Raw genomic sequence first — 72,089 nt, 5'->3', positions numbered from 1 at the left:
TGTTCAGGTTGATACTGGGGCTAAACCCCTGTTCCTTATTAGACACCAGAGAAGCAAGCTAAGTCAGAGCTATTATTAGTGTTCTAACCATGGGAAAAGCTGCATCCCAAACCATTGAATCCAGGATAATCCAAACACCAGACACAAAATGGCAGGAAAGAAGTTTCATAAATTCAGCTACTCATAGATCAACTTTTTTTTTCTTTCCTCTTTTCTTTTCCTCTTAATCCATCACCATAAAGTCCTGCCAGGAAGCCTGCTCAAGCCAGCCCTGACAAGCACGGTGCCTGCACTCACTGCGTGCTGGAGGAGGCAAGGCAGACAGTCCAAGAGTGCAAGTTAACCAAGAAACCTGCTTTCAAAAACATGGTAGGCAACTGGGACAGAAGGACACAAACTGTTTGTTTGCTTTGGATTGAAAGGGGAGGTTTATTTTAAACTTCATCAGGATTTTTGAGGGATGGAAGGAATCAGGCTCTACTAAATGCAGGGAATAAGTGAATTTTCAAAACCTGGAGGGGATCAGAGCCTAAACAAACAAACAAAGTCACTGAAATTTAACCATGCAAATGTACTTGACTGATTCCCAGTGCAGAAAGTAATGCCCAAGAACAAATAGTTCTTTGGCTGTTGAAATGTTACAGGATATTGGCAGCCCAAAGAAATGAAAACAACCCCCTGAATAAAGACATTCTGTGCAGCCCGAGCTGCTGTGCTGCTGCCCTGTGGTCAGGATGTGGGAGCACAATCAGGATGGTGATGGTTGAGTGATTTATGAAACCCCCTTTTCAAAGGATGCCTTGATAGGTAAAGCTGATCCTAGCCAGTCATGGCATCAGTCACTGAAAACTCTTCATTATATAAAAGCAGAGTGTGGGCCATAGCTTCATTTACTGCTTTCCCTGTTAGTTTGGAGAGGGATGGAACATGAACAAGATGGGTGCATGATTCAATCTGGCATTCAAAAAATTAAAAGCAGGTGAAGCAAGGGAATAGGGATAAAATGGAAGACCGTATTAGTGTTTCCATCTCTGCCTAGAGCCATCTCTCTGGACCTGCAGCAACCTCAAAAGTCTTCCCTGTTTAGGAAGGTATGATGTTGTTGAGAAAAAAGGCTTGTTAGTTAGGAACAGTTGCCTAATGGAATAGCATACACAATAAATATCCTAACTGCAGTCAGGTTTAGGAAGTGGGAAAAGGACTGGGGAGGAGCAAGAAGTCTCTTGAACTGCACTCTGACAATCAAAATTGCCCAGGCATTTCAGCTACAAAGCTACCTCCAAACACACGAGCAGGATGAAGCATGAACATAGACCAAGATCTGAATTAGGTAGGTCAATCTTTCTTCAGCGATTCTATCACACTAAATTCAATCTTTAGTTCAGAGAGGAGGCACAGAGCTGAAAATTGGAACTCAGCTATAGAAATTGAATCTCAGGAAGGCAAGAAAGCGGTCAGGCACAGAGGGAAAAGAAAATAATTTCTTAAATATTTTCCCCTTTGCTTTCCCTAGCTAAAGTCAGTGTTTGCCAAGAAATAATCCATCCATGGCTTTCCCTCCTGCGCTTCGGGAAGTAATCCACTGGGGGCTGGAATCTGAAAGCCCAGCACCCAGCAGCCAATTTTGAGCTATGTTACTGAGCACTGTTTTTCATAACTAGTCCTGCTGGCTTTTCAGAGAGGAGAGGGAACCCTTCCCTCCCTGGGGGAAAGGAAAGTCAGTCTGGGACGTGGTTTGCACATAAAAATGACCTCGAGGCAATAGTGCACAGTCATCTGGTGCCACTGAGAAGTCCATCTACCAGAATTAGATGCTCCATCATCAGTAGGACTGAAGAAGGAACAGATAAGTGTCCTTACTCAGATAAGTGTCTCTCCCACTCCCACAGAAAGCCTGGTGAAGTTGTAGAGATCTACAGAGGGCCCTGTAATTTTTGTGGTTGCCACCTACCTTGGAGCTGCTGTGGTTCTCCAGGAGCCAAGGCCATAGCTCTGTATGGTCCTTTGGGGACAGTTCAGGTCTTGGCATGAGGAGTTCTGCTTTGTGCTATCCAGACATGAAAGTTCAGTCAGAATTTTCTGCACCCAAAAATATTCAAATGAGAGAAAATGAATTCCTCCTCTTGCAGGAGCATTCAGATTACCTCACCTCCCAGCTTGGCAAAGTTCTTGCAGGCACAGCAGATTATCAGTTGGAGTTACAATAGTAACTGTGTATTGTGATTTAACACATTTTGCTTGAAGCACTCTGCAAAGAACCAATATGGCAATAATAAATAACAATTTAGAAATGATCATTAAAGTGGAAAACCAACATAGATAAAAACTAAAAAGCCAAAGGGCATCATTAGAAGGCGGGGAAGTCTTCAGAATGCAGCCAGAATGCATAAAATGTCTATTCATAGCCAACTTTCACCTGCTTCCTATTCCCTTCAAGAAAAATGTGCATTAGAACTTAACTTTACAATTTATATGCACTAGATTTCAAAGAGCAAACACAGCCATGAGCTTCTAGTTGCTCTGAGATCTCATTCACCCTAGCTCTCTCTTCACAGATATTATACAAACTTAACAGGTAGTAAAGGAATACAGATATCTCGACTGCAGTGGGGCTCAAAAATATTTTCTGCTCTCAACTCAGTGAAAGATCAGGATTTTCATGGACTTGGGCCAATAGTTAAATTACCACAAGCCACAATTGTACTGGTTATGACTGCATAGTCCAATAACAGCGACACATGGGAGAAGCAGTATAGCTTTAAAGTATTACAGACGTGATTTACCATGCTTCTTAGATTACTGTGACTGTACAGATTCTTATAGAAATCAAGGGTTTTCTTCTCTCTCTTTTTTTTTTTTTTTTTTTTTCTTTTTAAGAGAACACTCGTTTTCACGGGAGGGAAAGGTGCTGAAGAAATGTCTATTGTTTCCTTCAAAGTCTGGGAATGCTTCTAAAAAATAATTGAAGTCCTGAAAGAGAATATTTTAATTTTCCCCTGAAAAATACTGATCACTACCTGCCTAAATTGCAGCTTAATAGAGAATAGGGAAAAACTATGAAAACAGGAAAAACCAACACCTCACTATCAAAAAATAATTTTGACAACAATTTTTTTTTTTTCTTCCCCTCATTGGTAAAGTATTTTCTTTCTCTAGGTTGTTTTTACAAGTTCACTGGTACCAGCTATGTTCCTTTTCTCCTCTTCTAGGTAAGCACTTAATACAATCTCCTCCCTGCCCACTCCAAAACATGTAAATATAACACTCAGTTTTAGGAGCTGCCATCTTATTTGCATCTACTGAATAGTTTCTCATATTTTTCTGGAGTTTATTCTGGTTATTTAGCAAATGCTGTAGAATACCTCAAAGTCTTCGGCAAACCCTCTTCTGGAGGTAACCAGGATTGGTTTTTCAAGAGCAATAAAAGGCAGGGTTATGAAGGTCTCTCCTCCCCTCATCCCAACAGGTAAGCACTTTTCTGCCTTTAATAGCTTGGTGCGGGAGGCAGACAGGCTGGAAGGCAGAGCCAGCCCCAACAAGTGGTGCTGGAAAAGGCTGACCAACAAGGCACAGGTCCCTGACACCACACTGTCAAAAGCAATGTTCCCATTTAGCCACTTGCACTCAGTGTCTTTCAAGCCTCATTGAACTCCAACAGGGGTAAAGAAGTCTTTGCAATGAATGTTCTCTTCATCCCCAGGACTGAGACGTTTAGAGGATGTCAGTGCCATCACTCCAGCCTGGGATAACGCTGAAACAACTGCTGTCAGCGCCGTGATGACAACAGGATGGAGGAACGCTGTTAACAACAGGCGGCCGTCAACACTTCCAAAACTCTCCTCTGAAATAAGGCCACTGGGTTGTCTCTAAATCTTGCTCCGGGTGCGTGTCTCGCTGTGAGCCACGGTGTTTGGGGTCTGTCCGAAGCAGTGAGTGGTGCAGCAGCTGCCAGGACCCCAGCCGAGGGTGGCAGCTGTAGAGGCATCATTACGTCCTGCCTCCCGCTGCTCCGTGTGAGCTGCTGCTCCTAGCTACGATGGGCTTTTTTATTTCCATTCGGTTTATGTGTGACATAATTTCCCCATAAAGGAGGGCTGATTGTAAATCCAGATGGAAATGGAACAGTTTGCATGAAATGCACTTTAATTAATTAGCTAAATGCTTGCAAAGTGCTTTGAAGATGTAAAGCACCATACAAGTGTTAAACGGTAATAATAATAAAATAACAATAATTAATTTCCCCAGGAAGCATGTGTACAGAACATGCCCAAAATATTCCTGTTTAAGAGCAAAGAAACCAGTAACAATAAAAATAATTTAAAAAATCCACTTTACTTCTGACATTCTACTGAGGGCCAAGAACCTCAATCAGATAAATTAATTCATTTATGCATCCATGGAGACAAGAGTTTGCATCTAGTCTAAAATGAAAATAATGTCCACAGTGCCCATTAGTCAGTGTGACAGAGCAGAAGTATAATTTTGAGCAGTTAAACAAGATAGAGCTGTTCAACAATAAAACGCTTGATAAGGGGACCTGACCACAGCCTAATCACAGATTTCTTTTCCCATAAAACCAGTATAGCCCAGCAATACAGTGGCCTGCAGTGGCTCAAAGTCTGGTTGTTGGTCCATCTCCTCTGTCTTACAGAAGAGGAAGGTGAGAATCCAAGCTGAGATTTACTCTTTTACACAGTGTTCCTGGCAGCAGTCTGGAAAACTGCTCCCCTCCCTTTAGGAAGTGTTCACTTTGGTGCCTCCATTCAAAAAAATTCTGCATGCAAGAAGTTATTGAGAAGGAAAAACTATTGCAAGGGCTAATGGAAATATGCATTTGCCAGAGGATTTGCTCTGGAAGCATCTGAAGGTTGTCCTGAAGTCTCTGTAGGTCTTCAGGGTAAATCGTCCGCTCAAGTGCCAACCTCGTGCTGTATCACCAGGACTGCACTTGCTAAAGGAAACTGGGCTAGATCATCCTCACTTTGGAGGAGGAGATGACAGCACAGTATTTCCTCAGCTTTGTGACAAACTTTCACTTGAAATTGTCCCAGAATTGTTAACCTAACTGTGACATCCCACAAAGTACATCTGCTGGTGCAGGTCACCACAGAGACTAAAAGGTAGGGCAGAGATACTCTGTAGATGATCTGATTTTGCCTTGCATTTTTCATGCTTTATACAAGTGCATGGATGAACGGTGAAAGTTTATGTCATTAATCAGTGGCTTATACCCAGAGCATTAGGGATTTAAAAGCTGAGAAGATAATGTGACAAATGAAAAAACGATGTGAATTAATGAAAAACTGACTTTTCCTCTTGATATTAATTCACTTCTATGGCAAGGGTGCAATCAAATTCATGAAGAGGTTTTGATGGATATGGAGAGAGAGGAAAGCACCATTTATCACTCGGAAAGGCTTCACACAGCACAAGAACGGCCCCTTTACAGTAGCATAACTGCAGGAGGTGTCATCCACCATGAAGCCTCTCTGATGGCTATCCCCCCCGGAACTGGGGGGATGTAAGGGCTGCAAATGAGGTATTAAGCTTCTCCCAAGAGCCTGGATCTAGGAGTTTACTTTTAATCTATTTTAGAATTATAAAACTGAGGTGAAAAGCTGTGCTGCTATCTTGCAGAAGGACTCTGGCATGCAGTTCAACCACAAAAAGTACATATGAGAGTCACAAGTCTAGCAGAATTTTGAGATTTTTTTCCCTCAAGTACTGTTCTGTATGGTACAACATCATATAACAAGAGGCACTAAAAAGAGAGACTTTAACTTTACCAAACGTGGACTTTATCTCTGTGTCTGTTAAAAAAAAAAAAAAAAAAAAAAAAAAAAGTGGTTCTAGATGCATCTATAACCTTGCCACCAAAGCAGAGAGAGATGCAATCTCTACCAGAAGAGGTAACATGAAGCATTTAGAAGTATTTTCATGTTTCTAAGTCCAGCCCTTTTCCCTAAAGCAAAACCTCAGCTTTGCTCCAAAACAGGAATGGTATCTGACAGTCAAAGAGAATTTTCTTGAAAAGGAAGCCTGGAGTATGAAGAAAAAGCTGAAGATTTTGAGCATGGGAAAACAGGGTAACCTTACCCTGATTCTGAATTCATCCCATTTTCACTGAGAAGCAACAGGGAATTTGTAATCTCCACACAACTCCAACAGTTCTAAATGAATAAAAAGATTGAGATTGACCTGCTGAATTTGACCATTATTTTAATGAAAAATTCCCATCTAAGGACTAAAAGACTTGGCCCTCGGAAATCCAACTTGTACTTGCAGAGCTGTTTACTGACCTTTTCTGTAAGCCGATGTAGTCACGAGCAGTAAGATCAAAGGCCTGATGAATGTCTGATGTGAAGTGAAAAGAAAAGGCTTCAGGCTCTTTCCCTTAGAGACTGATGAACACTCATTTCCAGTTAATTTAATAGGATATATGATGAAAAAAGGACTCCTGTATGCATTACATTGAATGCAATCTCTTGTATTTTCTCGGCCTAAGTGGCCAGTCTGTTGCAGTGAATCTGTGTGTTAACAGATACACAACATTGTCAGATGAACCTGCCTCTTCAGGGCTCAGCTTGCAAAGCTCTGGATGCACCATGCTGTAGAAATCATACACCCGTGGCATCATGTAGGTTTGGGGTGGATATAGAAACTCAAAGATACGGTTGGTTTGTGACAAACAGCTGAGATGATCTAAAGCCTCCAGTGGGACCAGCAAAGCTTCACTATTTGGAAGGGAGCAGCAGTGATAACAACCATGATGGTCTGAGTGCTGTTTTAGGGCTGTGAAATGATTAAAGCAAGGGCATGAAGGAGGAGTGTACTCTAAGGCAGTGATTATCAGCATCAGACTTTAAGCTGACATGTGAAATTGAATAGCGCATTTCTTGACTTGTGAACATTTTACTTCCAAGCCATCTCTGAGTTTTTTTTTTTCTTGTTGTTGTTGTTGTTTTTTTGCACAGGAACAAAGCCACACACCTTGAAGGAGCAATGGCAAGCCCAGCATGAAGCAGCCCACTGCCTATGGTACGGCTCAGTGGGAGCAGCTTTCCCCATACACCTCTCAGCACCAACTCCTGCAAGTTTCATGGAAGGGAGGAACACAAAAATATTCCTATGTGCATGCCCACTGATAGTTCCTAGCCCGACTCCCTCTGTACAAAAGTAAAACTCAAAGCCTTTGAAAAAAGAGTATATATTCTTTCATTTCCACTTGGAAGATAATAATTCATTCCTATACATAATGATTTTGGAAGGGGCATAATGAAAGGGAAGATGGAAAATGTCAATACCATTCAATGAAATACATTTAGTGAAGCTGAGCATTTGGCCTTTGTCAATCCTGCTGGGATAGTCAGGGCTGTAAAATGGTTCGGTGCTTGTCTGCACTTTTAAAACCTTTTATTTTTCTCCTACAGGAGATAGTGTAATGCTGGAAAGACTGTGATTTACCTTTGCAGAGGATCTAAAAGGAGACATGCTCCCAAAAGTGCATTTTACCTGGGGAAGCTACAGCTGCTGCACCTGTACACTATTCTTTCAAATTTAGCCTAGCACCCACCCTCTCTTCTCCCTGAGACTCAGCATTCCCATTCCATATCAAATGCATATGAGATGCTACCATGCTGGTCTCTGAATGCTGAAACTGCTCCAAAGAAACTATAAACTATTTCAGTTGTAGCAGGTCCTACTTGCACAAAAAAAGGATTGCCACGATTACTCTCTGCAAATCAGGACTGCAGAGATAGCTCTGCAAATATCTGCTTACCATGTTTTCTGCAGCCTCCTTATTGTTTTCTTATCCTCCATTCTGTTTTCTGTAGAGTTAGTCTTTTGTCCTAAGCACGTTGGTGCAAGCACTTTCTTTATTTTTTCTTGGGAATTTCTTGGCACTTACCACAGTGGCAAATAGGACTTTACCCAGGCTTCAGAGATCAGATGATGGTCACAATACTAATTAATAATAGCTCCAAACACTTCTAGGCCTCATCAAAGTTTTAATCTCTTTATGCTGAGTAGTTCAGTTTGCTTTTGTATACAATTGTGTCCAGAATTACCCCAACTGATAAACTGCCAGTCAGCAAGAAGAGCTCTGATTTCATTACCTCCCAAATAGACGTACACCGGAAATAGTCAGAAGAGCAACAGGGTTAAGTCTCTTCTATAACTAACATTAACATAGGCATGAATTTTGTCTGAGGTTCCAGTTCTTAAGCAGTCATCCTACAGCCTATCTGCTGTGCCTTACAGACACTGTCCACTTTAACTAATTAATACAAACTTTGGGTTTTAAACTAGAAAAATGGAGATGTCAGCAAGAAAATGAACCAATTCAGGAGCTTCAGCCCTTCCTGTGCCTAAATCCAACTGCTAGTCTCAATGGCAATAAATTAGTGTTTAAAACACTTTAGCTTTTCATCATCCATTAGAGTAAACATCCGCTGCTCATTTATTTTCCTGCTGCAGGATCATTGTCTTCACAAGTCTGAATGAATTGATTTCTTCAAATTGGGCTGGGTATCACGAGAGGGCTAAATATTCCCAACAGACCACAGCATGAACTGAGTGGTGTATGTGTGTGAAATAAATTCTCATCCAAAGAAGGAGGAAGTGACAGATCAATACAAAGCTACCATTACAAGTCTGGGAGTGCCAGGAAAACCACACAGCGCACATACGAGTAAAATGGGGCCTCCTAGATAAGAAGAAAAGTATCACTTTTCCCATTTTATAGTTAAAATGGAATTTTAGGATGGAAGTCAAATAATTTGAGAGAGATCAAAAAACAAACCTTAAAATGATGAAGAAAACCCAGGAATTCTGGATGTTACCCCCACATTCTCTGTTCCCAGCTACGCTGACATCTAAATTTGTAAGAAAATAAAATATACAATAAAATAACCATGGATCATAAGTCACTGCAATTTACGCTGGCAGGAGGTACCTTAGTTTTGCATTTCTGAGATGAATCAGAAAGCAAAAAGACAAGGAAAGTTTTTTTTCCTGTCCAATAAAATTCCATTACTCTGACTGGTTTTGCATACACAGACACACACGTGCGTGCACTTGCATTCAATGTTGCTGCATGATATTGGGTTTTCTGGATCAGTCTCAAAGCTGGCATTACTTAGAAAACCAAGAGCTTCTCCTCTGCTTGTTTATGGACCATGAATGAGATTGCACTTACCTTGATGATCCTTCTGTTAGACCACATTTCATGACAGTAACATAGCCTGCGCCAAAGAGAGGACACATCCACACGAGGATCTGTCAAAAGGTGTCAATGCATCACTCTGAACACGCCCAGGAAACACCTATTTGTCTCTCATCCTTTAATTTAATCTAGTTTTTCTCTTTTCTGGTTTCTTTCCCTTTTTACCTGCTCACCAAATGGAATCACGCTGATAGGAAGGCAGAGATACCAGCTGCTCTGTAACTCTCTCCATTTATCTCTCTTAGGTACTTATGTGCCTGCTTAACAATATGCACCTGCTTGAATCCATCTTTATTCAGTGAAACATTCAGAACTCATTGTGAGCCCCACTGATACCAAGCAGAGTTAAACACAGTTAATGTCATGCTTAAAATTCTGCCCAGATGAGTAGTGCTTTGTCAAATCTTTTTATGGCACTGAATACCTTAGCAATGCAGGTGTAAATGACCTTCAAAAAGCAGCTTATTACAGTTGTTCACAGGAGTTAAGGACCAATACTTTAGGGGACAGTTAAGGAAATGTACCTGACTTTAGATCTTTGCCACTCACAAGCAAAAGTTCAAGGAAGCTGGGATAAGAAGGCTCCATCGACTCAAAAAATCACAAAAGCCCTGAGAAATAAATGCACAAAGATGCTATTTTTAAAGTTCTTGGGATAAAAATTGCTCTTAGCTGCCATAAAACTCAAAAGGCTTCTGTATGTTTCATTTTATCTGCCTAAAAGCTTATTTTACATGTTGCAAAATACGAAGGTAAAGTGGGGTGTTGTTTCGTAGCTGCTTACCTACAATTTTCAAAACCTGAAAATCATGATCAAATAATGAGACCACCCCAGTGAAAACCTTTCAATATCTCAGATGCTATCCTGACTCATCATGACTAAAGCAATAATTTATCTCTGTTACAATCAATACACTTATTTTCCATCAATGACAGAAATAACCTAGAAAATGTATGGAGTGGACTCATAAAAGACTCTGCCAGAGTAGGTGGAGTGAGGACTCCAAAACTGTACCTGTGGTCTATTTATCCTCAAGAATATAAAATAAATAAAACTGTTTCTAGCCTAAAGAAAAATTGTCTGTGGTGTTTGTAAGAGCCATCTGTTCTCCAGGAGATCACTGACCACTGCACAAATGGAGTGGCAGTGCCTAATGGAAGGTGGCTAGCAGGCAGGCACAGAGAGCAAGCTGAACAGCTCGGCCTCTAACTGCTAAAAACTGGTGCTGGTTGAGCTGCCTGGCTGAACTGCCAACGGCTCGGCCATTAGAGGGCTAAGGACATTTATCTGCAGACAGGTTTAGGGCTCTTCATCAATTTTCATCTCCCTGTTCTTTTCTAACCCTCTATAAACTCCATCTGGTCTTTGGATCCGCCTGAAGCTTTGTGCACGATAAAACTAATGCACCCAGGGTGGAAGGTGTGTGAAAGCCATAGAAAAAGAGTAGATTTTGCAAGGGCAAACATTTACATTTTTATTTTCTATTCTCTCTGATGCAGCCACAAGAACCACATCACTGAAAGCCTTACCAAGACCTTTCCAAGTGCTGGAAGCCTTTCAGGTTGGGTGTGCTGTGGAGGCACCAAGGTCCCAGCGCTCACCAGTGCCTCAGTGCTGCACTTCTTCTGGTGCTCAGATAAGTCTTTTGCCTTGAGAAAGCTCTTACAGAGCACAGTTCATCCTCCTAGCAATACGTTCACCACGGGCTTGCCAGAGATGACTGCTTTGCACCACTTCCCCTGTTCAATCTGCTGAGATATTTGTGTCTGGCTCTCCCTACCCCTGAAATCTCTCCCCAGTAAAGCCATTTTGCTATGAGGCACCAGTGAAGCTCTCAGCTAGTAAAGGAAATGGTGAGGCAGAAGGCATGGCCCCTGTAGGAGGTAAATCATGACAACACAGCTTGCAAATAACATCAGACATCACCACGCTCATCCAAAGCCAGCCAAAGAGCTCTCCCATTTGAGTTCCCCCCATCACCTTTGCATGCACACAGCACAACTGCTCACACGCAAAGCCAGTGGACGACTGCATGGAAATAAAAACACACAAGGTAAAACTAAATCAAATCCTGCTCCTCCTGACAGCTGGAAAAGGAAGGTTGGGGTGTTTATCATTTTCCTATTTTTCACCCTCACAGTAAACGATGAGAGCCTGTGACACTGGATACGTAATAAGAATCTGTATAGAAAGGATGCAGCATTATAAGAAGGACAAAATAACTGAAGCAAGCTCAGCCCCTTTGCCCAGAAGGCAAATTCATTGCTATTTCACTTCAATGCCTGCTGAAGCTGTGGACTCCTCCCTTGGTCTCAGCAGTGATTTTATTTCCTTAATTAATCAATTACACATGTAACTGTGGTCCATTAGCAAGGCAGATGATTGTCTTCAGTCTCTGATTACTGGTTTTGGAAGGACCCAAAAATATTTCAGTTAAGATGAATAGATTTCCTCTATGAGGTTTTAATGAGACCATTTAGCATTAAAAAAGAAAAAACAACAAACAAACAAACAGACAAAAAAAAAAATTAAAATGGGCATAATAAGCCAACTCCACCTGCATCATGCACTTGGGAGAAACAACAGGCCCCAGTTTTAGACCTTGTCTGTGCTTAATTGTACTTGGAAGAGCACATAATGGAAGGCTAATGGTACCTATGTGTTTAGTTCACTTAGCAGCACAAAGGGGATGATTTCCTACATGCAGTATAGCACTTTGCTTGGCTGCTTTATAAGATAATGATCAGGAGACATACATTAGTAATAGACTGCCAGGATCAGCGTGTCCTGGGTTATAAACCCCAGCTGGTCATGATCATAGTTATTAATAATAACAGTAATTTGCATTTGTAAATCACACATGACCACAAAAGCTACCAGTGTCTGTTTATACAATACACATATTACAGTAAGTCTAATTTCACCTGTGTATAAATATATGGGCATTTTCCAGCGCAGGGGCATGTTTTCAAAGACGCAAAACCTGGGTTCTTGTTGCCACTCAGTGCACTGAGCTGCTCACGAATATCCAGCCAGGATTTCAGCACTCACTTTTCTGACATCTTACTACACCGTGTGTGTGTACGCTTTTCATTAATCTGCTATTGACAAGAAGAGCTCAGCGCAGTGACTTTAAATATCATCCGGAAGTCTGAAAGCCTCTAGTCTCCAGGAAGTGCTTGCCCCTGTGTCACTGCCATTATTACTGGCTAATTTGCATTTATATACTTTGTTTTGCATTGTATTTACCACCTTCTGTCTGTTTTCCTTCCTGGCACTGAGGATGCAAACAACAATCAACATGTGACATCAGCTACTGCTTACAACTGTCCCTATCCCTGTTGCCTTTCGTCAGCCTTTCTTAATGTTTTACTGATTATTTTTCAAACTGAGAGGCCGAGAGCCAGGAAATTCCTGAAAAATTAGTTCTGAATGCAAGTGCTAAAAATACACATTTCATATAATGCTGAAAAGAAGACAAAGTGTTCCCCCGACTACATTTGCCAAAACATCTCTGAAATCCAAATAAATTAAACTTCTTATTCAATCAGCACTGCCAAGTAGATGGGTACAAGCATCTTGCTCTCCAGCAGTGAGCATTGGATAACAAGTATATTAGCCAGATTGTAGGACTTATTCTGGTCTTCGTTCTACCAGGAGTAGGAGGACCAAGGCCTTCACATTCTTGCTGGAGCAGATGTCCTACATCCCTGACAGAGCACTTCCAGAGCTCCTGGTGCTGTCCCAGCCTATGAAGTCAACTGGGCTTTCACCCCTCTGTCTTCTAAGGATATTCAGGCACCATAGTGGAGTGAAATTTCAGAAATAAAAGGATAAAATGGCCCAAAAGCCAGGATGAAGGCAGTTCACTAAGGAGCAATTTGCATTGTAAAGAAGCCTCATAAATATGCAGCCTATTAATATCTGCCTCCGTTTGTGACAAATGTCACCAGGCTGATTTGAGTTGCTTTGGAGGCAGAACAGATAGCAATTATGTATCACCCCTGAAGACTCTCTCAACAAATGATTCACATTTGAGGGGACATGTTTTCTTTTGTTGTGTTTTCCTGAATAGTAATTTCAACACTAAAGTCCAGGTTTTCAAAGGCTTCAGACTTAGGGTCACCTCTTTGTGCCATTTGCATCTCCCTGCTGCATCCTCCCTATTGCACTTTGTGTTGCACAAACTTGAAAGAAAAACCTGCCAAGGATCAGAAAGTAATGGAGACAATTAAGTCTTTGGGCATTTCACATAGCTTCAGGGCTACGGTGGCTGAGGACAAGTTTTCTGAAGGTGTGTCAATACTAAGTCTTGCAGACCAGACCCTTGAAGGTTTCTACTGCAAGCTGTGGTGAGATCAAGAAAATATATCCAGCTCCCCTGTAGGAAAATGTGAGTAAAGTGAAATCTGTAGTGCCAGAATGTCACCTTTATAATCTTGACCACCTACATTTTACAGCCACAGTCTTGTTCTTATCCTTCTAGCCCACTGCACCCATGTCTTCAAGGAACCAAGTATCTCTTGCATATCTATCAATAATCACTTCTAAATTGTGTCTTTTATCTCCTGCCTTTCTAATATCTTTATGTATTTGTATATCTCAGGACAGACAAGCAAAAGACAGAAATTTCCTGGGCTGTGAATAGTCTGACTTAGGGACATCTTTTTTTTCCCTTCGATTGCACACATACCTTTAACAGGCAATAAACTTTGGATCTTGAAGTAGGGCACTCAGCGAGATGAGTGAAAGTTCAGGAATCATTTGAATGTGCTCATCTAACTCATTTATATTTGTATTTTGTTTGTGGAATAAAACGTCAATGTAATTGAGCATCTTGAGTGCAATGTGTAGCTTTTGTAGTTTCAGGTGTTTCTGAAAATGGTCAGAGAAATGTGCCATTGCCTGGCCCTTGCTGTAGTTTGACACTTTTAAGAAATTTGTCATAGAAGAAATGCTCTTACTGGACCTCAGGCATTCAGAGGAGAAAACAAGCTCAAAGAGAGGCCAAAAATTCACTCCAATTCACCTGGTGGACTCTCAGCAAGAAGCCCATGAAACAGATCCCTGGGGGAGGGAACAGAATACCAGAATCTGTTGCTTCTCCAGAAGCTGATGACTGCTGACGGGAGCCGTCAGTCCCCAGACACCACAAATCCCTACCCCAGCAGGCACTGACTGGGTTCCTTGTTTTACATCCCATTATAGAGGTACCACTTCTCCACTGCCATCCAGTCCTCTCCATCTCTCAGGCAGTTTAAGAGGCAGTAATGGCAAAGTTATCAACACCTTCCCATTTTCTGTTTTGTTACCTCCGGTACAAATATCCATTACACATTCTGACAAGGAGAAAATGAAATTGCAAAGTGTTAGGCTGCAGGTATTTAGTTTAACGATTGGGGCTGTCTTTAAAACACTATAATGACACCATCCCAGCCAGATAACTTAGAGATAGGGTATTATGGAGATTTCTACACTTTGAATTTAAATTAAAATTTGCTGTGATTTAAGATGTTATCTGCTTTGAAGGTCTGTGCTTTCCTTGGAGAAAATAATTATTCTCAGCTAATAATGTGAGTCTCTAGGCTAGTGATTAGTATTTTTGCAACAGTGTAAATTTGCTTTCTATTGTCAAAGACTCAGGTGCATTATTTACTGCGTGATAATCGATCTGGAATGAATCTTTGACTCGAAAGGACATCTATTCTTTAAAGCTCATCATCACCTTGCCCTGCTTTTGTTTATGCCTCAGATTGGAAGGTATATTTTTCTTTGTGATTTGCAGAAGTCATTGCCAAATGCTTGAAAGTCCATCAGCCATGTTACCTTGAAGATCTCTTTTATGAATGATAACAACGACGATGACAATAAATAAAGCACAATTATGTCCAAAGAGATACAAGGTAGTCACTTGTGAGGTGTGATTGCAAAGATAGTTAGTAAGAAAGATGTAAGGCCAATACAGTCAGCACCATCCCCATGTCTCAGTTTGAAACACAATTAATCAGGCCCCAATTCAAGGACTTTACTCTAAGGTTTAATGTCAGGCAGTAGTTTCTCGTTACAGATGGAAAGGGGAACACAAGAACTAATAGCTCAGGGTTATGACCACGGAGCTGCTCAGACCAAATAAAAAAATAAATAAATTGTATTGCTTTGTTCCTGAATTAGCTCAAGGGCAGACACCCAACTAGATTAGGATCCCTATACGGCAAACACAAAGATGGAGATTTTCCTCCCAGTTTTTCTTAATGCTTTGTGCCGTTATATTCAGAAGTATACCTTAAAGTGGTCTGGGGAGGTATCTACCAAACAACAGCGGAGGAGATCTGTTAGGAGTCATCTTCCAGTAAAAAGTAGCCATTACACACTATACCATGCCTTGTATATGAGCCTCCCTCAGCAGAGTGGGCTCATAGATATCCACTGTCTGGTTCTTTGCTAGCAGAGCACTCTCCTATATTTGGAGAATCCCAGAGATCGGGTGCACAGCAACTTACAGGTTCCTACTTCTGAAAGAAACACCAGAAAATCTTGCTGAGACATGCATGCTGATTAGCTCAGCCCTTATTCCTTCCCTGGCACTGTCTCACATACTGGGAATTCCTGGGACGACAGTGACTGAACATATTGGATTTACATAATCTTGCTTAAAAATCAACATGGAATTTGCATTGTGTTGCCAGATTTCAGTTGCAGGGGTGGATCTTTGGGGAAGTCATACCTGAAGATAAACAAATAAAACAGAAAGAAAGTGACAGGAGCTGATTTTCACAGATTTTTGCTATGCGTTGAATCATCTCAGAGATCTAGTTTGGAAAGTCTTTCTTTTGAAGTGAGAAAAAACTGCCAGTCTTCCAGTGAGCCACAGCGTTGTCCTTATTCTCATTCAGAGAACCTGCCACCCACGCTCCATTGGTTGGGGCTTGCATACATGATAGAAATTCAAGGTGAGGCTTTTTGTTTTGCATTTTCATCAGTGTTGTACTAGGAGAAACCAGAACCTGGTGGAAAGGCCCATTATAATGCCTCACATCAAGCAGATAGTGGTCAGAAAAGGGTCTGGATTTGAACTTTTTTTTTTTTTTTTTTTCTGTATGTTTTCTAACATTTTCATGCATCATTTTCCTTTTTTGGATTTCTTCATTGTGAAATCCTGTCTCTTAAACTCATTAAAGGCATTTTTTTCATCTCCAGTGGACATTGGAAATTTGCAATAACCTTGGTCATAAGGTAGGGATACACTAAGCTGCAGCCTTGAACTCTGAGGTATGTATGGCATTCACCCAAAGTTACCTGTTTTCCCTCCTTAATCAACATTTCTTCCACTCAAGTTTTCTACTAAGCCTTGACTAAGGAGACAAGGAAACTGGTTACTTTGGGTTAAATTTGCACCACTTTAAAAGGAAGCTGTTTTAAATGACCTAGAAGAGGGATGTGCTGAAATGCCACAATATCAGGACACTGAAAGTAACTGACCCCACAAAACCTCTAAAAACCTGCTGAAGAAGGTCTCTCGGGCACCTAATGCATCGGTGACCACACAGAGAGCAAGACATCTGCCCCGAGAGACCAGTGCAAAAGTGGCACTATTCCTGTCCCCATCCAGGTGGGACACAGAAGGGACAAATTGACACAGCAGCACCCTGCAGCTGAGCTGAGCCAGGGACACAAACTCTCTTTGGTTAGGTCAAACAAGCGCTGCAAAAAAAAGTTGTTCTGAAACATTTAAAGGCCTAAGGGCTCAGTACATGGCTAGTTTCTGCAGAGCAGTTTGTTGTTCAGGGGCCTAAGAGAAGGAGCAGGGCGGCTGGGAAGCTTTCAAAGCTCTTCTGTCCTTATCCTGAATAGGAAGGGATGAAAGCACCGAGTTTATCATTCAAAGATGTGTTTCAGGAGGCCACATACAATAACCTCTTCCCAGTCTGTAGCAGATTTCAAGGCTAAGAAAGGGCTCCCTCTGGAGAAATATTACCAGCTCCTTCTGAAATCCCGCAGCCTGCACAGAGCCTGCTCCTGCTCCAGAGGCATTTCTTCATGGAGAGCCTGGGAAGAGGTGGCAGTGCTACAGGGCTACAAAAGAGAGGAGCAAAGCCACTTGAGATTTGGTTTTGGTCTCCTTGTAAGTAGGTCTGCTTGTATTTACTGGATAGTTTTGGTTTTGTTTCTTTTACTGGATAGTTTCTTTACTGGATAGTTTTGGTTTTGTTTCTTCTGATTGTTTATTTTTTTTATTTTGAAGCAGAAGTTTTCCAGGGGAACCCAACCTTTTGGTTCCTAGATAGAAACGCTCTATATAAAATTCACATTAGACAGCAGCTGCAGCCAGCCTTGGTGGTTGCAGACTGAACAGACTTAGCTCACAAATCTGGGGTGTAAAAACCCACTTAACCATGTCACAGGACTCAGGATGGGCTCCGTGATTTCTAGAAGCTGTAAGAAAGGCAGCCGCACCATTTGTTTTTGCTATTGGGTTATTTTTCAGCAGGCTCAGTCCTCTGATTGAATCATATACCACCCATATCGGAAAGGCACTGAGGTTTTGTGGCTGCAGGTTGTTCTGAGGTGGTAAGCAATGTACTGACAGATATGTGTGATGCCCTTCATCTTACCTTTGTGGCTGCCGCAGGAGCTCTCTGGGAAAAGCACTAGCCAGCCCTGGGTATTTCTCATCCAGCTGGAGTTTCACCACATTTTGACAAGGTGTTTGCCTCTTTGCTGGAAAACACACAGGAGCTGCAGGCCAGGAAAGCTTGAAACCCATTGCACTAGACTATTGAAGCAGAAACTCTCATTTTCTCCTCCATAATTACATTTGCTTTGCTTCAGGTTTGCACAACTCCCTCTTCAAAAGCTTTGGCGCTAGGCAGGGCTCCGTCCTTTCAAAACTTTCTAACCATTGCTCGATTTTGCCGCCTTTCCCTTACTTTCCTGGGGGGACCAGACCCCTGTGCTCTGCACCCGCTGGCAGCACCCGTGCCCGGTGCGGGTCCTGCCGGGGCCCCGGTGCTGGGCGCATCCAGCAGCAGCACTGCGGGGGCTGCCGGTGCTGCGGGCAGCTGCTGCCATCTTCTGGCCTGAGCCGGGCTCGTTTCTGATCCACACGGACTGGGGCAGAGGCAGCAAATGCACTCGAGATAATTGAGGTCACTCTATACATGCACTTGTGCACATATAGTAGGTATAGGTATATGGCTGTTTGTATAGGTGAAGCAAGTGGTGGAACAAATAAGCTCACACTTTTCAAATAGTACTTTTAAGGATTAATTAATATCTATAGTGCACTCAAAATGTAAAAGTCAGATATAAGCCCCAAACCTTATTATGGGTTAAGGATGCTGCAAGTTCCTTGGTTCCCACCGAAAACGGTCAAGGAAAACCTGCCACAATCTCTTTGTTTAACTTTCTGTGTGTTTTATACATCAGATTACAAAAAAAAAAAAAAAAAAAAAAAAAAAAAAAAAAAAAAAAAGGTCTGAGAACTACAGGCTCATTTGATATCAGCCACAAAGTCATAGTTTGTAATCAGCAGGGCACTCAGCCTGCAGCAGTTTCTGCCCCAAGCTGGAAATTCAGGGCTCCAGTGTCCAGCACCAGTTGCCCAGCCAAGTGGTTGATTTTGAGTGAGTGTGAAGTCAAACCGCCAAATTGTATCTCCTCTTGAAAAGCCTCAAAACCAGTAAAGTTCTGAGATGCAGAAGAATTGACAAAATAATGGTCTCGTTTACCATACACCAACTCAAATCACATTTCCAATATCCCAATTCACAATTCAAGCATCACTCAAACCTACTGCATTTAGTGGCTGCTGTAATTGCCATCATTTCCAGCCTTCTTCCTCCACTAGGTAACCTTCCCTGACAGCTTGGCTGAACCTGCGCATCCAGGGAATCTGGGTCATTTATTCGTGGTTACAGGAATCTATGCCTGAAACTCCACTTGGTGAACATAAGATGGTCAAGGTAAAATCATCAGTATGGAAAAACAGCAACACAGATTTACAAAGCTTTTCTTACCATCTAGTCTATCCCATGCTATCTCAGGCAACTGTGCCAAGTAATCCTGTTCTTAAATTCCCCAGGTCCTACTTTAAAACCAGTCTTTATTATTATTATTATTATTATTATTATTATTATTATTATTATTATTATTATTATTATTATTATATTTATTTATTTATTTTAACACAATTTCTCTCAGAAACCTTGTCTGCACATTCAAATATGGGATTTTCCTGCTTAATGAGATTGCAGCCTTACACACAGAATGTCAGATAGCCCGGAGTAAGGACTACTCTGAAGCACCTCTGAGGCTTTAACTACAAATCTCTGACCTTTATCTAAAAGCCTTTTTCTTCTAAGAAAATTATTTTTGACGGTGGTTGCTAATACACAGCCTTCTGTATAAAAGCAGAATACACACGAGGGGCTTATGAGCTGTAGTCACTGTAACTCTTTGTAGCCAGACAGGGGTATTGCAAAATTCCCAGCTGGCAGCTCCTGAGACCAGTCCCTACCAGCTGCTGTCTGTGGCCCACCCAGTAAGACCCCAGCCCAGATGGGTCCTCTGGCATCTGCTTGAACCCAAGCTGAGGAAAAATGCCTGGTTTGGTCTCCTGATGACTGATGAACCTACATGATTCCTTTATTATGTTTCCAATATCTAACAGCTTGAATATTAGCATTAGCATGTTGCACATGTAGTGCACTCAAGGAGAGGACTGGACACTAATGGACTTAACCTTTCTGTACCTAAATGCCTTACCAACAAGCCTGAAAAGAGTGTGCTATGTCAAATGCTGTGTGTAGCTACAAGAAACACCATTTTTTTATTAGACGTGTTCCTGTTGCTAAACTTTTCTTACACGGCACTTAAAAATACGTTATGCTTTCTTCATCAGAAATTTTTTCAGGGTATAGAGTTTCTTATGTAATGCATTAGGAAATGCACAGTGTGATAATGCAGTAGTAGAAGGGAGTCTTAATTGAGGTGGGATGGTGTGAGATAGCAAGGATGTACACATTGCAAACATCAGAGGAAGTCCCCACATTTTCAGAGTACAAAGTCACCCACAGCAACTCTTGTAAAAGGACTCAAAGTGCACATTAAACACAAACACTGCAGGAGCCATTCTTTTTCTTCCAGCTTTTTAATGTGACAGGGAGAACAAAAACAAAGTCCGTTGGAACAGCTGCAATTTCCAGTGACAACCAGACACAGATCAAATTAAAAAAAAAAAAAAAAAAAAAAGTTTTAAATGAAGAAAAGGAACCAAGGAACCAAGGGATTGGAATTGGCTATCTCACACACAGAGCTGACAGAACACCTAAATGAAACATTTCATTAAATGCACGACACCGGGTGTTATTTACAGGGGAACTTGCAGTGTGTGAACATTTACACAGCTCTAGCATTACATACAGCAAAAAAATTTCTTCGTTTTGTTTCCTTCACAGTTCCCAGGCTTGATTCTTCCTAAAAGCAGCATTGGCTAATACGAGGGTGAGAAACCAAGGGAGAAACTTGATGGAAATATAATGCATGGGGCTCAAATCTACATAAACCTAAAAATATACTCTCAGGTTTTATGTGTCCTTTGGAGAGTCAAAGGACATAAACAAGGACAGAAATTAACCTAGGATGTCCTTACCAGTGTCAGAGTATACTCTGTTGCTGGAAGTCTCAAAGCAGGACCTAGAAGAGACCTTAAGAAGCGCAGAAAGCTCAGCTCCATGCAGCTTTGCTCTGTGCCGACGTGTGAACCCAGCCCAGGGGCCAGACATCTCCCAGGCTCAGGGAATGTCCCTCACTGCATCTTTCCCCTGTCACCAAAGGACATTAGCTGACGGACCTCTCCCCAGAGTGCAGAACATCTGTCTCTGGATGTGGGTTTTCATAGTGTGGTCCTTTTCTTAGTCCAGAAGATCCATACACTGCCATTCATAAATCGCACAGCATTTCTGGGAGATGAGGATGGTACGGGCGAGCAGGGGGTCACCCCACCCAGCGCCAAGCAGCAGCCACTACCAGCAGGATGTGGCAGAATGAAATGTGATAGCAGAAGCAGTGCTGCACAACTGACGTTCAGGAAAAACAGTACATTAAATCAGCAGGAATATAAGGAGGCAGAACTCTTATTGTAATGCCACTGGTCTTGTACAATAGCAACAGTGCTTTCTGTTCCTCTAAATATCTGTTTCTGCATGCTCAGGAACCCAGCAATGAACTGCTCCAGGGGCCCTCCTGGAGCCATACAGTGTTACTCCACTGTATGGATGAAGACACCAGGACCCAGCAGGCTGGTTTGGGTTCCCTACACCGATCTCTTCCAAGCCACAAAGTCTCTGGTTGAGTGGCTGGACTGGCATGCCACATATGCATGAAGAGGTCCAACTGTCCTCTACAGGAGGTTTTTGGGATTTAAGGCAAGTCCCCTGTCTTGGTCCTCTGTGCCCTCATTGCTGAAAAGTTCACAAATCCGAGGAAATGGTGCTCAGTGAGGATTGTTATTGGGCTGTGATCAGCACTTTTCCTCTGCAGATGATCCAGTAATAGCAGAACTCCAAGACATGGAGACTGTTCACTGTGGCAAGTGTAGGCAGGGAGAACTGCTGGAGGAGGCAAGCTGGCCCTTGCAGTGCAGCTACAATGCTGATTTTACAGCAGAAACAAAGCTGAGCCATCAGAGGAGGTGCCCGACAAGAAACCTCCCCATGCACGGTGCTTCGGTGCCCCATGGCTTGGGCTCGGCCTAGCTGGTAGCACACAGCCTGAATCTCAGAGCCAAACCAAAACTGAGTGGCCACAGATGTTCGCTATTTCATCTAACTGGGAGTAATGGGAACCCTGGGTGATTAGTTTGAATTCAGACAGCCGACTTGTAGGTGTCTAAGGCTAGCTAATGTGGTTTCCCCTCAGCTTTTCATTTCTTCCTTCTCTGTTCACTGCTCCTTCTTTCCCAGGCCCTGGTGTACCAGCTGCAGCGTGTGTTTGCACTTTTGTAGCTGTTCATGAACTCCCTGGTCAAATATCAGGGATAGGAACATCATCAAGCCCCATACCCACTGTCCCCTAACTCCGAAGTGACCAACCCATGCATTTTAGTGGCACAGTTGCATGGGTAGCCAGGGTGACACTGACTGCCAGATCCTATTGCTCTTTACCTTGCCCCAGCTAATCTCTCAGTCATGAGGTTTACCAGGCAGACCCTGTGAAGGACCCATTCTGCAAAGAAGAAAGTTTCCTAAGGTTGGATAACATTTCCTGATGTTACCTTACCATTTCTATCACCTTAAGACCTCAATTTCTTCTTTCTAAGGAAACCAATGGTGAAGTTTTGCAAAATAAGTGATGCCATTTTTGTAATTGTGCAGTGTCAATGGAGAACACAAACAATCAGGTTTGCTGTCAGAGCACTGGATATGGATGTAACTGAGAGTGCTTCATGGAATAAATAAAGATAAGTTCTGGCTCCACAGAGCAGCACAACAGAATAGTCCAGGCCATGAAACAAACCTTTTTTTTCCTTGCAAATACAATGACTTAATGGGCATTCACAACCCAACAGAAAGAATGAAACATAGAGACCATGGAGATCTTTTGTGTTGAAACACATATTTAGCTGCTTTTTACCATGCAAAGGGATCAGACATTCTTAGAGAAAAAACACATTTTGGGCTGTGATTCTCAACAGAAGCTGTGAACCACTGCCAAAGGACATAATTACATTCACTCCTACCTCAGTGAAGGAACCTTGCTGTTTTGAAGACAAATCAGAAAAAAGGCCCTAAGCTACCCATAAAACGAGAAATGAGGCATAATAAGCCGGGCTATTAAAGCCGCTTGTGATTTTATCAATTTCATAAACCTCAGAATAAATCTATAAAAATCCCAAATAGCCCATTGTAGCCTAGCTGCTCTTTAAGTGCTTATCCCCAGCTGACACAGTGACGAAAGTAATGCTGTTTAGACACTTTTGTCTCATCGGCAAGGATTTGCTTCTTGTGATCTCACCACACTTTGTGTCTTTCATCTGTCCTCTGCAGCGGTGCTGACACCGACTGCCACAGCTGCGCAGGGCTGGCCCTGGTGTGAGCTGTGGGTGTATGTGACTGCCTCTGTGCAGCTGAAGGCAGAGGTGGTAGACTTCAGTCCTGCTGGATTTCAGCCTAGCACTGCTTGATTTTCTTAAAAAAAAAAAAAAAAAAAAAAAAAAAGGAACCAATGAAAAGTAAAAAGAAAAAGGTCACTAGCAAAAGTACAAAATAACTCATAACTTTTAATGTCAGAAAATATCACGGTGAGACAAATTCCCTGCATTATGTGACTATTTCCCATTTCTACTCAATTCTGGTCTATGGCTGAGCTTGTTGGATGGGTCTAATTAGCACTATCTAGGTATTTCTGTGTGTTATTTAACAGTCTACATTTCATTCCTGCATCCCAAGAAAATATATCCAAAAATACACAGCTCACTTTGCTTTCAGGTGCAACAGAACTTAAGTTGTACAATATAAAGAGCATATGAAATTCAAAAAGAGTCTTTACAGCATATCAAACTTAACTGTCCCACTTAATGGAGAATTTAATGTTCTGTACAGTGAAAGCTTGCTGTGTGCATTCCCCATGTAGCAAGTTAAATGGCTATAAGTAACTGTGCTTACAGTGTTTCGATGAGACCCAAATATGTAAGAAAATGAAGCATCATATTCTTTAACTAATATGGCTAAAATGCTGGTAAATTCTCTGTTAACATACTCTAGGTATTAGACAAAAAGTCCTCTATTTACACTGGATAATATGTACACATTTGGTTTGTGGAATGCTCCAACATCATATTAATTTCTCCTCCATCTGAGTTTGTAGGAAAAAGATCTTTAGCATCATAGAAATATATACTCCCAGTCATCAATGCATTTATGTATTTGGTGTCTGGTATAAAGAATGGTGTGTCATTAAGTTGGCCATAGCTCCAGATAAACTTGAATTAGTGGGAATAGTTTTTAGTGCCTCTCTTAAAGTCTTTTAAATAGTGCAGAAATTAAAAATTATAAATTTCACTAGCTGATCACTTCAATATATGCACATATATTTGCAAGTAAGTGTAAATACATCTATAGATATAAAATTATGTATATATTTCTCTCCCAGACCAAGAAGGTGCCTAGCGATTCTTTATGCCCAAGTGAAGACAGTAAGGGGCTTTGAGATAGTGAGTCTTCTAAGAGAGCTGAGCACCCACTCTCAAATCCTTCAGAAACGAGGATTCTCATTTTTTTCAAGTTGTAACCCCCAAATCAAGACAGCTAAGGTCCAATTATATCTCTTGGTCCTGTTGCTGGATCTGACCTATGATAGGTTTGTTACCTGCCTGCCATTTGGATGCCTTTTGTGTCTGAGCACAGCTTGTTTGAATTGCCAGGGAGTGCTCAGCAAGGCAGGCAGGCTCTCACAGCTCAGCTCAGGATCTGCTCACACCCCCGCAGGCACACACATACACAAAGCCCCTGTTCATGTCTTGTGTCACTACACGGGGATGGGGAGGGAAAGGATAGGCTCCCAGTGTAGGCAGGATTAAACCCAAACAGCAAAGCTCTGCAGGGTGTGTGAAGTAGCTGCATGCACCAATCATGGCTGTAAAAGGGTCAGATACTAAGGGGCTTCATTTTAAACCTTTGGGCTCGTTCGCCTCTGCTCCCTCTCTTTGAGGTATCGACAAAACGGTACAGAAAAGGACATTTTGATTTTTCCAAACATGGCTCCTTTTTCTTCTTCTTCTACGTCCACCCCTGACCCCCCTGGCCTCAGTTGCTCACATCAGGACCTGGTCTCGAGTCTCTGGCAGGCGCAAAGCGAGCAGGCCACCTCCAACCAGAGCAGAGGAAGCCAGGAGGATGGGAACCACCTTGGTTATCCCTACAAAGGAGGCAAAGATCGAGTTCCCCAGGATGGCACCAAACTTGCAAAGCCCATTGAGGATGCCGAAGGCTGTTGCCCTGTGGGGAAGAGAAGTAGAAAGCAATGGTTAGGAGGGATGATCTTGGCATAACTACAGAAGATCTGGATGGATTATTTTGTGAATGCTCTTATGTTTCCTAGGCTACGCTCCCAGCAAGTAAGCCAGCCAGAATAGATAGTAAATAAATAGATATCACTGTTTTGCATGTCTGTGTGTATGAGGAAAATGTCTGTGTGTACTCATTTCTCTTCATTTTAACTTTTCCCTAGCTCTCAGGCTGCCCACTCTGACAGCCTTTGCCCTTCCCAAAGAAAGCAGGACCCAACCTGCTCTAGAACTTCTCAAAGCCCTTCCAAGCACTGGCTGGGGTGGGCTGTCACCAGAGCAACGACCAGGTCTCTCCTCCTAACCCTGCTTCACCCAGAAGCTCAAAGCATGCTGTCTTCATAGCACAGTCTTTCCCCTTCACTTCTGACTCTCCCCAACAGCTTGGAAAAGGCAAAAAAAAAAAAAAAGTTTATAATGATGCTGGCAGGAAAGATGTCATCTGTAGCTTGTTCCCCCAAAGTTTCCAATGCTACGTCATCTCCCAGATCATTCTGTGCACGTGGTTGCCTCTTTGTTGTGGAGGGAAAGGCTGTCATGGTGATAAGCTAAGATGAGAGGCTGGAGGATACAGTCTGAAGGGCCAGACCTCATGCACATACACAGAAATGATGTACTCTCCATAATTTATCTGCCTATAATCTCCATACCACCCCCACAACTCCCTGAGTACAAGCCGTGGTGCAAGCAGAATTATGCTTGCAAATGGCTATGCTGATCCAGTATAGCCTCAGGACTACCAGGCTGTTAAGGTCTGCTTTATTTTATTTATTAAAATAAATAAAATACAATACCCCCATCAATGTATCTAGAGTGAGCATTGGTCTTTTCCATCATGGAAAGAGAGGACAGAGTCAGAGGGCCAAGAGTGAAAAGGAAAAAGACTCTGAGCACCTCTTATCTGTGGGGTAGAGCTCCACGGTGATCACATCCAGGGCGTTCCAGGCAGCAATACTGGCCCCACAGAAAAGGCACTGCCAGCCGATCATCGCCGACTCGCTGTTGCCAAAAAAGAGGAAGAAGCAGCACACTGCAGAAATCAACATCGAGCCACCTGCGGGGGCAACCAGGAGAAAAATGTTGGCACCGGTTTCCCTCATCCGTGGCCGAGCTGCCACAGTGTTGATAAAGATGGCTTCTAAGTGACAGCGCTTCACCCCGAAATGAATGAAATCTGCAAAAATCCAAAAATACTGTGATGCTGCCTATCTGTCACTGTGTGATGCTGGAAACCAGCCTGAAAATGTTCTCAATAACCATCTGATCATGCTGATATTCCTGCTCTACGGAGAGGCTGAAGACAGGCTTTTCCAGGCAGATTTCCAGCATCTCAGACTTCCAGATGGACCCAGGAAGAGTAGAGGCAAGTAAACATGAAAGCCAACGAGGAGGAAGAATCATGAAGGTTTTTCAACTTGAGTTTTGAGTGAAGAGCTAGAGCAATTCACATCTTATTGAAATCACTTGACACATTTCTAGACTCAATTAAGATAATTTACAGCCGATTGTAAGAAGCACTTGAGGTCTCTTTTAATTATAAGAACATCATTAGATTTCATGGCACATTTGCACAGGAGCTATAATTTTTTGAACGCCACTGAGGGAGAAAGTGAGAGCATTCATGCTCAGTTAGCCACAGTTCAGATTCAGGAATATTAATGGCTACATCACAGCCTTCTTTCCCAGTTGGGAATTTTCACCTGAAAGAAGCAATTTTGCAAAATCAAAGTCTCTTTCACTGGAAAGTTCTGTTGCTGCTGAAATATCTCCATTTACCACCAGGAAACCAAAGATTTTTTTTGATTTGTTTGAGGTTTTTAAAATCAGTTTGACACCAACCAAAATGATTCAGATGATGAACTGGAACTAAAATGCTTCATTTTGTATATTTAGTTGTATTTTGCCACTGTGATGTTCTGCTTATGGAAAGCTACCATGCAGGACCCCTGCCCACTTCTTCTCCACAGCCAAACCACATCCCCCTCTGTGCAGTGCAGATATTTCCTCTGCTGCAGAGGTACGGTGCAGCATCAGGGTCACGGTGTGTGCCCCAGATCTGACATTCGGCACAGGAGAGGGTTTAGTGGAACACGATAAAACCAAACTGAAGTCCCAGTGAGGCACATAACACAAAAGAGAAATTCAGTTTTCACGTTAAGATGACCAGAAATAATGTGTTCAGCAGAGTGATACGGGTGGGATGCCAGAAGGCTGTTTCAATTGGAAATTCCATAGTGAAACGTTTCAGCATGTCGTTACCAATTTTTGTCCTGTACTTTTCATTCTGCAGAAGAAATAAGCATTTAGGTTTCCAGCTGTCATCTCAATTCCAGATGAAAATGCTGAAATGCTGACATGTCTGCAGGGTGGACAACCTGATTCTCATTCAGCTTTATTTAATTTATTTCCCACAGACCCACTGGTTTGTTTGGGTCTTTTCCAAATTCACTATGTGAAGGCTCATTGTGCCCTCCTGGTGTAAATTCCTGACACACTGATGAGATCATCTTCCTTACCTTTACCTGTCTGACAGCGAAGCTCAGCTAACTAAACTTCTGTCTGTTCCCAGAAGAGAGAAACAGGTGAGACACTCAAGAGAGTGTCTCATCCCTGATTTTACTAAGCTCACTTGTCTGTCCCTTGAGGCATGACTCCACAGCACCTGGCAAGAGAGCAAGGTCTGAACCCTGGAGCAAGCAACACTAGAAATTCCCAAAGTAATCAGAAGTTGATAAGGTGATAACTTAGTCCCGTATGTCTAAACGGTGGCAACTTGCTTGGATGTGACATGGGCAATTAATCTACCATATGTTTCCTGAAGCTCTTTTTAAAATCATTTGAAGATCAGAAACCTCAAAGATGGATCTCCTAGGCGGTCAAACAGCCACAGCAAATAATTGTTGTGATTTTTCATCACTACAAGCAAAACGTGTTATTTATTTATACAGAACGTTGCAGAAACCAGCACCAACTGCACAGCACCAGGTGGTCCTGCTTCAGCACAGACCCGGACAGCCAACTCACCGATCATCTTTATCCTCCCTATTTTGTCCATGAGCAATGCAGAGATGATGTTACCCGGCAGCACGGACAGGCTGCCCAGGAAGCTGACCAGGTAGATCAGGAAATCATTGTCTTCCTCAAAGTCCATGTGGCAGCCTTCCTTCTCCTTCAGAAACGTGCTGTTTATGAGCCTGCAGTTGATGAATTTGTGTTCATAGAGATCTGCAAGAGAAAGAGGCAAAGTCTTGATCCTGCTCAGCTGATCTCCCTTCATAGAGCAAGAAGTCAGGATCAAAACTAACTTAAAGGTCTCAGAGATGCTCCTCAATAAATGGAAATGGCCAGGGAGTTTTTATTTTAGTGACAAACTCTACCTTCATGCCTGATAGCTGGTGGCATATTTCATTTCTGGAATGACCTGGACCAGTATCCCTATGCCACATGGATGGGGCAAAGCAGACTCACTTTAATGGCATTATGGTTTGTTCTCTATTAGAATAGAAATTAAAAGCTTTTTCAGGACAAATTAATGAATATTTTATTATCTGTAATCAACAAACCAAAAGTTGAATATGAATTAAAGACGGAACTAAAAATTATATTTTAAGCCAAATTTGTTGGATCAAGCTTTTAAACTGCTAGGCATTTTGCCACTACTTTAATGTGCCGAGGCCTGAGCGCAGACTTTTGCATTTCCTTTTCAGTAGCAAATGAGACCAGAAGCCATGTAGTTAAAAACACTGTGAGCAACCTGAAGCATCCTTCCAAATGTAGCAACAGATACATTGAATTAAGCAAGAAACAGAACCTGAACCACAGATGGGAGCAGCCTCAGCCCTCGGGGCAATGCTAGTGGAGGCACACTTTTTTTTTTTTTTGGCAGGCTGATGCCTACATGGGAAACTAAACTCAGTCTGTGAGAAAAGAAATATATCTAGCTAAACCATAAGGCAAAAGCACTGCCAGCACCACCCTGGCCAACCAACCATAAAGCTAAGACAGCACTAGTCCCTTATAACCTGCCTTCACCCTCCTTTTTCCATCACCACTCTCATTAGCCAGTGCATACACACACACAGATCCCTATCATCCTTCCTCCCAGAATCTGATTAAATGGTTCCTAATTACAGGGATGAAACCATATCAGGAATCCCATTACCAGTGTTATAAAAGACAGTAGAGATGATGGTGCAGTTTTCAAAGAAGGTCTCACTGGACGTCACGTCTTCAAAGTAGCATTCCTCAAACAACGAGTCCTCAAATCTCACTTCTTTGAATTTCATGCCGATAAATCTGGGGGGCAGGAAGCAGAAGTTTGTACTTTGAGGTACTTCCTACATTAAATAACATGTTTCAAGAGACAGCACTGATGATAATTTCTACAGTCATTTACAGGAAAGGTTTTGCTTAAATGTGTAACTGACCTTCCAACAAAATGCTTTTGTATTTTATTAGGAAAGAGGGGTTTGAAGACATTTTTTAAGAGATGGCTCTTATGGAATTTCTGGCAGTTTTCCTATTCCTCAAAGTAGTGACCAAAAAAAAAAAAAAAAAAAGTGCTTTTAAAACCCAGTTGATACAAATCCTCACATTTTCAATGCTCAGTCTCACCCAGTGCATGGCATTTTCTTTGGCAGTTGACCTTCCTGCCTTCTTTATTCTGCCCCTTCCTCAAGCAGAAATAAAAACAGACATTATCAGGAGCCCATTTGGTGAAAGGTTTCTGACAGCTGTTTAAACTCAAAGTGATTTTTAAAGCAAAATTGCTGTAAGCTTTCTAGAGGGAGCAGGAAGATTATGGGTACTGCTTGTAACCATCTCTGTTCGAGGACTGTTGCATATCGTGTAAAGAAAACAGATTACTCTAAAAATAATCAACAGTGTCAGATGATTGATTTCTCCTCTGATGGGAAGCTTGACATGTCTGACCTGCCTGCCTGAAGGATGACACAATATTGATTTAGCTGTGAGATTTTGCAGGGACATGTATTAGGACATGTATTGGGACGATGTATTAGTTAATGCACAGACATGTTTGGAAGATGTAAGAGGTATTAAGTGCAAGCATTATAGCTCTAGCTGAGGACGCCACAACTGTCACCAAATAAAAAGGCTTCATAACATATGCCCAGAAACATAATTGAATTGAGCACTTACAAGACAGGCTAACTTGATGGCTATTTACACCATTAAGTGAACACTGCAGGACTTCTTAACCAAGACTACTAACAGATATTATTAATGTTCAAAATATAGCAAGAAGACTACTCAAGTCTTTTGCATCATGTAGAAGGTCTCACAGGTTACAGCAACACTTCAGCTGTTCTGCATTTGCCCAGTAATAGCCTGTGATGTATTTACTCACAAAGGCTGTTAGAAGTCCTTTGCCTGCAGTTTGCTTTCTTAACATCTGTCTTTAAAAGAGTCACACAGCAATGGCCTGGTGTTCAATGGAGTTTTAATGTACAGTCAAGGGCTAGAGGCAAAACGGATCTATAAATCATGAGATATGCTCTGGACGTTGCAGGAATGTAGCTTAATCAAGTTTGAGTTATTAAACTGGAGAGGACGAAGGCAGGAGTATAGTGATATACATCACAGTTTTATATGTTCATCCTGGAAGGTGCTGAGCATCCTTAGTTCCAGTTGAAGAATAAATTAATAAATCATTTTGTAACAGTGAACGCCCTGTATGTTCCCCCATAGTGCCAGGATCTGGAGTAACAACACCCTGTCTAGGCCCTCTGGGGCAATGGGATCACCACAAAATTTACATAGGGGTATTTTCCTACCCATTAGATTGGGATTTAGAAAAGTAAAAATGTCCTGCTACAAATCACTAGGGTTTATATTGCTGTGGAGCTCACAGTGATTGAGGTCAGGCTGGATGCAGAATAAAAACCCAGGCCCAGCCCAAAAAGAAGAAGGGGAAGGAAGCAATGATGTTCTCCTAGAGTACCTTCTCTGACTTTAGAGCAGTAAAAGAAAAGGTGACAGGTTGTGGGGAGATGCTGGCCAGCGCACCAGTGCAACTGGCCATGGCACAGCTCATGCTACTGGGCTGCAGGATGGAGACTCAGGTAAGTCATACCAAGGACTTCAGCGCAACACAGCTTTTTATTTTCAAAAAAAAAGGTTTTAAGTGATGGGCTCTGCTGCCCAAGACCAGTAGATGTCAGTGTGTGCTAAGCAAAGAAAATCACAGCTGCATCCTGAGCTGCCCAGCTCCCAGTAAGGGTGCTACTGGAAGCAGGACACCTCGGATGGATCCCACTGGGCCTGGAGATGTGAGTGGCTCAGGCAGTGTGTGTGAAAAGTAGGATAAAAAGGACATTTGCTCTGTGGATAACTAATAAAAAAGAACTTTCCAAAAATTAATTTCAGTTACTTTGCAATCAGGGTTAGTTCCTAAAATTGTATGTGTGTTTTGGTGAATGTCATCCCCACATCTGCTCATGCCCTCTTCCCTGTCAGCATCAATTGAATCAATTTCTGTTCACTTACTTATCGTTTCTGTATTCCCCGTTTCTATGGATCTGGTTTTCCAGGGTGAAATTAAAGGTAAAGTGTGACACTTCTTCCTCATCAAAGATCTTCACTCGGGATTCATATGCCTCCTCTTGGAGATACCGGATCATGTCAGGGAACCAGACAATAAGGCCATAGTAACTAAAGGAAAATGGGAGAAATACATTAGGGATACAGGATCCTAGCACTGAAAATACTGCAGTGCTTTTCCCAAACATCTACTTCATAACTTGTAAGCCTGTTAAATTCATAATACAAATGCAATTCTGACTGAAATTCTTGCATAACTCTGACATAGGACCAAGCAAAATATCTCCCTACTCTAAAATGCTGCTCTCAAGTATGTTGGTCCATTTTTGTTCACCTAAAGCAGGGAAATTCATTTAAATTTTAGTGACATTGACATCTGAGCCAGAAAATACAACAATATTCTGTCCTTGCTGCCCAAGAGACCAGCAGAGCAGCAAGAAATCTGGAAAATTCCCCTGGAAGGGAGATTTCTGCAAGTGTGAGAGTATAGAGGGATTTAGCTAAAATTTACTTGTAGATTAGATTCGAGCTAACCTGAATAATTTTGGTTTAGTCTGATATACTGCTAGAAGCAGGTAGTTTTTTTATTTGTTTAGTTTTGGTTTTGTTTTGTGGACAAAATTAAATGAAAGGACTAAAAGTCAGAAAGTACTACTGCCCCACTGACTTCTCAAGTCCTGACTTGTTCAAAGCACCTTGTGTTCACATAAAGGCAATCAAATTGATCAATAGTTCATCAGAGACAAAGCTTAGTAGAAAAACACTCTTTAAAGTAATACCAGGATTAATATTGCAATAGTTTATTTAAATGTACCAATAATTATTCAGACTCTGAGAGCCCTCTAATTTCCTGAAAATGAAGTGCCTTACCTTAAGGCCATAGTAAACCAAACCACAGCCAGAATCAGTGTGTTCATCCTGTACTGGGCTGTTAAGCAATATAGCACGTTGTCCCAGACCTACAAATCCATAAGAAAGAATTATCTACAAGGAAATCCTCACAGAGACTCAAAAGATTAATTTCTGAGTGCATCATAAATTTAATGTTGTCAGTAAAAAGGGCTTACTAGGGGAAGGTCAGATGCATGTCTTATATTCAGTGTTAGTTCAAATTCATGTTTATTGAGATAAATGGTTTACAGAAAGATCACACATTCAGCTGTGTGCCAGGGTACTTGATCTGAACACTCTGTAATGAGCTGGAGTGCCTGATGAGGGCTGGCTCAGATGACACACTGTGCCCCTCAGCCTACACCAGTAAATGTGGCTATGAACCTGTTCTCAGACCCTCTGACAATTTTGTCATTTCATGTATAAGTATGACCTCAGGAGTACTGTCAAACCAAGCTCCAAAGCTCATTGAAGAGCAAAAATCCAAATTAAGTTGACACTTTAAGAGGGGCACAATGAACTTGGGTGGGGATGAAGCCAAGCAGAGCAGGATAGAAAACAGGATCTGCTTTTCTTGACCTACTGCAGGAACTACTGCCAGAAACATACAGGAACATAATTCCTCATGCTCCTAACTTCACACATAAACATGAACATAAACCCGCATTGCTATTCATTAAGAAGGACACTCCTTTACTTTAAGCTCATTCTCCTAGACTGGAATCATCCAACAAGATTTTCCACAAAGTTCTACATGTGTGAAGGGTTAAATTGGCTGAAGAGATAATGTAAAGCTGTTAGAAACTTAGTCTCAGCAGGAGCAAGGAACAAGCACTCACGAATCCACTGCAGGAGGCAAATTCACTTAGGCTTGGGGGAGAGGAATCAATATCTGAAGGAGAGTCAAGTGCTTGGGGCTGTGGCTGGGAGCTCTGCCATTAGCACAGCGTGGTTGCCTTGCTGGGAACAGGGGCATTTCGGGGCCTGGCTGCCAGTGTGGCATCTTTCACGTGCTCACATCTGTATAGAAAGTACAATCCGACTACAGCCCTTTGCAAGCAGCATCAGGTTTTTGAGAAAGAGTCAGGGTTTCAAGACACAATGACCTGAGGCAATGAGGCACTGGAGCTCCAAGCTCAAAAGCCCCTGTGGGATGTTTTATTTTCTCTTTACCTGTTTGAAAGTGGTTGTGATTCTGACCAGCCACCGCTGGTACCAGGTCCCTGTTGAGCTCTGGATTTCAATAAATTCATCTACTTGCTTTGGGGTTTTGATGTAGGAAACCTAAGAGAGAGAGAAAAATAATTTTGGACCAAAGTTTACAGAACTGATATTGGATGGATATTAAATTCTGCTGCCTTCTAGATAATGTTTCCATGTGATATCCCTTACTATCTTTTTCTTGAAAGTTATCAAGAAAGAGAGATAGAAAGAGAGATAATTGATTTATTTATAACATGAGATTTTATTATAGGAAAAAGCCTTCCTGCTAACACTCCTTCCTTACTGTCCTCCTTCCCTCCATCCTTTCTCTTTTATTTCTCTGCTTCCCTGAAGTATTTAAAGTACACCACTTCCACTTCAGTCTTTCACTTATTGGTTAATGTGCCTGTGCTCTACGTTATTTCTGCATCCCTTAGATTCCCTCTAGGAATTAGGATCAGACAATTGCAGTAAAATATATCTTCATGATCTACATCTTCATATATCTACATCAAACTGTGCCCCCAGGATCTCCTTTTCTATCACAACTGGCAGGAGCATTTCTCATTTAGCACCTTTTCAATACCCCTGGCAGAACCTTTGTGGCAAATGAACAAGTAGACGGGAACCTTTGCATCTGAAAATGCCTTCGCTCATGAGGTGAGCAATCAGTTCGCTCCACCAAAACAGCCTGAATTTTCAGCACTGAACACCTTAACTGAGCTGCTCAAGAAACCTTAAAAACAAGCCTTGGAAAATGTTTGCCCAGTAACTTTAAATAAAATATATGCTCAAGAAAACCATGATCGGTTTGTAAATACAAGAAGGAGGTGAAAATTTACTGAATAAATTTCTGCGTGTGAATGAGCTGCTTGGCTCAGCTGCGGAGTCTCTGTGTTCCTCTTGCTGGCACTGCTTAAATGTCAGCTCCGGGAGCTGTCCTGGTTACAGCTGACTCACCACAAACCGGCAACTTCTGACCTATCAGATAAACCCAAAATCCAACAGTTTGTACTACACCAGCCGAACTGATCCTCTGCCTGTGCCAATGGCTGCCAGTCAATCTTGGTTCAGCCAAGGCACCGTGCCTCGAGGTGCAACGCTCAGCTCTGCCCAGCCTGTAGTGGTTGGATGGAGCAATGAGCACAACCCAGTGTTGTACAGCTGCTCCTTGGGTCTCCCACACAGCTCAGACTCTCACAGTGCCCTACCTACAGATATATACATTTTTGAGCCTCTCTCCTCATGGAGAAGCAGCAGACTGGCCAGCCCGATGCAGCATTACAGGAAAGCCAGGTAGGCATTTAGAGACGCTGGGCTCTCTCTCACCTCTGCTAACTCACAGCAGTCTGATGGGCTAAAAATAGCACATGCTCATTAAGGTCCTATTTGAACTGCATGCAGTTGTCAGGTAGGGAAATTAATCTTTTTTGTTCTCGAAGGATCATTCCTGAGGGGCACTGCTTCATGACAATCCTTCTGAACAGGGAGCCTGGCTCAAATTTTTGTTCAAAAAGATATGTTTTACATACATATATAACTACTTTTCTTCCTTCTTTCTATCTTCCAAGAGCATGCATCTTCTTATCTTTAAAAGCATAAATCAGGAGCTATTCCCCAGCTGTCTCACTGGGAGTTCACAACTGAATTACAGTAATTTGCAACTAACCCCAGCATACACCTTTTACCCGATTTTGCTATAAACCAAGACCCCTGGTGTGACCTTATTTGCAACAGGCAGCAGACTAATGAGTAGTAATCACTCATTTTGCTTTCTCTTGGAGACTTTTAAAGATGGGGAATGAGGCAGATGGAGTTTGGGAAGCTCATTAGAAGGTACATGAGGTTTAATCAGAGTTTGATTAGAAGCCGGAATGGATAAAGGAGTGACTCAGATCTCCCACATGACTAATATCACTCTTACTCGGTTTTAGTCTCTTAGAGCAGACCAATTAAGTGCATATGTAATTGGAAAATCACTGTTCTATACAATGTAGTGGAACATCAGGAATGAAGAGTATTCACAGCAATTCAAAGGACTGATTGATTCCTGAAAAAACAGGCTGGCACCTAACCTTAAATGCATGAAGTGTATCTCAGAGCCCTGACGGCTGGGGGTGGTCACACTGAAAGGGAGGCTCCCAGGGAGGAATGCTGTGCTGCACCAAGGAAATTATGTCCTGCTTTTCTTTTTAAACGGCAGTGGCTTTGTAACACTCACCGTAAACACCCTCTCTGGCTCGCCCTTGGCCCGCATATTGGTGTCATGAACATGCTTGAGGATCATCCAGGCTTCGTCATGCTTGCCCATCTGGAAACATCAAGGAAAAGGAAAATAAATGTTGCAATTCCCAGCTGTGTAATTCAGCAGAGTATAGAGAGAAATCAAAAGGTCAAATACACTGGAGAACACCCGTATGGCTTGGCTGAGTTAAGGGCAAAGAGCTAGAAGTGTGGTTTGTATGCACAGCGCAGCGTTTCTGTGCTGGGAAAAGGAGTTACCCAAAACTGTCTGGGGCAGGAGAGGAGTCAGGAACAGAGCATTATGTCCATATCAGAGAAGAGAAGATGTGTGAGGAGACCTGGGCTCTACTCCCACCTCTGACTTGCAGGGCTGTCCTTTGCATTTCCACCAGCATTTACTAGTTACGTGCCCAGACTTTGTGAGATGTTTTCAAAATGCCTTGGTTGGGCTTATAAAATTCCTGGCACCCAGCACCTTCTTCCTATGCCACATTCACCACTGGCCATCATTGATTAACCCCATAATCTGCAGTCTTTGGGGTTGAAGCAATTTGTGGAGCTAGTTTAGATGTGTAGGGCCACTTTTGCCTCTGTGCTTGTGCTGTGTGTGTTTGAAGGGGCAAAGAGAGAGAGATGGTGACACGCTATCACCAGCTATCCTCTGTTCATACCAGGCTGCAACGTTCACATGAATCATCTTACCTCCAGCAAAAACCGCGGGCTTTCAGGCATGAATTTCAGTGCCACCAGGGAGGCGATGCAGGGCAGAGAGCAGACAAGAACAAAGACTCTCCAGCTGTGGAAGTGGTACTTGGTTCCCATACTGAACCCCCAGCCTGGAAACAGCAACAGCCAACAGGTGAAGACACTAAATGGGGAGCCTGATTTTTCTCTCCTAAAGCAGCTCTGAACCCTATAGCTCTGCGTGACATGGGGACAGGTTGAAAGTTTGCTATTCTTAGTAATGATGGCTTTTAGAGGCTCGATAGCATGTTCAGCAGATAATAGCAAGAGAGTTCATGTTCATTACAGAAAATGAAACATCCTTGCTCAGGCTCTGCCATTTAAAAATATCTTATCTTTGTGTTTAGAAATCATCTAACAATACAAATAGCTCTATGCAGATGTAAGCAAGTAAGACTGGGAAAGGGTAGAGGAATCAGGCCATAATTTATTGCTTCTGAGTACTGTTACAGAAAATTTACAAAGGCTAAATCTTCTCTGATCTGACAGGCATGTTAGAAGCATCTCCTTTCCTTCTCATACCTCATACACGTACTTCACTTTTTATGGAAGCAAGCTAGGAAAGCAAGGTGATTTTTTTTCCAGAACTACAAAAACTGGGCTGAGATTCATACTCAGAAGATCAAGATCCTAATCCAGCATTTGGGATTCCTCCTCTCCCCCCTCTTTCCTGATGTCTGACCAGGTCAGTATTCCCCTGACAAGGAGCAGAAAGTACAGGATCATTCTTATGTTGCTGCATTAACAACCTGCACTGATGTAGATACTTTCTTAAAATAAAACAAAAGACAATTAAAGAAAAAAAAAATTAAAAAAGGAAAAAAAATTGAATATAAGCTTTTTTTTTTCCTTAGTTTACTTTCCCTAGATACAAATTTCATAAAGAACATTTACTTTATTTTTTTTTTTTCTATAGACATTTTAATTCATGTAGTAATGAAATAATCAGGCAATAGCTTTTGCAGAGTTCTCACATGAACCAGTCATGGTGCTCTAATCCTTTCCTCAGGTTCCAAAATAGCAGGGAACCTTGGGAAATCAAAAACAGAAAATACAAAAACACAGCACCAAATGAAAATCTGAAAAATAACTGTAAATACATACTTTTTTTTTTTTTAAAAAAGCAATGTGTTTACAAATAATAAAAAATACATACTACAGACTGACATTGCTATGCAGTAACTTTGCATTTTTGTTCCAACAGCCTCTGTCATATTGATTACAAACATGAACTTTATACTGATTGTGTTTTAAGCATAATAAAACCAGATTGATAGATGCATAAATGGTAGTTATTTTCTTCATGGTCTTTGTGGCCTGCCCTACTTTCCTCAAGCAGGATTTTGCAGACAGCTGCTGTCACTGAATACCGAGGGAATTAATCTTTTCCAGGAGATATTTGCTTCTGATGTTTTCCTGGGGCATGCACACGAGTTGGGAGGAGTTGCCCCATCACAAGCAAGCTTTGCTCCTCAGAGCACTGTTGCAGTTCACAGCTCACCCATCGACTTTTTCTCTCCCACTTGCAGCTCCATGCAGGGAACCCACCCACCCCTGGGCTCCGCTAGGTGAAGCCAGACATGACTTCAGCCCGTGGCACGCCGGAGAGATGTGTCACCAGATACACAGCCCTGAGACTGCTGACACTTGGCTGAGGAAAAGAACATGTGCTGTCCTCACCGCTAACGTTCACAGCACCCAGTAACTCCCCCATAAAAATAACTTACTTTTGACAACCGGATCAATTTTTTTGCAATATAATCTCAGTCCAGTTATCACTTACCACACCATCCTTTTGATTACTGCTCGGGCTCTGGAGATATAATTTCTGCAGTGTATTTGAGGCTTTTGAGGCAAAACAGCCTTCACATGAAGCAATCTCTCTTACAACCTTAGCATCAGCCAAGTAATCAATCAAAACATTTATCAGCCCCTTTGTGTGCATTTCAGGTATCTATTATTTTCAGTTTTGTTCATCCTGGGCTGTGTAAGGACTGACTAATGCCATCTGTGCGGGATTTTGGAGTAGCGTAGTGTTGCAGGAAGGTGATGTTGCCAAAAGTCAAAAGCACAAAACAGTTACCGTAATGGGGGATGATGCTCCAAGCCATTGCTGAAGCAAAAATACCACCGATCATCCAGAACATGCAAAGCCAGCTCAGGTGCTCCCCCCTCTTCTCACGAGACAGGAATTCAGAGAAATAGGCAAACACAATGGGGAGGGATCCCCCGATACTGAGGAGAAAAAACAGCGCATGAGAAAAATAAGAGTCTTCAATGTCACATAGTTGGGATTGCTTGTGTTAAAAGGGAAGGTCACACCTACAGATGTGCTGCACAAAATGCTGTGCAGGAAAAATGCTAATCTCTTTTTGGCTGGACTGGTCTTAGATATCTACAATAAACCATTTCCTTGTTATCTCTGAAAGCTGCATTTAATGCCCAGTTTGTATAAAGCCCTGGCAACCGTGACTGCCAACTGAGGTGGGCATTGATCAGCCTCCCTGGCCTTTACGCACAATTTGGCAGTACCAGAAAAAATGTTAATGACCAAACCTTCTTGATGATAAAGCTTTCAGGGTCAAGAGCGAGGAAACACAAGCTCATGTGCTAAACCACAGTATACCCCCGGCTCGGTACCAGAGATACATCACCCCATCCACCTTCCTCACCCACCCTGCACCCCTGGGTGCTGCTCAGGAGCAGCCAAGCTGTGACAGGACCCCTCCAGGACGTGGGACAGATCTACCTCCTACCCACCCGAGGCCTGAGATAAGGCGGCAGAAGAGGAAGAATCCGTATCCCTGGACAAAGGAGGAGAGGAACGCGAAGGCAGCATTGATTGAAAGTGATATGATGAGGCATTTCTTTCTTCCCAGTTTGTCGGCCAGGCCACCCAGCATGACGGCCCCCACCATCATCCCTAGGTAGACTATCAAGCCTAGAAGAGAGGGAGAGAAACAGTGAGTTTGGTAACATCCATTCGCCTATTTGCCATGTGAAAATCCTTTGCTGCTCCATACGTGGCCAACATCAGCTGCTGTTCCCCCAAGTCACAGCCAGCTACCACCTGAGAGGGAAATGAGGATGGAAATACCACCGAGGGTCTGTGCGCCTCACAGATATTCTGGCCATTTCAATGGCAGGCCAATCTTGTCAGGAACCAGCATACATAATGTAGAGTGAGACCTGCCCCAGCCGGGCTCTGCATACTCTTATGACTTCTTGTTTTCCAAAAATATTACAAAGACAAGGCTTTTCAAAAGCAGTGCATGAATTTAAACAGAAATACATTCAGGCTTATTAAAAAAGCCCTTTGCATTTTGCAGGTGTCATTAGGAGACACTGTTACTACTCCAAGTAATAATCATTAATATTTCCAAATGAATAAAATAAAGGCTGTTCCAAAATCTAACACTCTCCTGTAACTGTCATATGTAACTGTGTTCATCCCTTTTAGGCTTTGCACCTGGGGAGTCAGAATAACCTGTTCTGAACCTAGGGCTGATGCTAGGAATTTCTACACAAAGCTTAAAAGCTGCCCCTACACAGCACACTGCAGTGAAGAACGATACCCCCATTCTCCCCAAATTAGCCATCTCAGATGAAAGAACCTCTATCCTTTGGCAGAACCTAATTTCCCCATTTATTTGCCCATGACCTTTCACTGCTCCCTACAGCATCACATCTTACAGTATGGATATACCCTCATCTGACCATCTGACCAGACCCACATCTTTCTTTCCCAGCCTCTCTGCTCACATATCCCCGCACGTAAGCAATGGCCAGGCGTAAGCAGCTTAGGGTGCACGTGTCCCAGCTGTGTGCCACCACCGGCACAACAGAAGTCTGATGTCTTATCTCTGCTAACCCCCCTGAGTGCAACAGGACTGAGGATGTGCAAGGAGGAGGCTCTCTGGCTGCTGTTTATACACAGAAGCCATGAGGGAAGAGACTGCCAAAGCAGGGATAAATCCCTTTGCAGGTTGTCTACCCTGCCCATGCTTCCTTTGGAAAAATAAAATAATAAAAAAAAATCTCTTTCACTCGCTGCTTCTCCTAGCACTACATGAAAGGATCAGTCTGTTACTGATCTGACCTGAGTAGCACAGATACTTCATTCACTACTGCGCCAAGATCTGATGTCTAAGAGAGCACAGTCTTCATCTGAACATTTCAGGAGAAGGAAGAACCTACTGCTTGTCTTGACAGTTTGCTCTATGGAGTAACCACTCCGACATTGCTAAGAAAAACAGGTTCTTCTTTTTAACTCAACTTCATTAGATCTTCTACCATGGGGTCTTCAAGAGACAGTTTTTGTGAACACATTGAGTGCAGACTGAATAGGAGAGAATGGTTTTCTTCTCCAAATAGGCTCCTTGTATCTACCTCACTATGTTCCTGCAACTCCGGCCTAAAGAAACAGGCAGTTTCCATGGCTCTTCTACCAAGAACAACACTGGAATGGCCATTTATTATTTTACCTTTTCCTTTATGTGGGTACCAGCACAAATTAACACTAATTAATAACGCGCACAGGTCCAGGACTGTTTTCATTTTCATTTATTTTATCTAATTTCAAGATTTAGAGATGTCACTGAGCAAGAACATTCCACAAGCTATGGTTCTTTTGCTGGCAACATTCCTGTTGAAGCCTGCGGGAGTTACAAAGTGAAAGGATGGCAGGATCAGATATTAAATATTTAAAATCTAATAGCAATCAATGCTGAAGGGGTTAGAAAAACTGATCAGCTACAGTGAAAAGTTTTATACTGCTGATAGGGATAGCATCTGGGAATTGGTTAGCCCCGCAGTTAGCAGCAAATGGACCAGGTGTTTGAACACTGTGTAAGGATGGAAGGGGTCAGGCAGGAGCATGTGTCTCCAAGGCTCTTTGGAGGGTCAGTCCACACCTTGATCCAAGTGCTGACTTCTCTTAAGAGCCAACATCTCTCCCAGGACCTGTTTTGTCAAAGTCATCACTTGGGAAATAAGGGTGATGATGAATATTTTTGTGATTCATTAATGTTATAGCAAGACAATCAGTCTGATGGCCAAAGCCTGTTTTGTACCATCCAGCAAAGCTAGCTAAGGACCAGCGCAGAGAGGTACTTGGCAGCTGATTCTGTCTTTCTTTTGCTTGCAAATGCCTGCACTAGATGTAAAATACATTACCAAATTAAAAGCTATGCAACAGAGAGCCACTGCGGCATTCTGAAGGATGCTTGTCTCACACTGATCACAGGTGGGAAAGTTCAGACTCTGAAACACCTTGAAACACGTAGCAGGATGGTGGGATCACCTCTCAGTGAACAGTTCTGCTTTCTTTTCTATCCACACAATGTCTATTGGAAATCAGGATTTTGTGTGTCAAAGGCAAAGGACTGGTATATTCTAGCCCCTTAACAGACTTTATACCAGAGCAGGAGTGTGGGATTTTGCCAGTGTGGTTGTACCTCCACGGTGAGCACTCGGCTCTGTGAGGTCCATACCCTGCTCATTGCCTGCCCTGCTCAGCCCAGCTGCCCTGCCAGGGGGAGCTGAGGGTGTGCAAATCCAGAGAGTCACCTACAGCCCTCAGAGACAACACACACACAGCTGGAGGCCTGGGATCTCTTTCTCTATTAGATTTGGGCTCCTGCTTGTTCACTCAAGTGCAAATTACAAGGGAGAGCTGAGGGAAAAAAAAAAAAAAAAAAAAAAAAAAAAAAAAAAAAAAAAGCTTTCAATCCAAAATCTTTCTGAAGGAAGAACCTTAATGCAGTGCCGTGAGGCTTAATGCTTTGCCCTGGCTCCTGAGCTACATCTGATGGAGCAGTGCTGAGGGCAGCCAGCAGCCAGAAGTGAAGATACGCCCTGTGCATCACAGCCACCACCTGGCAGCGAGCCCTGCCAGCATGGAGCACACAGTTCAGCCCACATCACCAGACCCCAAAGAATTTAAAAAAAAAAAAAAAAAAAAAAAAAATCTGCCTATATTTACACATATAAGGGTGTTTTTATTGTTGCTGTTATTGCTGCTCTTCTTTTTTTTTCTTTTTTCTGAGAAAATCCCTGAATGGCAGATGTTGATCCAAAGCCTCTTAACAACAGAAAAGGTTCCGCATTAGGAGGAGGTGGAGGATGTTGTTGCTGTCTTCTAGTCTGGGATTTTTTACAGCCAAGTGCTCTAGCTGGTGCAAGGCAGCCAGCTCTGTCCAGAGCTCAACAGCCTCCCAGCTTGGAGGGAAGAGAGGATGCTCCATGGAGATGGGATTGGAGTTCAGGAGTTGGGTTTGACTTTGTCTTTAGTGTAATTTGCCTCATTAATGGTGACCACAAGGATGTGGTGAATATAAACCTTCCTGTGTCTGCCATCTTGCAGTAACTTCTGTTAAATCCACTCATCAGATCAACAGCCTGTGCTCCCCAGAGCTTAACACATCCACCAAGCCCTGAGAAGTGTAAAAATCTGCGGAAAGACAGTTTGGAGACAGGGCAGTTAAAATGCTTCACATTTAATTCACAGTGCCCAGAACAGAGCAGATGCAGCAAAAAGTTCCCCCTAATCAGGAGCACAAAGAGGAGACTGATCATGTGGAGATTTCTCAGGTTTTCTCAAGTTGTATTCAGTATTTCCAAACACTCAGCTAGCTCAGACTCCCCTTCCTCCAGGAGCCTAAATTTGTGATGGGAGGGAAGATTAAACCTCTGCCACACAGCGTCCATCAAACAGCTAGCAGCATAAAACACAGCAGAACTGTTAACATCAATAACTCACTAAGAGCATGTGGCCTTAATTGGTTATCGTTCATGATGAGCCAACGGATGCATTGTCCCTTAGAAACTTAAAGCAATGAAGATCTTCAGTAAAGGGAGCCTGAGGGATGACCAGGGACTGTTAGCTCAGCCAGTTTCTGAGGGGAAGGATGCTGGTTAGATAAATGTTTTCTCCAGGGCTGAAACAAAATCAGCAGGGCACTTTATTGTGATGGAAAGGTCCCTTCTGGGAAGACTGCATGTTCCAGCTGATATTACTAAACCTTCTTTTGGGGCAGCTGCAATAAAACGCTCCATCCGCTAACAGATCTTGGGGCCCGAGGTACAGAACAACCTCAGGCCTTGCAGATTCCTGTTTCCTGGACTAGCACCCCACCTTGGCTGTCATTCCTCCGTAGTGAATCAGTTCTGACAAGTTGTGTGCATCACTTCCCAGCAGCGTTTCCAGCAGACAGCAAGCTTCTTACAGAGCTCCCTTTCCTGTTGGCTCCCTGCTGCCTTTATCCTGCACTTCTCAGCTGTTTCAGGAGACCAGTGCGTGGCCACAGCTGTACAACCACTGGGCCAGAAAGTCTGGCTGCCCTACACTACGGACTGCATGATGTCACTTCATTAATTTTTGGGGAAAAAAAACACAAGCTGATGGAAAGATTGCTCGGTCAGATCTGACCTGAGCACTGCCCATGCTAGCAGGATCCCCAAATCACTGACTCACACAGCAGTGTTGCCAGTAAGATGCTAAATTGTTCAATAAGGTGGTGGGGACCCAGGACTGAGTGGAGTAGTTACTCATACTAGTTGCTACTCATACTAGTTACTTGTCCATGTAAGAGCGACAGTCTTCTGGAGTACTGCTAGGAGAATGCGGCAATGGTTGTTTCCTTTGGAATAGATCCATGTCATAACAAGGAAACACAAATTTTAAGGAGAATTGGGCCAAGAAAAGCGATCACTAAATGGTATTTCTTCTCCTGTGTTCCTTCTGTCTACCAATTGTTCTAGAGAACAACACCATGCAGCTTAGGCTGTGTTAGGAGAGCTCAGCTTCCAAGTTAACACACGCAGTGGATGGGTGAAATGTTAAGGGCAACTCTGAATAAGCCATTATTTGCAGACTGTTCCACGGGTAATGGAGTATAATGAATGCCTGCGGGAAAGTCTGCTATAGCCTCCCATAAAATCTGTGGAAAACCAAAGAGCTGAAATTCTAAGAATAAATTTGGGGTTATGAGTCATCCAATGCTGAAGTTATAAGGAAAATATGTGACCACTGACTGGGCTTATTCCCACTGGAAAAGAGGTAACATATACAGAATTTTCACATTAAGAAATTTATTAGCCTTTACTGAAGCTACGTGCTCCATGTTAGACAGGAATCATGGACATAAAGGCTAAAGTTCTAGGAGTAAAGAAAGGCAGACGTGGCTATGTATGTGCAAACTGTCTTTTTCCTATTTTGGCATCATTAGAAACAAACTCATAAAGACTTCAGAAAGAAAAGGAAAAATTCAATATTTACCTAAATCTCCATCACAAGCCTGAATTACTTTCACTGACCATTAATGGGATTAAAGCTCTTAAAAATTAGGCACATCTTAAAAGAATCCTTTTCAAGTCATGCAAAGGACTTGAGGAATAAATGGCAAATCCAGGCAGCAAATGGGAAGCATTAGTCCCAGATCCCTTCGGGCTGTCAGAACAGCAAGGAAGCTGATGGGTAGGGGTGCAGCAGCAGCTCACCTCTGCCAACAGGTCCACACAGAGCCAGGAGCCACAGGAACATGGGATTTCTTACCTGCATTTAATACAGAGGCTGCTGGCAGCACAGTAATAAGAGTGTTTTTGAATGGGGAAAGCATTCTGATAACCCAAAAGGATTAGGACCTTATTCATCTTGTGATTCAAACTGTAATAAAAACAAAATTGAAACTCTCTTATGAATACTCTTATGAGCTTAGCATCTATTATATAAGGATGCATTTAATGGACACGACCGAAATGCTGTGAGTCAGGTCTGGCCTATTTGGGAGATGGATGAGGCAAAGCCCAGGACCCATTTGTGTGTGAGTGATTTGAAGAGGAATAAAACCCAGCAGTGCTGCCTGGCTGGTGCTCTAACGGTGGCCGGCATTTCCCAGACAGAGAACGGTCTCAGCAGAGGGTTAGTTCAGGGAAATTTTTTATCTGGCCTTGCTTGCAGGCTTATTAGTGCTTTGCCCTTGAATCTCACTGATCTTTTAAATGGGAATCAAGTGAAAGGGGAGTCTCATTGAACTCGCCTTGTTGATTAAATATCAGCAGAGAGACCTCGTCTACGCTAATGGCTCTACTGCTGAGAAAGGGTTGCAATTGTGAAAGGCAGCTTTCCATTTTCAGGGCTCTGGGGGTGGATACGGAATGAATCTGGCTGTGGAGTTTGAGGGGATTCTGCACAGGAAAGCCAAAGGTGGATATGTGAATCCATGAGTGCTTTGGCACGGCCCCGGAGAGGCAACGCACGCCGAACGCCTCAGCAAGAGCTGCCAGCATGGCGTGGGTGGCTGCTTACACTTATCCAGCTTCACAGCCCCCCACAGGACTTGTCCATCACTACAACGTTCACAGGACCATCTGGTCCCCCTGTCTAGCTTCTCTGCTAAATCGAAGTTTTGTTTGTGCTGGCTCTCTGCAGATGAAATTCCCACAGCATTTACAAAGGGGGGCTCAGCCATCCCATACCAGCCCCACACAAGGTGCAGGGTGTTCCTGAATCACAAAAGCACCTTTTTTCTGACCAGCACATCCCTCCTGCTCAGGATGATGCTGCTTGTTGGGCCATGGAAGTTTTCCTGCCCAAGAACAAGTGTGAGACCAGGAATTCATGTGGGATGCTCGGGGTGCCCGTGCAGAGGTCAAGCTGGGGTTTGGCATGGAGGTGGGAAACATCAGGGGAGCCACGGCTGGGCTCCTGGTCTGCATTTATCCAGAAAAATATAATTAATTAATTAATTTAAAAAAAAAAAAAAAAAAAAGAAGAAGAAGAAGAAGTGGAGAAATACCACTGAGCTGAGGGGATTAGGATTTACTGTTGTATCAGGTGAATTCAGGTCAATGAGATGATGAGGCTAGGTTTTATCGCAGTTGATGTGAAAGCATCCTCTTCACACAACTAAAAGAAAGGATGGTGTTACACATCTGGTTTAACCTGACTCACGCAGCCAAGCTTGAATTTCTGCATAACTGCATAATTACAAATGGGATCTTTTTTATGTTTTTTGATCTAACATTACGAGTCTGAGAGTCTGTAAGATGATATTATCCTTAAAATATTATTACTATACCATAAAAAGGAAAGGGAGCCGCGTGCCTGAAAGACAGATTTCGCTCTCAGCTTTGGTGTGGATGTTTTGCAGTCATGGGCAAAGGGCTTTACATTTTTCTTGTCTCAGTTTACTGAACTGTGAAACGATGATAACAACTGCAGCCCTGGTGTCTGGGAAGTCTGATGCTCTAACTGTGCCTTCAGTTTTTTATACACAGGATGTGAGAAAGTTTAAAACATTACTATGACACCATCTCTTTTGCTTGTTGTGTACTTACTACTCCATCCTTGCCAATGTAAGTCCTCTGGGAGGTGATTAATAGCACTTGAAGATGCACACTTACACGATATTTCTCCAAAGAATTATGGTGTGTGCCTTTCAGCACATCAGCAAATAGAAAATTTATAACTCTCCGTATGATTGCCCTTATCAAATGAAAATACAGTCTGTTTCTGTCAGGATATGTTATGTTGAAAAGGAATATTCTGAAAAAGAATATACTGGTGCAATAAATTTAACAAATGCATTGTTATTATGACTATTGTTGGGGAAAGCTCAGCAAAAGCAATGATATGAAATGAATACATTAAAATAATGTTACAAGTTAGCAAGCTTATACTAATGACTAGTTTTAAAAATTACGAAATCAAAGAGCTAAAATACCTACAGTTGTTGATGCTTTTTTCTTTTCTTTTCTTTTTATATACCCCTGCAGTCATCTTCGAGATAACAATTCACAACACAGAAAAATTCTAAATGTGTGCTTTGTCCCACGAGGGCTAAAATAGCTGTTAATTTGCATCTGATGTAGATGTGTTTATTTTCAGAACAAAATGTAAACGTTTTCTAAGAAGTGTTAAATTCATTTCACACATTTCATAAAACACTGTGGGCATCTGTTTATTTGTAATTTTTGCATAATTTGGCCATAATTTGCTTGATATTTTTCCACTCTTCCTTTCCGAGGGAGGAAAAATAAGCAATACACAGATAATTTAATGTGAAATGTCCTTTAAGCAAAAGCTGAACTTCGCTAAATTGGTCTTTAGGGGGCAGCTACTTTAGTTCTCATTTGTCCCTTCCGATTTCTATGTGAATTCAATTACTTACCTGATTTATTTTCTCTCTCTCTCTCTCTTTTTCTTTTTCTTTTTCTTTTTTTTTTTTTTTTTTTTTTTTTCCCCTCTTGGCCTCATTTGTTATGGCTGAGACTTTTCAGGTGTTTAACCATTTGCAGCTGCCTGGAAGCAACCCTAACTCCACCTGGATAAACTGATATAAACATGGGATAGCATAATTGTGTTTCCTTTGCAAATATGTGTTGAGATGAATGGTTACCTGGGAATAAACATAAACTCTCTGCAGGGACCTATTGCTACCTGGTGATAAGGTAAGGGACAGCAATGTTTGTGTGGGCAGTGACCCCATATCTCTAAAACCTCATGATAAAATAGGGGAAATCTGCAGCCTCTCTGCTGACCTGTCTCTCTGTTCAGTGCAGATACACTCTTGCTTTTCATCACTGCACATTAGACAGAAATGGAGGCAAAGATCTCTGTGATTGGCACCCATTTCTGTGACAAGTCAGCCTGTAAGTGCCACCAAACCCTGGGAATTAGCAAGGTCAATTTGTAATAGCACAACCCAAAGACCTTTGAGGGAATGGAAACCCTGAGAGAAATGAGCATCTGTTGGAGGCCCTGAGCTTCGTTAGCAGTTAGCTTCTTCTTGTCACTGGTGGATGGGTGCTGAAGCTAATCCAGGAAAGGTTTTGAGGAAGATTATATTCTCATTTCCATCAATATCACTCCCCCAGCCTTGCCTATTAGGTGTCTATGTCTGTCTGTCCTTGGTGTGCACCCACAGCTGCTTGGAGCAGGGAGAAAGCCTGGGACACCAGGCTGTGCTGGAGCCAGCTCTGCCCCAAAACTCACTGCCCCGTGCCCACCAGCAGCCCCAAATGTGCTCTGGCCTCCTCACATCCTCACTCCTTGCTGCCCTTGAGTACTCATTGCTTGTACCAGTGCAGTGCTCTGCTTTTTAAGCCACACTTAATTCCTTTTTTTAGAAAGGATCATCTGCCAAACCTCAGCTCCAAGAGGCAACCTGCAGCAGAGAAACACCCAGCTGCTGAGGAAGTGGGTTAACAAGAAAAACACTTAATCACAGGCCTTCCTCATGTACAGCACCAGTCAGTAACAAACGGGTGTTACCCTCAGTAGCTACTTCCCCCTCTCTTTAGTCTGTCTCAAGTCAAGGTGAATGAACTTTGTTGTGAGGAAAATTCTTTCTTTTTCCTCATGCTTAAACAACAAATAGTATGAATGCAAGCTCTGACTGCAGATCCCTCAATGCGAACAAGCTTAGGACAGAGAAAACTGTTCTGCAGAACCAGGTTCTCAGAAGCTGCCTTTCTAAGCAGGGAGAGAAGACAGCAGGAGGAGTGCTCTTCCCCTAATTGGGAATTCCAGTTTAGCTCAGTTAATGTGCAGTGAGCTGGAGCTCAAGTTGGATACGGATCCAAATGTCTCCTTGTTTGTCCAGGGCTTATCAGAACACCCTGAACTTTCAGCCTTGCAAATAGTGAGCTGGAAAAAGCAGAAGAAAAAAACCTCTCTTGGGAGGTTTCTTGTTCTTTTTTACCTGTAGTTGGGCCAGAAATACTTCAAAGATAGATTTTTCTTGTGACATTTGAAGTTTTCTGACTCTGGTGCCTGCCAGGGACTGCAGAGATGGATATTTAAGGGGTCAGAGATTCAAAAGATCTCAGATCTCATATAGTCACCAGAATAAATGACCTGCTTTTCAAAAAAGGTCTTACCACTGAAAAGGCACCCAGCCTGGTGTTCCATAGGGAGCTGCTCAATTCGGAAGTTCCTTTGAAATCAAGATCCAATTGTGAGCAATGTGATTTTAGATGATTTTAGATATTTGACTGGAGCTATTTTGAGCTAGTAGTTTTAAGTGGTTTGTGAAGCAGAAAAATATTACCATACCTTTTCAGGCACAAAACCAGGAACAAAGCTAGCTGACTATGGGAATAAGCATCCTGAATCTCAAGTTCAGAGATGAAAAAAGAAGAAACAGCAAAAAAAAAAAAAAAAAAAAAAAAAAAGGGGGGGGGGGGCAGGGTATATTTAGGACCTTAATACACCAAGGTGAGAGGTCTATATAAGGGTAATTATATAACATCTTTGTCACATAAATTACAAATAAAATGGAGTCAAGGCCTGGGGTCTAATCCCAAATCTGCATTCACCTTGCATCAGACAGGTCTTCTGGGATAAAAAAAATACACTGCAGGCCATGATGATTTCCCTGTGACCCTGGTACACTTCCACCCAGACACACCATCCCCTCCTAAAGCAGCTCTTCCAAGAGCTACTTTATTTTCCTTCCAGATGTGCTGTACTCTTGCACAGCTGGCTCTGACTACAGGACATGCTGGATGCTTTCCTGGTTCTTAGAGATCTGGGAGACTTTGCCTTCTTTGGCTTATGATGTGCAAGGGGAAAAAAAGTGTTCATCCAAGCCTTTCTACCCAGTCTTACTCACAATAACTAAGTCTTTGTATTTTGACCGCAGGGAGGTGTTAATGGTGATGCAGAGGGGATGTTGTCAGTAGCCTGGACCTGTAATCTCCATGCAGCACATTAATCTCATTCTGCAGACCTAAGGAGAAACCTCCGTAGGCTAATTCTGACCCAGTATGTATTAGCAATCTGCTCTGGCTGAGAAGTTAGCATGTAGAAGGAGCTGGCTGCACAGCTGATCTGCCAGCTGGGACTTCCAGCTAAAGAAAAGGGGAAGCTGGGTGTAGTGAAAAACTTTGGAGAACAGAGCAACACCAGGAGCCACAACGTGATGGCAAAGTAATCCAGATCGAGCTGACCCCTGCCTGTTATATCCATCATACTTGGATGGTACTGCCTTGTGGACTTCTCATTACTGTTTAATTTCTAAAAGCATTGAAAGCTGAGTCATTAGATGCTTAATTAGGAAAAGTCGACCTTAACCTTTTTTTGTATTTGACCCGGAACATCCCAAGAAGTTTTTCCTTGTGGATCTGCTGACTGTGAGCTGCCTGGTTCAGATCCAGCCTGTGGTGGCCAGTACCAGGGCCATATCACATTCATCAGGTGGGCTGAGATGTGGCGTGATGCTGCAGCTGCTGTTTTACAGTAGCTGCCTTCTCAGCAGATTACAATCCCCTCTCAAATCAGACCCACCCAGCCATGACTATGCATGACATACAACATAAGAAAGGGGCCACCAAATGTTCCTAAAGCTGATCTCACTAGAAATGGATGTCCTAAGTACTGTCTGTTGCATTAGAAGAGCAGTTTGCAAGTGGCACTTACCTAGCATGCCTTTGTTTGAACTGGATAAGCACATATCCTTCTCAGCACTGGGCAGAACAAATCCAACCACAAACAGCTCCACTCCATCTGCCATCAGTGCCAACCCTAGAACAAAGAAGAGCGTCCACTGGAAGCGTCCATGGCCACACTCCTCAATGATGTTTTCGTACTGGTGGGCCAGTTGCTCCTCATCCTCCATCCTCTCTGCCATAAGGTCAGCACGGTCTCTGTAGTCATCATCCCCAGCAGGTGCTCGCTGCTTCTGCTTGGCTTTAATGTCATCTGGGTGTGGGATCCCTTGGTACTCCCCCTCATAGACCTCATCATCTTCATCGTGCCCTTCTGTAACATCGCTCTGGGCATCTTCTTCATGAGTGGGCTCGTCCCCACCACGGTAGTAGCCATCGTTGGGTGTGTAACCTTCGTAGTTGCCATCCTGGTACCTATAGTCATCAGAGACTTGGTTTGTGTCCCTGCCCCCCTGATAGAGGTTTGTGTTTCTGTAGCCATCATCCATTGTGAATGCAGATTTCTCAGTGCTGCAGGTCACTGTGTGCAGATACTCAAATATATGTATTGATCTGTGTGATTTTTGCCCCGAGTTACTTGAGCATATCTTCTCTCTGTTCTTTGGAAGTGATGTGATACACGGCTGCCCAGGCTCAGAGGCAGAATTTCTATATAAAGTTTCCCTCTGACAGTCTCATGCAGTTGTTGATAATGCTTCACTTTTCAGCTGTCATTTGTGACTTGCTGGCTTCTTCCTTGCTTTGGGTGGGAAGAGCTGGGGCTGCTGGCTGGTGAACAGCAAGGGAGCAGCAAACTGCACAGCCAGGGAGCTAGGAGGATTTGACAGCTTTTTCTCTATTCATTGTGGGGGTGAAGGTCACGTCCTGAGGAAACAATAGCAATGAGACAAAGGTAAGCTCGCAAGCACGCATGCATTGAGTTTAACATCCAACATTTTGAACACACATTTTTTTCCATTGCAAAAAACGGCAACAGAATGTTTGGGGAGTGGTTTTGCATCTGCAAACCCCAGAGCCTCAGGGAAAACAACAACAAAAACAGGCATTAAAAATTACCAAGCTAAGTGAGAACCTAGTATAGACCATAAAGGAACCTAAAGGAGGTTGTAAGGTAATGTGTGGTCTCAAATTCTGGCATTCCCAGAAGTCTTGTCTCCCATGGGTGGTGCTGGTTTCTGCAGAGAGCAGAATATTACCGAGCTGGGCTGCCTGAAAAGTGCTCTCTGGTTGTTAAATCTGTGCTTAGCCACCTACCCAGAGCATGCTTATCCTGAGTATCTACAGTGTCTAACATCATAATGACACAAAATATGAGCTTGGTTTTCCTTTTCATCCAGATCCCCAAATTAATTTTATTTGATGGTTTCTTTTTTTTCCCCTGGTGTCTACCCGTCTGTGTGACAGATGTACAACTAACAGGCAGTGTCTGCCAAGATACAGTCACCCAAAGTCCCACCAAGCTCTGCTCTCCCATCCCTAACCATTGATGGAGGCTGATTTTCACAGAAAGCAAAAAACAAAGTTAGTATGGAATCACTGCTCTCTGCAGGGAAAACCGAGGGAAGCCAAGTCACATCTAAACACATTCTCATTTTAGACACCTGATTTCCATTATTTTTCAAGCTGTTTTTAGCCAGCTGGCTCTCCAGCATTTCGGGTTTGTTGCTGCACACAGCTGTAGACAAAGATTTTGAAAGGAGTCTCACATGGGAAACTGAGCAGAGTCACGCTAGAGGAGCCAGCACAGTGTAGGCATGCACAGAAATGTGGACTTCTGTTTAAGCTTTGAGCTACTTGCCTAAATAAAGTGAGCTAAGAAATGACATGGGCATATGTACATGCCTGTATATATCATGGAATCATTTCAGTTGCAAATGACCATCAACATCATCTAGTTCAGCCATGAATCTGGCCTTCTAAGTCCTACCATGTGTCCCTTAGTGCCACGTATGTGGCTGTTACCCACACAGGTAATCTATAGAGCTGTGATGTAACTTAGCAGACATGTATGGGTTTAAAGTAAATGCACCCAAAATGACTCCAGAGGAGAAATTCAGTAGAAACACTCTCACAAAATGCTCAGAAGGGCATCACTCCTGCAAGTTCTTTATATTTTTTGCAGCCCAAATGTTCAGGATAAAAGGAAGAGTCTCACCTATGCTGTTCATGGGAGTTGCTCTGAGAAACTTTTTAAAAGTTTCCTATTCATTTCTGTCTAGCTATCTCTATATTCATGGCATATAATTACAACACGGTCTCTGCAGGCCCTTCCAGAGCATCCTCCTTTGCTCTGAACCATCTGCCATTTTTCACTGCTTTCAATGTGTTTCCTGCTCCTTTCTTTGTGCTGAATCACACAATATATTTTGTATGAAGTTAAAAAGGCAGTAGGGCATTATTCCAGGGCAGAAAAAGCAATCAATAAAGTAAAAAAATAAATCCGTTAAGCTTTCTGTTCAAGTCAGAAAGATCAGGAGGCTACAGTGCATGTAGCAGTGAAGAGAAACACTTGCATCCACAGTGGAAATGTTAATATGGAGGGGAATGAATACATTTGACAATCATTAGAAGCACTTAAATTGGCTTTACAGCTCTTTTTTCAATGTGGAGTGTCACCACTAATGGTTAAAAAAAAAAAAAATCCAAGGGTACTTTTGAGCCTCAGAACCTCCCAGTCTTGAAGTAACTTTCATGATTACACAGATTTGTGTCATGACTGAACAGCATGTTCTCCAAGGCAGTGAAAACGTAGTTCCATAGAGACATATTTTCTTTTGAAAAGTAGAGGAAAGAGCCTTAAAAAAAAAAAAAAATATGCTAAGGATCATTAGACCTTGCTTTGGAAGTCTTTAAGCATTATTTGTTGGCAGGTTATATTTCAAAGTGACCTCAAATATCAGAGCAGGAATTGCAGTGACCTCACTGTTCTTGTCCTCTGGTTGATACAGGAGTGGGTTGAAAACTGGTCTTAGGAAGTGAAGTATTAATATTATTAATGATTAAGAACAGGATTCATCAGATTCCAGATCTCCACAGGCCTTACCTCTAGCCTTACAATTCTTTTTTCAAAAAGTGAAAGATGGTCTTGAAGACCAAGCACCGGAAACCTTTTCCTTCTCTATTAAAAAGCCATGGCTGGAAGCTGGGCACTCTGCCTCCTACAACTGCAGGAACACAAAAGACCACGAACTCAGAAAAGCCCTGTTTAAGCATCTGTGCTCTTTTGATGACACACAAAGATTGTTTTTTACTCTATGAGTTCACTCACATCATGGGCAGCATAGGAAATATTGACACGAGCTGCTGAGTCCATAGACCAGTGACTGCCGCCCGTGTGAGGAAGAATGTGCAATTCAGAGTCAGTAAATAAGAGTCTCTGGCTTCCTACTGAGCTTGTAGGATGGATATTTTGGGGGATTCCCCCAGGAGAAGGGGCAGTGCTTAGAGGCAGGCTGTTATTTAGTACTCTTCAATATTTCACTTAGATATTTCACACTACTTGCTTCCTTCCATTGCCATGCATGCAGGGGCTGATTCACTCTAGACCCGATTCTTTAACACCCTTTCACTTGAGCTAAGCTGCACTTACTCATATTAGCAGCCCCATTTAGCACTGAGATGAGAAATCATGACTTCTTGTAAAGATTGCAGGCTTGGATCGCTGTAATTATACTTTGCAGTGATGCACGAAAGCTTGAGACAAATGTACACACAACATCGAGCCTATTTCAAGCTTGGGCCCTTTTTAAATGATTGCTACAAAACCAAGGCATGCAGGCAAGTCTTAAACATGCAACACATGAAACTCTACAGGGGAGAGGGACAGAGGTAAGGAAACTTTATTCTGGGTCTCCCCAAAGTGCTTCTGTCCCCACTAACCTCAGCTGTGGTGGGGTCAGAGTCAAGCTAGGAACTGAAATCTGGGTCCTCCTCTCTGCCTTTCCCCATTCAGAAAGGGGAAGGTCTCACAGAGCTGAAGGGGGAGGCTCTGTAAATCCTAATGCAAAGGAATTACAGGTGGGGAGCAGTGCAGGAACACTGCAGGATTGCTTTCAAGGGATTTTTAGCATTCATCAGAAGAATCCTTGTAAAACAGACAGCAGAGAGGTTTAATATTCTGCCTGCAGGACAACTCCTCTGGCAAAACATCCCTGCCCCCAGAGCTGCTTTCTGTTGGCAGCAGTGGGAAGATGCCCAAGATCCTGCTGCGGCCATAAGGACACTGCAGTCACAAAGCTGGCTGTAAAGGAGTTGGAGAGGAAATCCTTTCAGAAAGGGAATAGCGCAGATCGGTGTTATTGGCTTTTGTAAAGTTCCAATCTTATCCTCTTAATGAGGATGCAATTAATGGCTCCATTTGTACACATGAAGGAGCAGGTTTTCGCGATGCTTAACAACTCGCAGCTCCCAGGGGAGCGCTAGCCTGGATTTCAGACAGCAAACATCTACACGAGTGTTACTAGACCGAGGGCTGTAGCAAGGTCTGGTCGCCACGCTGCTAGATGGAGGTGTTGCAGCGCTGTGCTGCAGACCCCCTGAGCAGTATTGGGGGACTGTCACTTAGCTGCTTGGGGGTTTTGGGTCCCCAGCTCTAAAAGGGAAGGGCACAGCATTGTCACTTGATTGCTCAAACCCTTTGCAGCTGTGTCTGCATGACTAGGTGGCAACTTGTGCCCCAAAAGCCTAAATAAATTGAAGATGGGAGATGAGCTATGAGCTCCCTGTGTTCCCTTTTCTATAAATGAGGCTCAATGTCTTTGTCAGGTGTCCACTGACCTCTGCAGTCCAGCTCCATAGTTTTTAACTAAGAAAAATTATTTTCCCCCAGAAGAGTTCTAAAATTTTTCCTTCATTTTGGAAAGAAAAAAGCCTTAAATCAATCTGCAACCCCACAGTTCACACAAACAACACTTTCAGATCAGGTCCATTAAAATGTTTCACCTTACCTATGGCAGAAGCCTGCCCTTCTCATAGTCACCAAATAAAGCATGGAGAATTGTTCAAGAGGAAAAACATTTAATTTAAGAAGTTCCAGATTGTAAGCTACTTGATCCATTTTTTATTAGAAATGTTTGTTGAAACAGTTTTTTACCTGGAAAATTCACGTTTTGAAAAACTGACACTTTTTTATCAATGAAAATTGTATCAAGCTTTTCAATTTACTTTCATTTATATAATATTCTCTAATGAATGTTGTTAAGAAGGGAATATAGAAAAATAAAATATAGGGAAAGTAATCCTATTCTTTATATGCATGTGACTGAAAGTATTCGACCTCTGTTGCAGGGCAGAAAAAGGTTTTTTTTTCATCACAAGGCTCTGATTATTTGTTTTGTTTTATATGTGTATATTTTATTTTATCTTTGCTGACATTAACATTGCTGCTCCAGCTACACAATTCAACATCCAGAAGAGAGCTTTGCAGTATCATCATTTTCCTGGACAGATGGCAAGGCTGGGCTCTTGGCAAGGATCCTGTGGAGGGAAAAGTGGCAAGATCTGGAGAGAATACATTTGTGAGTGCAGTTAGAAAAAAGGAGTGAGGGGGCTTCGGTGGCAGAGAGGTTGAAAGCAAGTGAAATCAGAAGTCAGGGAGTGGGGATAATGGTCCAAATTGTGCTCAGAAGAGGGTGGGAGACGGCCAGGGAAGGATGGAAGCTCTGACAGGTTATTGATCCACTAACAGGGAAAAAAAATAAAATAAAATCTATTCCTTAGTAATAACAGCAGCTCTTGCTTCGTACCTAAGGATTATAAACCCATCTCAGGCCATCTCTGTCAGAGCTCAGCTGTAATCCTCACTAATTCTTGCTTGACTTTTTGCAACTCTATTTCACTGCCAAAATAATAACCAGACAGGAAGAAAAGTCTTGGAGTATACGATTATGAAATACTTTTGGACACAGTTGGCTGTGGGGAATATCACTCAGGCTAAAGACCTATTGACCACTTGAGGAGGTGACTGTATCAAAATAGGCCATGTATTGCATGTTTTCATCAGTCTCTTTCCTTGCTTTCTCTTTCCATCAAATATAGTAATCCTAAGGTGGTAATGAGAAAAGAGTCCCCGAGGAGTTTTGAATAGGATGGTCTCAGATCTGAGCACCGGTCAGTACATTAAAATGATTTAATTCACTGAAGATCTGGTCTCTTTAGAAATACAGGTCAGCTCTTCACATAGGAGTTATATAGTTCATAAATGATCGTTGTCAGATAAACGGGCAGCGTATATACCACTTAAAAATCCTCCTGATTCCTCCCATCTCCTCTCCAGTCTCTCAAGAATGGAAGAAACGTTTGTCCTTGCAAATAAAATCCAAAAGAAACCATGGCCACCAGGCCTTCTAGAGAGGACCACATCGCAATCCCAGGTCTGAGACCCTTGGATTTGGAGGAATGTCAACTCCAGCCTGAATTTTTTAGAAAATCTAGCAGAAAACAGAGCTGTTTCACTTCAAGAAATCAAGGCAGGTGAGTGAGTCTTCTATTTACTTTTTTTATCAGCCACACGGTAGCTGGGAGCAAAAGGGAGCTACTTTGCCACTAAAGACACTGTATATCTGTGTAGGCATGTTAATTAATGGTTTTCAGGTGCAAAGCTATGTGTTTACTGCTATAACAATCAGCTGTGGCTGCAAATACTCACAAGAGGCTAACTGGGTCTGGACAACAGAGATTTAAAAAAAAATCAAAGCTGCTTTGTGCATGTCTGTAATGGGTACCTATCTTAAAGAGTCAGCTCTGGATAAAGAGGTTTCTTTTGTTGTGGCTTCAGAGCTGAGCTCTACATTAAGTAAAAGCTAAGAACAAAAACAATTTTCTCCTAATTTTTTTATTAAGAAGTTATTTGATAGATACGTAACACAGGTTCAAAAACTCTCTGTGGAGCTTATTAAGCAAGCTATCTGTGCCACAGATCCCGCATGAGTAGCTGTGAGTTAAAAGAAGAGCAAGAGTTTTGAAAGTCATTGACTTGAAATCACCTGGTTCAAAGAACTGGCTTTCAGCAGTACAGATGGCACCTAATGATTGCTCCCCTGCAGCGCAGGTAGGACACATAGGGTAAAAGTCCTCTGTTTAGTGTAAAAATCAATGATTTTCTCTAACATGCCACTGGGATCTCTGGGACAGGACTCATTTATTCAGTTTGCTTATGCTGTAAATGGGAGGATGATCAGTGTTGATGCAGCCCCAGTGTATTGAGAATGAAGGGAAAAGAGAGCTCAAGCAATGTGGTGTGCTACCAGCAGATCAGATTAATTATTTAACAGAGAAAGCAGTTCAAAATTATCTGCTACAGAGTTTATTGAACTTAAGTTGTCTTACGGTTTCTGGATAATCTCTATTGATCTGTGGTGGTTTATACATATTCCTGTGCAGGTCCATACCATGTATATTTTATTTCACCGTGGCAAAACACCTTATTTTATATGTCCCTAGCATCCTGCATTACTTTGCTACAGCAACATAATTTCTGTGAAGTTATGTTTGAAGATCATGCATTCACAATAGCTTGTGAATTTGGGGGCACAGCTGGATGTGGTATGAATGTCAAGAGTCCAGTTGTTTTTCATTGAGCCATCCTGATTTACATTAAGTAAGAACCTGGCTCTGCTGCTCTAATGCTGTTACACTTTTTTGTGCTATTCCATCCCGAGTGTGCTGAGGGAGGTTTCTGGTTTCCAGCACATCAGGCACTAAAATCCAACTGTCTGATGTGGTGGTGACTTTCACAGTGGGCTGAACTTGTAATCTGCCATGTTACATTATGAACCGAGGGACAGAAAGTCCCCGTGATTGTTAAGGGAGATTGTATTTTAAAGCCTGATATTCTTTTGGTACAGATGCTTTAAAGGTCATATCTAAGACAGTATGTGCTGCAGCAAGCTGGCACAGTGAGTATGTAGCAGACGAAAGAAGGAACAAGCATCAGTCAAGCAGAATAAACAGCTTTTCTGAAGTTAAGGACACAGACTAGTAAATTGGGTGTCCGTGAGATACAGAGGAACGTCTAACAGTAGGAGTTGGAAAGCAATGGCTTAGCAGCACAGAGCTATATAAGGAGGGCCAGACTACACATTAGGATTCCACAGAAAGGCCCTAAAAGGTCAATTTGACAAGCTGAATATGGATAATGAGTTGAGACAGATGGTATAAGAGTATGGCAGCTAATAAATAATGAACAGACTTGCTTCAAGGAGCAAAAGGAGGGAGAAATCGCAGCTGAGAGCTTAGTCAGAAGGGAGGAGGTGAAGGGGAAAAGAACAAAACTGTGGATGATGGGAGAGGATCACAGCAGGAGGACTAGTGGGAGAAGTGTCTGATTTCGAGTGCCAGAACTCGTGGAGATGGTAATTTACGCAAAGACATCTTAGAAATGCATATGCGTGAACTGGAATTTGGCCATCTTGTTGAGATTAACTTCTTTTTGCTGGAGAAACACTCATGGCCTATAAGCCTCTCCTAGATGCCTATTCTTCCTCTCCTATTATTGCAGTACCTAAGCATCTTACAGTGCTTGCACATCCTCTGTAAGGCAAGGGAAAGTTCTCAGGCTTGTTTAGCATATCACAACCTGAGGCAAAGAGAGACTAAAGCTTCACCTGCGCACCAAAGTGCTCTGCACTGTCCCTGAGTCCCAGGGCCCCTATAGACCAGCAAGCTGAGGCTTCCTTCAGCCTTCACACCCAACCATCTTTGACACGACCAAGATAAAGGTGAGCATTGCTGCCCCACAAATCTCTTCCTAATGTGGAGCTGAAGCACAAACCCTGACCTGGATACCTAGCAACACTCCCAGATATCCCAAAGCAGATGTAAATCAGGGAGCTTTCTTAGGGTCACCCAGGGAAGCCACACCAGTGTCAAACATTGAACCCACGTTTCCATTATGTCCTTGTCTTTTTCAGTATCTTAGAGCTAGAGTCTCTGGGGCTTTATTGCTTATTAATGAACCAACCCCTCCATCAGCATTGTACCTGGCAGTATAAACATAATAGGTAATTTAGTGCTGATTCAGAAATAACCATGCCCTGGTGACCTCCAATGAGTTTGAGCATTTCCATGTGTACATGCCCTTGGACAGCTTCGAACTTTCCTGGGCTTGGAGGCCCTGACAAGCTCTAAGAAATGTCTGTAAGCAATAACCTTGGAAATAAACTGCCTGTGATTCAGCAAATTCTGACCGTGTCAGACAGCAAGCATGCCTGATTAACTACAAACTGCTTAGCTCATTGGCAAAGATGTGCCTCTAGCTACAAAGGGGACTTTTATTTCATCACACTTACAATCTGTGTTATTAAATAACGAGCTACTTAATTAACTAATTCATTAATACAGGGCTGTGATGAATAGATTTGCTCCAGTGGCAGAGTCATGAAAGCAAATGTAACCCTGAGTGATTTATAAATGCTGCTTTCTTTCAGAAAGGATTTAATTCAAGCAAGTATCTTTATGAAATCCCTCATTTTTTTACTGTCTCTAGCTAATGGAGTGGCATCAAAGTCCACTGTGTCTGTGTCCCTCTGGCACTCTCTGCTCTTATCCTTCCCACCTTTCTGCCTTGCCAAAACCTGATGCTCCCCCTTGGGCTCCTCTCAGATGATGTCTTCAGGGCAGCTGTGCCACAAAACCCCTTTGCCCAGAGTTACCACATTGCTGCAGCCAGGGTCTCAGCATTGTCCAGAGCAGGTCATGAGGATACTCAGAGGGCTGGGGCACCTCTCCTGCGAAGACAGGCTGAGGGAGTTGGGGTTGTTCAGCCTGGAGAAGGAATGGCACAGCGGTCTGCCAGTGCCTAACAGGGGCTACAGAAAAGTTGGGGAGGGGACTCTTGTTAGGGAGTGTAGTGATAGGACAAGGGGCAATGGCTTTAAACTAAAAGGGGGTAGATTTAGATAAGACATAAAGAAAAAATTCTTTAGTATGAGGGTGGTGAGGCACTGGCACAGGCTGCCCAGAGAAGCTGTGGCTGCCCCATCCCTCAATGTGTTCAAGGCCAAGCTGGATGGGGCCTGGGCAACCTGGTCCTGTGGGAGGTGTCCCTGCCCATGGCCACTTGGAACTGGAAGGGCTTTAAGGTCCTTTTAAGGTCCTTTTCAACCCAAAACACTCTATGATCATCTATTCAAATATGAAATGACTGCATTGTTTCAGTTAATGTAAAAAATCAGCAGCTAGTGCCTGTGCTCACCTTCCTGTTGCTGTGGGACTGACAAACCTCCCCACAAACAAGAGACAGAAGGACATAGCCAATGCATTTCACACCCAGCCCTTGCAGGGTTGTTCTCTTGTTTTCCAAGACAGTGTCAAGAAAGGGCCCTAGCACGGAGATTTCCACTGGCTGAGCACTTTCCCTGCAGGGAACTGTTCCTGCTATTGGGAACAGCTCTTTCCCTGCCCAGGGTGCTCAGGCATCAGTCTCTGGAGGCAGTTGCTTGCCAGCTCCAGTGAAGTGTACCAAGGCACTGGCTGTGCCAGAACACAGACTCGTTCCAAGAAATCCCCCGTGCCGCAGCCTGTCACAGTCACAGCCAACCTTATGCTCTCATCGTGCTCTGTAATAGGTTTGTTACTTATGCTTCCTCTCAGAGCTACATGAAAACAGTCTCAGGAAGTGCAGTTACTGCAAAGCTAAGATTTAGATCAAATAAGGAGGGTGATTCTCAAATTAAATTCAGCATCTTTCTTTTTTTTTCTTTCTTTTTTTTTTTTTTTTTTTTCTTCCATGAGCCCTCCAATACAATTGTTTTGTGGCCACCACAGCTTTCCAAATTGCAAATGCATTGTTCATTATACACCTTGCCTGTGGAGAAACGCAAGTGCACGCAGCAGCAGATTTAAAAAGATGTTCACTCTGAGACTCCTTTCAAGGTTATTTAACAGCGAAAGTACTGGAGCAATTGTTTTTGCTCCATCTGTTTTCATAGCATTTTGATTGCTTTGACCATTTTTTTAGATATGAAATACTACTGAGGAGACCTGAAATCTGTAGCATCCAGGATCATTCAACAGATACCATTAAGTGTTTACCGTATTCACAACGCACACCCACAGAGTGGTGTTTTCTTCTGTAAGAAGGCAGCTTGCAAATCCTATCTTGGCTGGGAAACTGTACTGTGAATATCTCAGATGTCCAGGTCTTTGAACAAACCTGCTTTGGAAACAGGCATCTTGCAGGGAAAAGCAAGCAAACAAATAAACAAACAAAAATATATAAATAAAAAGAAAGATTTTTTTATTTTATTTTATTGCCTAGCTGTGCAAACAGAAATTGTCATAGTGCCTGGAATATGTTGGTACTCATTTAACAGTAACACAAAACCTTGCATACAGCAACCCTACATTTATACTCATGTTTTACACCCATGTGGAAGCTTTCAACTCACAAGAGCCCCCAGCAGTTTCTGTGCATTCCTACGGCAGAGAAGAAGGGCAGATAATTTGAGCTCATGTAGTAGGCTCCCTAACAGCATGGAAAGAAGGATTGGCAGTATTTTTTCCCAGGCATTCCATAATCCTTTCTTGTCCTTGCAGGAGTTTTTAGGATAGCTCTTTGCAAGAGCAACTCGTTTATGCAGAGCTTTAAGCTCGGGCAGTATCCTGATAGCCCAAAGTCATGTAGTTCTCAGCTGTAACATGGGTCTCCTACTGTCTTCTGAAACTATGTTCATGCCTCTGCTGAATTGGCAAGGAAGAGGAGAGAAAGGGGAAAACACTGACACAGAACCAATATTGCAGCACCCAAAGAAGGAGAGAAAGCAACAGCAGGATATGCTATATATATAAAAAAGAAGAGGTAGGACAAGGCAGGGTGAAGGAGGAGGAGGAGAAGGCGTAACAGTAGCTGGAACACCCAGTCTTGGAAACTAATATTACCTTGAGACAGTAAAAGGGCAAAAAGTATTCAGTTAGGCACATGTGCAGTGGTGAGAAGGCTGCACGTTTGCCGCCCAAACAGCCTAATAAATTCTTGTGTTCAGGTTGGACGTTAATGATGAAAAAGCTTCATCTCCAAAAATTAATAGCTTCAATACATCATCAGGCTATAGCACCATAGTTCATGAGTGCGCAAGAGAGAAAATCCTCAAAATCACCTGTTGAAGCAGAAAGATTTAGCTATTATTTATTACTTAGTGTGACTCATGCTTGTGGGCAGGAATGCAGCAGTACATATGGGAGTTAAAGTCGAATTGCCATCAATGCAATTTATGCCAGGAGAGTTGAATTCAGGCTACTTCTGCTTATGTTTTACCCACGATTTTTCTGTAAAATACGGTAAGGAAAAGGTTTGAAAAAATATAAGTCTGGGCAGACATTTGTCAGGACTCAGAAGGGTTTGGTTAGAGGAACAATGGCTTAATGTCTTGGGAATCCCTCACTGGGATCCTCGGGGCCGTGTTGACTGCTTGTTGCTCTGCGATTTTGATGGTCTTGACATTTAGGAGAGATGGCCACACTCTGTGTGCTAAAAATCCAGGCACAACAGGTCCAAAGAGCATGGAAAGCTACTCCTGAAAGGTATGCTAGGGACTTCTTGCCAGGGTTTGGGTACAACTATTGCCAGCCCTTCCCACAGCAGTGCACTGCCACATGGCTTCTGACGAGTATATGAGCAAGATCAAAGAGTGTGGGCTTTCCTTTAGCTCCTGCTTTCCTCAGTGCTCAGAGGGGAACTCTTAAATTTGGCATAGTGTGCAGCCCGAAGTGTGTTATTCACACCTACTCCTACTGCTGATACTACTCGTCCCCACCTAGCTTTAGAGATCACGTCCTGCACCACCGTGTAGAGCTCTATTTTTGCTCCACACTTCCACCCCAAGCTAGCTGGTGATGCTTTTCTGCAAGACTCCTTCTCGTGACTGGTGAAGTCAGCTGGTGGCAGATGGTACTGGTGGCCAAGTGGCTGCTGAAGGCCCCACCTGGGTGGAAGGGAAGGCATGACAAGGCAGCAAGCCTGGCGAGGGGTCTCCGTGCAGTACTTGCCTTTCTAATCCCCTGTGTAGGTGCTGTTTCCAAGCTTCCTCTGGGACATAAGTATTTCTTTCAGCATGGAGGAAGAGGGAAAAAAATCAGGCTCTTTGCCCTAAGACAGTAAAAGGGATGGACTTACCTGCTGATTCAGAATAGGAGACAATTCAGGATATTCATAAGGCAAGAAATTGAAATCTCACACAAGGAAATCCCTATCTACATGTTAGCATAAAAGCAAAGGCCTTGACTACATTGAAAGCAAGGACAGGATGTGTCTGAGGGAAGGGAGAACATGAATTTCATTGGCCTGGACAATCTCTTTTTCTACCAGGAGAAAAAAGTGTTTCAAGATATAAGCCAACCATCAAGAGGAAAACTTCACGGTTGTGTTGGCTATTCTGCTGCTGTCTACTGAGGAGGTTTTAGATATATTTGCTGCTGCTCATTGTCAGAGAGGGGATCCCAGGCTAGAAAGCTCCCTGGGTGATCATTCCTGGGCAGCAGTAATAGGAAGGCTATGAAATGGCTTCCCTTGACCAGCTAAATTGGGGCTATTCACACAGAAACGACACCAGGAGATAGTGCTATCACAGCAAATGGCTTCTGCTCCTGCGAGGGAAGAGAGAAATACAGTCTGTCACACTCTTGAGTAAATCTAAGATAAAATAAATTCAAGACTTTTGCTAGAAGCAGGAATCCTGGATGATATAAAAGAGAAAGCAGGCAAGCAATGGAGTGTGAGAGCAGGTGTCCTCCAGATGATGAGCCTGGGGGGATTCGCTGGCAAATTTCAAGGGGATAACAAATACTTCAAGGCAGATGGTGCTTCTTCAGGGGAAAAAGGAGTAGAATATCCCAGGTGAAGGAAGTGGCAAGAAGAAGATGATAATCAAAAGTTATTTATCAAAGTGTAACATCAGGCTGACTTGAAGGGAAGCCAGGGAATGGCCTGCAGACAGTGGGTGGATACAAAGCCTTTCATCTCACCCAGACAGGTTGGGGAAAAAGATTTCTCTCTGATGACACTTCAGTGACCAATGTAAGATATGGTGGTGGCTGCAAAACTTCCCTGATTACTCAGGAGGAAGCAGCAATGGCAATGAAACCCAAACGCCAAGCCTGCAGCAGGTCCCCTGCCCACATGCTGAGCAGAAGGGGCAAGAGCTGACCCATCCCCTCCTGGTGGCAAGAGATCCTTGGAAGGTAATGAGGGTAGGAAGAGGAATATGGACCCATGATTAACATATCAGTTTGGGACTTTTTACATATAAAGTCCTTTCTGTGTAACAGAATTTCTTTAAGATGCTGGGTGACTCCTGTCTCTGCCTCTGTTTTCCGTTCTGAGGAGGGGATTGATTGCTTTCTGCCTCCCAAGTGTGCTGTGAGCTGCTTGAGAACAGAGGCAGGTTATATATCTCACCTGGACAAGGGCCATCAAAAGGTTGTTGCCTGGGGAAAGTGGTATACCTGTGCTGTGATGGAGGTTGGGTTTCAGGGCTGTGAAGTCGCTGCTTTGCCTGAGCACTAAATTCACTCGTTATCTCTCTCCTGCAAGGTGCAGATATGAAAAAAACAGGTAATGGGCATGGAACAAGGGCAGCACCGAGTCTCTGCAATTCCTGCACATGTGAGAACCACAAATGGATCTCATGATGGGCACAAGGCAGTGAGTAAAAGACACTGAAGTGTCTGTTGTGTTTTAAGCTGCTGGAAGATGGCCAGTACTGCCTGTATTTGACAGTAAATGGGTTTGTTGTGATTGGGCTAAGATGGGTTTTTAAACTGGTCTGTGGGAGGAGCTTTTATTTCCAAACATAACATATTTACCAGTTCCCCGTGGAGAAGCTGAGAGCTGGAGATGTCTTGGATGGTGGGGACTTCCAAAGCTACTAGATAGTACTGATAAATAGTACTGATGGTTACTATTCAGCCCTGCCAGGGCTGGTCCTGTCCAGACCCCACGCTCTGCAGTGCTGGGGCCCAGCCTTTCACCTGGGACACTCATGGGCCTCATGCCCCAGCTCTGCCTCACCACGACGTGCTGGATGTTCACAGCTCACCGCTTTTCACTGCTGTGCAAGTCTGTTCACCACCCCATAGGACCCAGGTGCAATATTTTTTTTCCTAGGGCTAGTGAGGAAAACACAAGCCAGCCACACTACACCTGCAGAATACCCCAAAACAAATCCATCATCCTCCAGGTGAGGCAGTTGGCCCATCATGGTGTTTTGGTTTTGAATAAAGCCAAATTTCTTGTAAAAGTTAGTGGCTAAAACCAGTGTTCATCCTCTACAAAGTGCAGGTGACAGCTTTACATGCTTCCGAAGTGCCACCTGCCCAGCTGTCCCCATCGAGGACATTCAGGAAACCCAGGCTCTGCTGGAGGTTTCTGGTCACCAACCTCTGCATGGTGTCTGAATTTGGGGTACTGGAATTTGGTCAAGAAGATTGTAGACATTTCCTGTCTGCAAGTGATATACTTTGAAATTCGACTGTGAAATGAGCAGGATCTTCTCTGGGAAATAACCACCTGCCTTCTTACAATGGAGTCTCTTGTTGGAAGCTGAGAAAACATTTCTTTCTCAGAAAGACTGCTGCTGTGTCTGAGTGCTATAAAGTCTGAGGGAAATCCACCATGGTCGGACAGAGGGCATCAGTCCAAGGGTGTTACTCAAGCAGTGGTCTGCAAAACATATCAGGGCTTTGTGAACCCAAAGTCATCCCTCATGCTTGCCGCCAGTAATCCCCAGGGAGCCTCAGTGCTGTTCCTCCTGACCGATGCTTGATTCTTCCCAGCTCATCCTTGGTGCCCACCTCACTCTGAGGTGACACAGCCCACAGGACAGGCAGGGAATTTTTGCCTGGCTTCCCTTTCTGCCCCTTCATCCCATGTGCATGGCAGGAGGGAAGCGATGCCCTGCAGCGAGGGCTTTCCCTGCAGCCTGACATCACGCAGAGAGCTCCCTTGGCTCACGGACCATGCTGATTTCTTCTGGTAGAGTAATCCTGGTTGCCAAGTGAAGGCAGAACTGCTGATCCTTCTGCACAGCACCCTCAGCACCTGCCCCTGGCCATGGATAGAGCTTTTCAGAGTCGTTCTGACACTGCCCTGACAAATCGCCAGCTGCGCTGCTGCAGATGGTCGAGGCACCGCTAACTTTTTCTGCTGGAAGGTGCCAAAGCTTCCCTGCCCTTCCTGGCTCCTTCCTAGCTCAGGCATCCTGTCTGATTTTTCTTAACACATTTGATGTAATTTTCAGGAACTTAGCAGCCACGTTGGCTCATGCTGCTGGTCTGTTTGTCCCTGAGCTCTGCGCTGCTGATGAGCAGTATCTGATATAGTTCAAAGGATGTGAAAAAGCAGCCGTGCTTTGCTTGCTCTGTAAGCCTGTGTGAAGGGAGGAATGGAGAATCCAAACCAACCCCCTGAGCTGATCGACTCTACGAAGGGTAAGATCAGAGGATATTTAATTAGGTTCCTAATTACAGTGCTTATTAGCAGTCGTAAAATCACCAGGGTTTGGATTGCATAGCAATGGGAACGGTGGATCTCAGAGATATGCATCGCATAGATAAACATGATTATTCCTCTGGCATGATCCCAACTGGAAGAATAGCACGCTGCACCATAAACGACTGAAGATTTACCTCTGATGTGTCATTTGTTCTTTCCACAATAAAAGCAATATTAAAAAAAAAAAAATCGCATAGGCACAGTTGGGTTCAAATACCAGTCAAGGCCCACAGTATTTTAACCATAAAGTAAATTCAAAATAATAAAAAAGGGGAGCACCACAGGAAAGCCCCCCCACTACTTAAAGAAATACAACATTATCTCTATTTTCTGAACCCCTGCTAAAAATACAGCTCTGCTGACAAGAACAGACATTTGTTTCTTCCACATGATTGTGACTAAGAGAACCCCGCAAAACTGGAGTCCACTGGAAGCTACTGGAATAACCCTGAGTATTAAAAATTGAGTCTGAAGTGTTTTTTCCTCCTTGCTTGCCTCTGTTTCATTCAGGGAGATAAAGGTGGGAGAAGGGGCCAGAAATTTGTCCAGTTTTCTATGAAAAAAAAGCAAAAAAAAGTGTTTCTTCATATCAGTCAGTATTTTTCTTCAAAATTTGTCAGGTTTTCCCCAGAGATACAGAATTTTGCAGTGACTTCAGTCTTTTTCAGTGAAAAATGGGCAAAAGGGAACATCTGCTTCTCAAGCATTCCCAATTTGTTCAGAATAGATCTCTTTTTATTTCTTTTGAGAATAAAATGTTTGGATGAAAATTCTTTGAGCAGAGAGAGGGAGCTTGTCCTTCAAAGATGGAGAGCTTCTTGTTTGCACTAACAGATTGGCCTCGCTGGGGTGTAAATGGACTGTCCGTAGTGTCCAGCTGGACCCAGCTGCACTGACAGCAGTGGGAGAGAAAACGGAGGAAAAAGTGCTACTTAATCCAACGTGAATGCAAGAACAAGGAGATTGTGAACTGGCCAGGAAGGCATTTCAGCTGGGAACTAAAAGGAAAGTTCCAAAGCAGTCAATGAGTCAAAAACAAAACAAAACAACAAAAAAAATCTATTTCTCAAACAGAGCTGGGAAGGTTTACTTGGGGAGCAAACCAGGGGACTGAGCATTCCTGCTCATCTATCCCCAGGTGCACCAAATCAGAAATTAACTTGGCCAGGTTCTGGGGCATTTGCAGCAGATGTGGAAGCCTGAAATTCAGCCTGAGGCTGAAGTTTAGACAAAGCCTGATGGCAATATTCCTGGGCTGAAGGACAAGATGCATGGGGTACAAGGAGCGGTCAAGTCAGTTGAGGATCAGTTGGTGGCTATTGCATGTGCTTGACTGCTGGCAGGCTCTGAAAGAACATCCAAATGCCACCCAGCATTAAAGGGGATAAAGGCCAGGCTGCTGGGGAGGTAAATCCAGGGAGCTTCATCTGCCTGTGCATTTTGCTTGAGTCATCGTTGCTTTTGTGGTGGAGGAGCCCTTCACTGCAGGCGGAGCAGAGCCTCAGGGAGTGTGGAGACTCATGAAATATAGATAGGAGCCAGGCAGGCTCCTAGAACTGGGTAAATACATGCATGATAATTGGCTCCATCTTCAAGCAAGAAATGTTTTGCATAAGGATGCAGAAAGGGCTTGTTCAGTAAACTTTGATATGCACATTTGACTCAGCAACTGCTGGGGAGAAAGAGAAAGGAAGAAAAGAAAAGAGAAGAAAAGAGAATAAAAGAGAAGAGAAAAGAAAACTTTCCAGTAACTAAGCTGTAACTGAACAAGCAACTCCGTTTTGCCTCTTCTCCTTTTTTCCCTTCACCCACTCAGCAGACTGTTATCTCCAACATCCTTTAGAAAGAGCACCTGATGAGCATTGACATGGTGCAGATGCAATACCCTGATCCAAACTACATACAGCCTTTGTAACACCTCCAAAGAAAATGTGTCTACGTGGAACAGGCAGAAAAAAAAATGCCACTGATCCTGGCATGGAGACAAGGCAATGGCTAAAAGGGTGCTGTCATTGTGGACATTTGTTAATGGCTCTTTTCCAGCTCAGGGACATGCAAACTCACTGGGATACTCTGAGTTGGTGCAAGCTCCCTGTGAGTTCACTAAAGGCTTTGTGGATCCTTTCTGTCCTTTGCACATGAGCTGGATCCTGAGAGATCTCTGCCTTTATGTGCTTTAACCATGCATGGCTGGTCAGAGCAAGCCTCTACTTCTGCAATGACATTATTTATTTCTAAGCACCTCAGGAGCCTCTCAGGCTTACACTGATCCTCCTTGCTTGGAGCAAGTAGGTTACCCCCTTGGTGGGGAGACGAAACCTGAATGATGATCTCCCTGCAAGCACAAGACAGTCCAGACACGGGCAAATGGGACTAGACCGATGCAAAATAAAGCCATGTTGGGAGTCTGCATTGAAATCTTACATAGGTTGAATCTTTCAACGCAATCCCCTAGAATCTCACAGGGGAAGCAGCTGTGGCATCTCCTCCTCAAATGCTTGCTTTGAAACAGAACTTGAATGTTCTCTGATGTTCACTAATGGTGGTGGCAAAATCACCCCAACCCCTCCCAGCTCCAAGCTGTATTCATGTTCACATTAGTAATGCTTTTTGTCAGCATCCTAGATTGGGCTGCTAATTAACTCAGCAGCCAGAGATAATCAGGGAAGCATCTCCACTCTCCTCTGCGCCCCCACGGGCAGGCACCCACCAGCTGGCAGAGCAAGAAGCTGCCCTTGACCTGCTGGAGCTGAAGAGCTCCTTTTGGAAAGAGCCGTAGGTTTTGCTTGGTTCCTGAGCCCCCATCCCATGCCTTCACAGAGCATCAAAACGGGAAAATCCTCCCATCCCAAGCAAGAGAGATGCACAGGAGATTGAGGCCCCTGTGAAACATCTTTAAGGAGCTGACCTGTCAGCCTAGAGAGCTTCTCTGCAACTTTTTGGGGTTGATGGACCCTGTGTTATTTCCCAGTTGAGTGGGAAAACCTGTCTAGGATGGATGTAACAGACTGTGTTTTCTTCCCTACGTGTCACATGCTTTTGAGGATCTCCATGGTCTCACATGCTGTAAGTCTGCCAAAATTGTAGCATTATTTCATAGCAGGTATAAGAAAAACAAAGAAACAAACAAAAAAAATGACACAAACAAACAAAAAAAGAAAACCAAACAAGAAAATAAGTCCCACAACAGTTAATTAAATCCCTTCCTCAGAAATGGAAAAATTATTATCAGGTCCTGTATTTGACAGTACGTTGTTTGGAGACGGAAATTCTGGATGGTTTTTAATCAAATGCCTTATCTACATCTAGTAGGGAAAAAATCTGATTCAGGTATTTGATTTATAAAGGTAATAGGAAATATTTTGTTTTGGAAGTCTTCCAGCTGGAATGAGTGCCAAGATAATTTTTTTATTACAATTAGGAAAAAATGATTGAAACTGAACAGCTACACTAGACACTCTGAAAGAACAAAAAAGATGCCAAAATTTTATCAGATCATTTCCACTACGAACAAACATCCCATTCTAATAACACCACCAGTCTGTTTTTTAATTTAGTTTCAGATATGTTACGGATCAGAACCTCGGGGCTGTGGATGAACCCAGATTTGATCAGCTGCGAATTCATCCATCAGCCCTGCTGTGATTATGTTCTTCTAATCAAGTACAATCACCAGTGATCACATAACACCATTAAAACCCACTTAGGAACTGATCAATGGCCAGCACAAGCTGAACTGGTTAACATAATTTTTGAAATCAAGTTTCTGCATTACTTTCAATTAGCTCTGAAGAATAATGGCGATGCATAGTGATCAGCAAGTTCTGCTGTGGACATGCCACCTTAGTCTGAACAGGAAAAATAAATATGATCCCTTTTTCCTCACCACTGAAAAAAAAAATAATAAATAGCTGCTAAGTTCCTCGTTGGGTTTAGCAAACCTTAAAGTAAGCACTGTCCAGTGTCACTTAGGATGCAAGAAAGCAAAGCTTTGCTCATCTGCTTGCTCACAGGCATTTCTGTTGAACTCCTTATCAGAAGGATGCTACAACCAAATCTATCAGTACTTAGCTGAATTGTGGCAGATTTGACTGAGTTTGTAGGTGCAAACAACAAGAAACCATTTTTTGACACCGATTATATATGTAAGAAGGTATGAACAGCTATGTTGGGCACTCAGACAACAAAGGTAACTTTCTTTTCCAGGTCAAATGGCTTC

The 72,089-nt window shown here is 42.9% G+C and overlaps 1 protein-coding gene across 1 annotated transcript; it reads right to left on the bottom strand.

Annotated features, from left to right (window-relative positions):
- Positions 1–25,038: 25,038 nt before the first annotated feature.
- Positions 25,039–51,872, bottom strand: SV2B (synaptic vesicle glycoprotein 2B; the record flags this gene model as incomplete). Its single annotated transcript, XM_084293764.1, has 12 exons — positions 25,039–25,222; positions 26,185–26,344; positions 28,315–28,515; positions 29,453–29,586; positions 31,798–31,962; positions 32,722–32,810; positions 33,916–34,026; positions 36,167–36,256; positions 36,892–37,025; positions 39,017–39,168; positions 39,694–39,874; positions 51,356–51,872. The coding sequence occupies 12 exons, from the start codon at positions 51,870–51,872 to the stop codon at positions 25,039–25,041; spliced, it is 2,118 nt and encodes a 705-aa protein (XP_084149890.1).
- Positions 51,873–72,089: the final 20,217 nt, after the last annotated feature.

This window comes from Netta rufina (assembly GCF_964035555.1).
Source record: "Netta rufina genome assembly, chromosome: 11".
Classification (NCBI taxonomy): domain Eukaryota; kingdom Metazoa; phylum Chordata; class Aves; order Anseriformes; family Anatidae; genus Netta; species Netta rufina.
This window is presented reverse-complemented; position numbering and strand designations above follow the sequence as displayed.